We start from the raw sequence: 72,089 nt of genomic DNA on the forward strand, positions 1-72,089 counted from the left end.
ATATTATAAATTGATCTTATCTCTAGTCGATGAGACTTTCAACACACTCCCCTCACGTCGAAATAAAATAAAAAGAGTAAATGAAATAGGACACATATTTTTATAATTAATTGGTGTGTTCTTTCGTTTCTATGATTTTTTTTTAAAATGACCAGGTCCTCTCTATACACCGGAGTCTTTTTCTTTTCATTTTTGATTCATTTAATCAATGTTAGTGTTAACTTCTACCGTTCACACTCTATTGCTCTACCCATGCAACAATATTGAGTAAGTTGGTTTTTTCACAACGAAATCTAATTATATAGTAACAGTATTTAATTTTGAAAATTTGTTGGGTCATACTTTATTTTTAATTGAAATAGTATTTTCTCTGCGAGTGTGAGACTAAACATTAATGAGATCCGATAGCGGTCCAATAGTGAGTGGTACAATATGTCCGACAAACAACAAATATTGTTAGGATAGGCTCTAACCATAGCTATGATACCATGTTAAAAAGTGAACTTTAGTCTAACTCAACCCCACAAAACTGGCTTGTAAAGTGAGGTTTGCACCCACTTGTATATTATAAATTGATCTTATCTTTAGTTGATTTGAAACTTTCAACATATATGTAAAAGGAAAAGATTAGTGATAGGACAGAACCTGCATATGAAGGAAGTATGGAATTGAAAATAACAATGTCATGCTAGAGGTAACTAATAATGCTGCCAGCACCGGATGTTGCTTCCATCGTAAGAAAGGAAGCTGCAAAGTTTCAGAACCATCAGATATGTATATATATGTTTCCCTTGGCAACCTTGTAAGGGGAAAAAAGAAGTATAAATGCAAAAAGGACTCACATTCATTGAATAGCAATTCACTAATATAACGTTCAACACAAAGTTCCAAATCAGTGGCGGAGAACCTATCATTAAGTTAAGCCCCAAACCCTGTAAAAGAGAATAAAACGAATAACTATCCTTTCTCAATGAATCTCAGTTTAAAATATTTTATCATGGAAAGGGATGAATCTATATGGTACCAAGATTGCAGATGCGGCAACAATAAAGACACAATTCTTGAAGGATAATTTCCCAGAGGCGAATGGAAGATGTGGCTTGTTTATCTGCATTAAAACATGTAGCATCTATTAGTTCTAAGAAACATCCAAAAGATTCGTAAACTATAAAAAGGTACACTTTCACCATCCTATCAATGGATATAGCAATCATAGGAAGACTTTAGCTTCAAAATTATAAAGGGTTTATATTTATTTTTTTTACAAGAAACTATATAAGGACTTGTTAAGTAATCTCACCATTTTCAAGGTTGAAGTATATTACATTAATAAACTGTTCCAAAATGCAACTATATTTTCTCTTATTTTAATTAATTCGGTAATATATAAAATAGATGTTAAATTACTTTAATATGTCCCATAAACTGAATTAATTAACATAAAAAAAATAGTTAGGTTTTCGGTCAAAATTTGGGAGCTACAGTTTGGCTGTACTCCCATTAAGAAAAACGTAGGAGTACGCGTCGTTCTCAATTGTGACAAGGAGTTTGAAAGTAAAAATTATATAAATTATTCAAATTGTTGTATTTGTGTAAACTTTGTTCTTAGCGTTTATATATATCAAGATATATATATATATATATATATATATATATATATATATATATATATATATATATATATATATATATATATATATTCTTAGGTCAATCTTATTCAACAACAATGTTTTTATTATAATTTTTAATGGAATATATAAAGTATATAAAACAAATGAATAAATAATTTATCAATGATTCATAGTAAGTTTCATACCTTGTCTATTTCGAAGTCAAACACTTGATTCACTCCATTAACATAAAGATCCATGAACAAGGAAGGTATCAAAGCCTGAAACAACTCAAAAGAATATTTATTATTGAGGTTAAAGGTTATTTTTGAATTGTCTGTTTAAAAAACAACAACATATTTGGAGTGTCACCTGTAACAATCCAATAAAAAACAACGGAGATATATCTGATAGTCTTTCTACTGCAACGAGAGACGCAGAAATTGTCGTTGACGTCTATAAAATACAGATGAAATTAATTTAAAACAAAAACAGTATTAATTATCTAAATGGGAATTTAATATCAAGGAACAAAAACTCAGTATTGACCATAACTTTTGAACGTGAATTATGAGAGTGATGGAAAAGTTTGTACTTACCCGACCATACATTGCGTAAGGATAAATAAATTGGTACATAACAGCCATGAAATTTTTGACAGAGTCGACAATGTTATTGGAGTTGGAAGCTTCAGATTCTGACTCAGAAGATGGTACATTGACGGCTTTCGTAATATAACTTTGATTGCTTTCTTCATATGTTGGTCCTCTTTCAGTGTTTTTGTAATGGTTATTAAACGGTGATTGTTGAAACCTCAAAGGATTATACTGTATTTGAGCTTTTATATTGTGCTTAGAAGCTTTTGATCCACCAGAACCTAATGTAACACGTGTTCAAAGTTGTAGCATGCACAACAGAAAGATAGATTTAAAATTAATGAAACTAAATCATGGCAAGATGATGAATTGAGAGAATGATAAATTTGAAAGTGGAAATAAGAAAAATCGTGGTAAAATAACTGTAGTTTTTTTCGGAGAAGTCAAATTCAATAGTCACTATTACTTACACGAAAAAAATTATTAATAATGTATAATATTTATAAAAACAACTTTTATTGATTTTCAAACGTAATATTTGTTTTACGTGTTCTTCTATAATTTTTGTATTTTTTTCTTTTAATAATTATTTTATAAGAAGATATATAATTAATGATTTTGAGATACTAGATATTAAGGTTACCTAGTGATTTTTGATGGCTCTTTTATGAGGGGATTTTATTGTCAAAATTCAAGTCTAACAAATTTTGAGTTTAATTCACTTAAATGATTGATAATATTTTCAATCTAAAATCTCAAAAGTTTGAGTTTTTATTTTTATAAGTTTTACCTAACTTGAACTTAAACTCATAATTACATTCCAATAAATAAAGATAATATATATATATATATATATATATATATATATATATATTCTAATAATGTGAAAGAAAGAAAATATAAGTAGCCTGTTTTTTTTCAAAACTAAAATTTGTTTATATGTAAGGTAATTTATAAATCTGTTTCATGCTTTTATTTCTTTAAAAGTAATTTTTAATTCATACAAAAATTATGCAAAAGTTTATTTCATCTTTCGTTTTATTTTATTTTGCTCAATATTTGTAAAACAAAAAACTTATTCAAAAATGCCTTTAATAATTTTGAAAATATTTATTTTATCTATTAACACAAAGAAAGACATTATATGTCTTCTAAAAAATGAATGAATTTTTTATTTTGAAAACAAAAATTTAGCATTACGGGTCCATAACACTTCTACTTATGGTTAGACGCTGAAAAGTCAAATTGACCTAGCTTTGCAATTAATATGTTTACCTTGTTACTTTTAATTATGAAAAAAATGGTTTTACAAATAAATAAATTAAATGTATACTTATATTTCATAAGAATTTATTTATTAATTTGTATAAACTTTTAAATAAAGATATTATTATTATTTATTACTAGCGTAAATATAGGTGCAATATAGCATGTGTGTTCGTATTTTTAAAATTTTTGTATTATATTATAAGTTAATAATATATGTAAATTGATTAAGTTAATATATAAGAGAAAAATAATAAAAATAGTAAAAAGTAACTAGTTAGCAGTAAAAACTATAAATATATATATATATATATATATATATATATATATATATATATATATATAAAGAGAAACATGTAATAGTTTTACAAAAAAATATTACAAAAAACCGATTACTTCTAACAAATCAATTAACAATTATATTTTTTAAAAGATCACATACTAATTAGATTATGAAAGATAATATGGAAATAAAAATTGTGTATACAAAAACAGATATCTCTTCATATATAGGTGTAAGTATAAGAGAAAAGTAATAAGAATAATAAGAAGTAATTGAACATTGAGAGTAATAAGAAGCAATTGAATGTTAGAAATAAAAACTACAAATATAATAAAGAAATAAAAAAACATATAACAGTTTTATATAAAATATTTCAAAACAGTACTTACTTTTTAAAAATCAATTAATATTTATATTTTTTAAAATTCAATTAAACATTATATTCTAAAAAGTAAAATGAAAATAAAAATTAAATACACAAAATATATTCTCTTTATATATTGGTACAAATTATTATATATAAAATAAAACGACATTAACCAACTTGTTCAACCAACTTGTTCAATAGAAATGGCTAGTAAAATATATAATAAATAAGATTAACCGAGACATTAACTTTTGTCATTTTGGTACTACAAGAAAATAAGTATTTAGAGTTAGTAAAAACTGATACTTACAAGCAAAAAAGTGATGCTAAATAGATATCATTGTTAGCTTTTACACTGGATGTAAATGCCACACTAAATTCATAGAGGTTAATTTTCTTTTATGCATCGGTTCTACAACCGAGGTATATACGGACGAGGTAAAAAGAAACAGATTTATACCTCGATTCTTGATAACCGAGGCAATTGCGTGTTTTTTTGTATGCAGGATTATTTTGGTTTTTTGTATGCATTTGGATTATTTTGGTTGCACAGAAGCAAAAGGGTTATTTTTTCCTTTCCTTTCACAAAACCAAATCGCAGATTCACAAAACCAAATCGCAGAATATCAACAAGAAGCAATTACTTTCCCAGTCGTGGTTCAACAAGAAGCAATTATTTTGGTCCAACGTGATTCAATCACTTTCCCAGTCCAGCCTTAACAAAATCACTCCCAAAATAACAAAGAAAAAAAATAACACTTGTAAGAATCAATTGAGAACGATTTGGGTTTTGAAGCAATGAGAACGATTTGGGTTTAGTTGGCGGAGGTTGTCATCACCAACTCTGAGAACGATTTGGGGGAAGAACGGATGCTCCTGCAAGCCCAAACCAGAACAGAGAAAAGAAAAGATGAAGGTTGATGCCTCCCCTCTTCGTGACTTCGCCAATGCTGCAGAAACGCCACCGCTGCAATGCAGAAACGCCACTACTGCAGGACCGCGACTTCGCCACCACCTCGCCGCCACCTCTTCGTGCCTCGCCAATGCCACCGCTGTAGGACGCCCTTGCCACTACTCGCCACCACCTCACCGCGACCTCACTACGGTCTCGCTGCGGCCTCGTCGCGTTCTCGCTACCTCCTCCGGCCCTCAATGACGCTGCCTCCGCCATTTCTCCTCCTCCTCTGTCGCGCCGTTCGTCCCCGTCATTCGCTTCCTCCCCCGCCACCTCAATCGATGCTTCCTCCGCCGTTTCTCCTCCTCCTCTGTCGCGTCGTTCGTCCCCGCGCCGTTCGCTTCCTCCCCCGCCACCTCAATCGACGCTTCCTCCGTCGTTTCTCCTCGTCCTCTGTCGCGTCGTTCGTCCCCGCGCTGTTCGTCCTCGCGCCGTTCGCTTCCTCCCCAGCCACCTCAATCGACGCTTCCTCCACCGTTTCTCCTCGTCCTCTGTCGCGTCGTCCCCCCTGTTCGTCATGCGCCGCTCTTCCTCTGCCACCGTCGACTGCAGGGTCTGCCTCTCCAAGTTCCGCCACCAGATTTGGGGTTGGCAGTGGTGTGGTTTAGTTGTGGGAAAGGTAGGTGGCGAAGAAGTGAGCAGGGTTTGAGAGAAAGGTAGGGTTTGAGAGAAAGGTAGAGTTTGAGAGAAAGGTAGGTTTTGAGAGCAGCAGTGTAGTTCAGGTAAAAAAGCCGTGAAATTTTAGGCCTCGGTCCTATTTTAACCGAAGCATAAACCTATTTCAACACCACTTCTTTTTAGAACCGAAGCGTATCAGGCCAAAACACATAGTATTAGGCCTCAGTCCTATTTTAACCGAGGCATAAACTTATTTCAACACCAGTTTTTTTAGAACCGGGGTATACAAGTTCGTCTAAATTACAAGTTTGCCACCACTTATGTATATGCTTCGGTTTTCCTTTAACCGAAGCCTATTAAGCGAGTTAAAAAGCCTATTTTTTACTAGTGAATGAGACGAGAAAAAAAATGCACATTATGAAGATATGACAAAAAATATAAATAAATGATATGTTCATAGATTTAATGAATGAATATGGATGGAGAAGATGAATCCAAGTAAAAGAGATGAGTGTTGATGAAAAAATATGGATGTGATGAAATTTATCAATGAGAATGAAAAAAAGATGAATATGATAAAAATTATATAGAAAGTGAAAGAAAAAAATTATGAATAAGAGGATTTATTATTATTTAAACTTGATCTTTAGATTAAAAATAATCTATGGTTCAATATTCAGTGTGAATAATGCACATATATTCATAATAAATATTTTAATGTTGGCCAAGCAGATACAAATTTATAAAAATAAACTAAAGCAAATGAATGAAATTAGTCTAATATTTATATGCTAAACTTTTTTTGAAATATTTATATTTATTTAACCCAATGTAACGGATACTAACTATAAAAGGAATAAAAAATAAATAAACTTAACATTTTCTAAGTTGACTCTAAAATTATTTGATTTTAATAATTATTTTATATAACAGTCTATACCAACACAGATCTTTATTTAGTAAAAAAATTATAAATAAATTTACTCTTTTTTATTATTTTAAAATTAATCTTGTGTTATATTACATTAAATGATAAATTTATGTTTTCTTTTATATATATGTATATATTAATTATGTAGTGAAGGGTGATAATTAGAGGTGATTGCACCACCTAATAGATGAAAAAAAAGATTTTAGTGTGAGATACTAAGAAATATAGTTTAGATGAAGGAATAGGGTATAACTGAAGAGACATACTTGCACAGGAGATGCTCTTGAAGGAGAGTTTCCTGACCCAAAAATCACCTACAATTACCATGCTTTCACATATTACTCAAGAAATAACTTAGTAATGAAAAATGAACAAAATTAGAAGATAGTGAATATAGGTACCATTTGTCACTGAACAGACGATAGGAGAAGATATAAGATGTGCCCTAGCCATGGAAACTCACCACACTTAGTACACTACACTCTTGTAGATACCTTTTACAAGAGAAGAGAGGAATGGGATATTTTATAGGCAAAAAGACTCCATGAAATTTTACTCTTCTTAGGGCGAGATCAAATTTCATTGGTGCGCAGAAATTCATACACAACGCACATAGTCAATATTTTGTAGGAGAAGAATTGCAAAATAATCAAACATAACACACGTGTAAGAATTAGTAAAAGTAAAAGTCTAAAAGGTTTGGAAAGACTTTGTGAATTACATAGATTTCTATAATGTATATTCAAAGCTAAAAAAATATCCATTAATGATAGATAAGATTTTATAAGGTTGGACAAAAGAAAAAACAATAGAAAATTGAAACCATTTTTTCAATAAATAATTGATTGATTCTAACTTTCACACATATTTGAGTAACATTATCTAGGTATCTAAATATATTTTCTTTTAGCGTAATACTTTATATAAAAGATAATATAATATAGTTATTTTGTTAGTTTATTAAATGTGTAATCCTAGGTCACTTATGAGTGCATACATATAAATTAGGTTTTCTTCTTCATTTTATACTTGACAATTGGAGCTTCAGAAATTTAATAAGGAACTCTAAGATTAGTGATACGTAACTTGGAGTGTACCCTATGGTAATTCAACATGATAGGAAGTGAGAAATGTTTCGTGTATTAATATAGAAAGTTTAGAGAATCGTAAGAAAACAAACAAATTCGACCTCCGTGACATAGTGAGAATGATTTAAACATCAAATATAATATCATAGTAAATACAAAATCTTTACAATGTGTATTGTTGTAGTGAGAATGATTTAAACATCAAATATAATATAATAGTAAATAAAAAATCTTTAAAATGTGTATTGTTATTAGAGGATAATGCTTTTACAACTCTATAATTTACACTTGTTAATTTTTTCCGTGTCGGTTGTGATCTAGAATGGGTTAGAGTAAAAAAAAAAGGCAAAAAGTGTACAAATAAAAAGTTTAAGGACTAAAATTATTTCAAAAAGTCTATATAATATAAAAAATCTAATGGGTCAAGACACTAGTGCAATCAAGGAAAACGACAGCGGTTATTTTTGTCCATAGACAGCGGTTCTCCAACTGAGGCATATTCAGGCGAGGCAAAAAATCTACTACTTTTTGCTTCGGATGCAAACCGAGGCATAAAAGGGTAGGATTTTGCCTCGGTTATTGCCTTAACCGAAGTAATAGATGTTTTTATTTTTTTTACTTTTTATTTTTTGGTTAAATTGTTGATAAAAGAAAGCCAAATATTAGTGTTTGGCCCAAAGACGAGATCGGTGGTCGTCATCTTCTGTCTATTGCATAGCACAGTGGTTGCAGCAACACCCCCCATCACTTACTATGAAGTTGTCCTTGAAGTTCCAAGGTGATGGAAACCACCACGAACACAGGGAACAAATCATGACGGCGAAGGTACCCATGACTACACTGAACAACCCTTTCTTTCAACCGTCACCGCCACCAACTCCGTTTTCTAGTTTTCCTTCTCACTCTCTTCAAACTTCACACAGGCTCATCCCTCAAAGTCTCTTACATGCCCACCGCCTCTCAACCCTTCTCCCTCTCTCTCAAGTCGTACCTGGGCCTCTTGGGCTCACCGGCCCACTCCCCTCTCGTCTTCTCCGCTAAGTTCTCCCTATCCCCAACCCCGGCCCCTTTTTTCTCTATGCAATTCAAACCCCAATTCGGCCACTTCTCTCTCCACAAAAACGTTTTCTCCGATACCCCACCACCCCCTTCTCCTCTCCCTCCCACACCTCAAATTGTGTCCAACGAATCTTCCTCGGGTTGGTAGAATCTGAAATTGGAAGATAACAGAGACCAATCACACCCTAACATTTTGGAAAACTCTAAGAACGATGCAAAGCACAGTCTTTATCCTGTCATTAGGGTTATGGCTCGGACGGAGCGACAATGGCGGCACCGACGCGAGGAATGCAGCGACTAAACGCTAACAATGGAAGCGAGAGCGACAGAGCGAGAGCGAGAGAGCGACGAAGCGAGAGAGAGAGAGCGACGGAGCGAGAGTGAGATAGCGACAGAGCGAGAGCGAGAGAGCGAGAGAGCGAGGGAGCGAGGGAGCGAGAGATCGACGGAGCGAGAGAGTGACGGAGCGAGAGAGAGAGGGAGTGACAGAGCGAGAGAGAGAGGGAGTGACGGAGCGAGAGAGCGAGAGAGCGAGGGAGCGAGAGCGAGGGAGCGAGGGAGTGAGAAAAGTCAGATCTTGAGGAAGAGGGAAATGAAGAGTAGGTTACGTATTTTTGGTTAAGATACGTGCATGTATGCCTCGGTTCTATGCTCGGCTGAAGCAAAACATGCATATATGTCTCAGTTCTACACCCCACCGAGGCATATAGTCCTAAAAAAAAAATATGAAATGCTTATATACCTCGGTTCTCGCCTAAACCGAGACATAAACACTGTTTCGCACTGGTTCTGAAAGAACCGAAGCCATAGGCTCTGCACATAATTCAAATTTCAGAGACTTGTCAGGAGGCAGGTGGGCTTTTAGGCTTCGATTGTTGCTTTAACCGAGGTAATATGCCTTATATACTTCGGTTGATTTTGAATCGAGACGTATAAGTTCGCTTAAACTACACAAATGCCACCGCATTTTGATAGGCTTCGGTTTCACCTAAACCGAAGCCTACAACGCGAGTTAAAAAGCACTTTTTTTACTAGTGAGACGAGCTCATAAGTCAATTTATGTGACTTGGTCTGAGATTAAGATAGACAAGGTTTGATTAGGCTTTGGTTTATTCGACTTTATCCTTCATGCAAGTCTGTTACGTCCTTGGTTCAAACTAACTTGTCTCGATCTTCGACTGAGACCATTTCTTTTTAACCTTCGGTCAACTAGCCCATCTCGATTTTCTATAGGCACCGTCATGACCTTCAACTCGAGTTAACCTATTTTGATCTTTGACTTCAGTAACCCGTGTTGACCTTTGGCTTATGCCAACCCTTGATGACCATCAACCCATGTGAGCATGTTTCGACCATTGTCTTGAGTCGACTCATATGAGTCTACGACCTGGATTGACCCGTTTCAACCTTCGACCTAAGTTGAGCCATTTTGACTTTTGTGAGACACAAGTAAACTCTAAAAATGAGGGGGGTTGAATACAATTTAAAACTTTTTTGTAATAGACTGTTAGACTCTATTTAAAGGGTTAAAAGTTTGCAGATAGTGTTGAACACTTAAGGATATTAAAACACGTTTATAAGGCATTTTAAAACCATAACGAGAAAGAAAAAATATTTTATACTAGTTCACTTCAAACTAAGATACGTCCAGTTTTCCCTTAAGCACTCTTAAGAGGTTCCACTGATATATAGAAAGATTACAACGAGTTTAACCGCTTCTAGTTTACAACGAGTATAACCACTTCTGGTATCAAATAGTCCAACTGACTTCATCGATTAACTCCACTAAGTTAAACAAATAAGTATTTTAAATCACTAATGACCCTATAAAAACAACAAAGTGTTTTTGTGAAAAACAAGTACAAATATAATAACTCCCATAGAGAGGATTTAACAATATAATGAATATATGAAAACTTGTAACAGATTTTCTTTTGAAAGAAAGCGTTAGATGTGTGTGCGAAAGAGAATGTTGACAACATAAGAGCAATAATAATTCTTGTTTCCTTTTCTTCGTGCATTCCTCTTTATATAGTCTTCTTCGAAAAAAAAATTTACTTAGAATCATTTACTTTCTCAAGGGTATGTAGCCTCTTTGGTACGAAGTCAAATGTTATATGCTTTTGTTGAGATAGCTTGTACGAATGAGCAAAGTGTAAAGAACTTAAAGAAACATTCTCAGAATGTCCTCCTATCTCTTAACACTCTTTTGATTCAATGTAGAACATTTGAAAAAGCTTTATACTTTTGAGATCTGCATAGATAAAGAAAACATAGCACAATAAACAAAAGAGTATTATTCATACATGAATTTAATACGTTAAGCGTTTAACTTGGTATGTGTACTATAACATTTAGCAAAGTCTGTTTTAGAGTAATGTTATGCGTTTAGGATGTTTAAGATGAAATTGATCTTCTAAGTACACTCTAGTAGTGACAATCCAATCAGAACAATTCAACTCAGTTTCTTGATAGAATCTTGATGTGTAAAACCCAAATTTCATCCTTGATTCTTCAAGACACTTCTTGGACGCTCTTGTAATCAAAGCTCAATGAAACAGTTAGTTATGAAATTGATTACAATTGAATTATTTTGAAACAACGCGCAAGACATTTATTTATAGGATTTTCTGAATCCTAACGCAATATAATTGATTACTAAACATATGTAATCTGTTAAGTTTTTCCTTCTGCTTTAACAGATTCTCTCAAGTTTGCTTCTGTTTTGATTTAACATATTATACAGTGCATATAATCAATTATATAATTCTCATTAACCAGCAATAAATTCATTTGACCGTTAAAACAGTTCAGGCTATTAAATGAAATTTCTTTTCACATGTAAAACATACTTAATCGATTATGAAGCTTATGTAATCGGTTACGACACTTAAGCAAATTTTCAAATCAATTTTCATTCTTAACAGATCAGTACACTAATGAAACATATATTGTCATAGCTTTGTGTTTTAGTCGATTATCCAACTTATGTAATGGATTACTACACAACTGTTTGCCCCTCTTAAGCATACAATGATATTTGGAGAAATCTAACAAGTTATATACATTACTTAACCGATTATTTCTACCATAAATGACACGTTCATTTGATTCATTTACAAACAATGAATTCATATATCAAGCACAATCATAATAATGATAAAGCAATTGTTATGCCATTTGTTGTGCAAGAAACTATAAAATCATTTTTTTGTTCATCATTAAAAACATAGATATAAAGGGTGGGATAACTCCCCTTATCAAGAATCTCTCCCTTTTTTTATGATGACCAACAAGAAGCATGTTTTCCAGTTACTCTCCCCTTTTGAGCATTAGCAAAAAACTGACAAAACAAGTAACATGGAAATAAGCATGTGATAAAGAACATAAGAAAATACTTACAAACCATTAAAAAATATGATGCTCCCCCTACCACAAAGAGATGAGCACTATAACATTGTATGAGCAGTATATGATTGATGTTACAGTGTGTAACAGAGCTCAATTTATCAGTTTGAAACAGTATATAAAATGTATATCACAGATAGATATCAGAGTATTTATACTGAATTCAAATGAATATAAGCTATCTTATGAGTTCAGTTGATTACAACATCAATGTAATCGATTGTATCATACAAAATTGCTTTGTGCTTGATGTTTTATCCACTAGTGCAGCGAAGGGAAACGACAACGGTTGTTTTGACAATACGCTTCGATTGTCGAACCAAGGCATATCTCGGGAAGGTAAAAAGGTAGGGAACTTTTGGCCTCGGTTCCAACCCAGGTAATATCTCAAAGGGTACTACCTCAGTTCATCAGCAACCAAAGTAGTAAGGAAGAAAAAAAGAGAGGGGGGAGGGGTTATTACCTCGGTTCAACCGAGGTAATAACGTAGACTTATGGCAGCAGTTCTAGCTTCAACCGCTGCCAAAGCCCTTTTTTTAAAAAAAAAAATTCTCGTGCACCCTATGGCATCGGTTGTGGCTGAATCCGAAGCCATACATAGGTTTTCTACCTCGATTTTGGCTACAACCGATGCCTATTCTCCTGTAATTGTTTTTAATAGCAGGTCTATTTTTATGATATGCACTATCGCAAAAACAGACCTGTATATCAAACAATATAATAACAACATAGATTCAACACAATAGTCAATATTTACATCACATAATGTTTAAAGGATAATGTACAAAGTCTAATAACAACAAAATCAACATGTGCTAATGTATTTTAAACTCCTAATAACTATGAACTAATGAATAATGTAATTAAATATTTTGCAAGTGTCTTTCTTAGGTATGTAAATGGCTTCTCAGGAAGTGGAGTAGGAGTCTGGAATCTCTACACAAGACACATGATATTAATTAGTGTATATGAAATCCAAATGATGGAGAAAAACAAAATTCATTAAATCTAAATATTACCGTTTCCCAGCCTTTTGTGATATGGGCACAAATAGTGTGGGTCATCCAATACATTACGTAGTATTCGCACTCATATGACCCACTCTTTTTGTTACACTAATATATCATCGCAGCTGTAAATAGTTAGGGAAAATCATTAAAGCAAAACAACTATAAGAACATATGGCTTTAGCATATGTCAAACCTTGAGAGCAACCCATGCTAGCTTTCTACCGTTAGTAGTTGATCTCCCAACCAACATCATACGTGCTACAATAGAACTATAAAAAAAATGCTTTAGCATTCATTTATAAAACAAAGAAAGTCCAAACATTTAGGTTCTTAACAATCAACTTCTTGTCTGAGATGTTTGGGAGGAGACTTGTGCAATGAGCATAATAACACAACATAGCTCTCCGATAAAGAAACAATAAGTAACTGCCAATGGTACCTGAAATTGATAATAACTTAATTGTTATATATTAAAATGACATATGAAACTTTGAAGTTATCAAAATTCACTTACCCAGATATATAAGGAATAAAATATATGTCATCCCCCCTTGCAAAGCTACTAGTGAGATATGTTGTGATGTCATCAAAATTATTTGTTTCGTGAGTGACTTGGGGATCAATGAACCCATAGACATCATTGTACCTCAAGTTGTTACTTACACCAAACATATACCTGAAATCAAAAATTACCTTTGATATAAGTATACTTGATATATAAATCAATTTTATATAAATAATTGCTCATAGACTTACATCATCCATAGCTGAATTAATGTCATATTCAACTCTTTTCTTCCCGACGCAAGCTCCCTCATATCTTGGCTATATAGGTATAATGAGACCTCAAAGCCTCTCCCAAATACATTAGCATCATATTCAACCTTCATAGGCTCATTTGCAATGGTTTTACAAAGTTGCTGCAATGCACCAAGAGGATCGTCCTCAGATAAACGAATCTTCCCCTGTCCATACGTCTATTGTTACTTGAAAAAATAGGATAAGTTTTGACATCAATAATTGAGAAGTATAAAGTAGAAGTCCATACCAGGGGGTCAGAAACCGAACCAACCAAGAGTTTAGGCTAAGCGATAAAAGATTGGCATTCCTATGCAATAGTGAAAATCTCATTTGTGGGCAGAGGAACGAGGCATATGGTATGATAATGTCGTCTACTAAGACCTTCACCCGATCCTCTAATAGCTCCATACAATGAACAATAGTCGCTACCTGAAACATTGTTCCACGAGCTACCAGCATCGTCCTGGTACCATAGGAAATGTATAGGAGACATGGACTAGCATCGTCCATGTCATCCCTTGGGACGACTGGTGTTGAACAACTTCCTTTCCCACTTCTCCCTGTCAGAGTAAATGTTAGATTATACAAATAATAAATTATTCAACCTAAATGTTTATTAAATTTACATGTGGGAGGCACAATAGGTTCCTGTACTGGAGATAGTTGTGGGCGCATCCCATAACTCTCAAATTACTGTTAGAACTGGCACATAACTCTGTCATTCACTTATATAGTGACTTCATCATATAATTCTGCCCTAAGCTCCTCCCGAAGCTCCGTCCTAAGCTCCGCCTAAGCTTTTTTGAGATCTCTTGTGTCAGCCTTTGTTCTTGTTCTTCGTTGTATGCATATGAAGTCTGACACGAAGAAATACAAAAAAATCTCTAATGCCTACTCTAGTACCAGCAGCACACACTCGTCTAGGGAGCTCAGGTCGTCCAATTGCAGTGGTAATAATATCCTGGCGACCCTCTAGAGTGAATTGACCTAGGGAGCTCTGCTCAACCAAGGAGTCCTGTAACATAAAAAAACACCATTATTCTTTAAAAAGTTCAATTTAGTATGTATAATGAAACTATTATTATTTTAGGAATAGTGATAACTTACAATTCTTTTAGATATTTCTCGTGTAGTCTCAGAAGAGTAGTCCCCTGATAATCATAAACGAGCCAACTTTCACTTCTCATGCTAAGAAGGTGGAGAAGGAGGTTGGGGGCTACCACCCTTAAATGAGGGTCTACCTTCTGCCTTTTGCTTGAGGATTTTCTCCTCAAGCTTCCTATACCCACCACGAGATAATAGGTAGGGCTTTTTATTTTGGGCACTTATTCCTTGTGCTTTGGTTCTTGTTGCTTGCACATATAATGAATTAGTTCATATGATATAAATTTGTTCATCAAGAATTGAATAATATCAACTCTACTAACCTATCATTCCTCTGATGTCAAACTCTCTACAAATTCTAGCCAAGTCTCCTCATCAATGGTCTTATATTTTGCACATGGAGACTCATTTTTTGTGGCTCCAAATACATATCTCGAGGTCAACTTAGTCTTAAAACCCCAAAATTTTTCAGCAATAAATGATAAACAGTTATTTCTAAGTGTTGTGACATTTGGAATGTCAAATGTCATCTGCAATAATCGTAATAAAGTTGTATCAGGTCAAAATTATCAATATAAACAAATTGAAATTCAAATGATATTAATTAACTTACCAATAGATCATTCCATATAAGGTTCCGATCAACCTTAGACACATGGTCAAAAGATGGAGTAAGAATATTAATCCTATCACGCGCCAATACTCCAAGGTATGATCTGAAGACATCTGCATTTGGGACAGATGCCACACCAGTGATCACATTAACATCCACAGGTGTTCTTTCACCACTATTTCTTCTGACCATCAGTTATCTCAACCTGGTGGCTCCTCTAGTAGGTTTGGATGAGGGAGCCTCATCCCTTGATGAATGTGGGTGGTCAGCCATATATCTGTCAAAATAAATAACATGAAATATTAAAAAAAGACTTACGTAATATCATATAATTTAACAAAACATGTAATAAGAGTCATATGAAATATTAATAAAAAGACTTATGTAATATTAATAAAAAACTTATACACAAATTTGAAATTCATACAAAATAAATGGATTGGTCATATGTATATTCCTTCATCATGATCTGACCGAATTGCATGTACATCGTCAAGTAGACGGTGGTCATCCAAATTTGTCGTTGTTTTCAATGAATGGTTGTCAACAATATGAATATTAATCAGATTGTCTTTGTTAACTTCAATTTGTTTTTTTCCTTGAAGAGCGACATACCAATGATCAGACGCAGGATCTTTGACATAAAAAACCTAAGATGCTTGATGTACCATGATAAATGGTTTAAAACCACTTACATTTGAACAATGGAACAAAAAACTTAGTGTAATCAACCTCCCATATCTCTTCTATTATACCATAATATCTCATTGATCCAAGTACAAAATTTTGATCTTTTGATGTGGAAAATTGGAGCGACTCAGCTTCAACTGGCTCCACTATTTTGTATTGTGCTTTTATAACCCAAAGTCTTCGTATAGAATGTGCAATTATTGATTTCATAACATGCACAACATACGACATCAAACTTTAAATCATTTGTAAGCCACAACAAAGTCTAAGAAGAATGTGGCTCTTTGTCAACTTCAGATTTGAACCAAGACATAAATGTTTTGTTATGCTCCATGAACTGTCATTTCTCTGATTATCTTGGACTTTTTTTCTTCACAATGTATTTGTGTGCTTGCAAAAAAGATATCACATCATCTATGTTTTTCAATATATAAAGATGTGCTTGCAACAATTCTTCACGATCTTTCGTCACCACATTCATACCTCGGGTGCTTTTACTTGTAGAACACTTATTCAACCATGATGTTGATGTCATGTGATCTGAACAAAACTCGATACTTTCTTCAGCAATATACCTTTCAATCATTGAACCTTCGGGACAATATGAATTTTTAACGTACCCTTTCAAAATATTCATATAACGCTCAATAGGATACATCCATCTTAAGTATACCGGTCCGCACACTTGATTTCTCTAACCAAATGAACAAGTAAATGTACCATGATGTCAAAAAAAGATGGAGGGAAAAACATCTCTAGTTGACACAAGATGATAACAATCTCGCCTTAAAGTTCATCTAACTTTGTTGGATCGATGACTTTACTACAAATTGATGAGAAAAATGAACACAACTGAGTTATGGTCTGCCTAACATTTTTGGGTAAAATTTCACGAATGGCCACCAATAACAATTGTTGCATTAAGACGTGGCAATCGTAAGACTTCATGCCAACAAGCTTTAAGTCCTGCATCGACACTAAACTCTTCATATTTTGAAGAGTATCCTTGTGGTACCTTGATACTCTTTAAACAAAGGCAAAAACTTATCTTCTCTTGTCTGAACATTATGTAACATGCAAGGGGAAAATAAATACGTTTACCAATCTCCCTGTGTGCCAACTCTTCTCGGATCTTCATGTCAACCAAATCCAAAGGAGCATTCACTCCATCTTTTGTCTTTCCCTGAATGTTGAGTAGTGTACCACTCAAGCTATCACACACATTCTTCTCTACATGCATCACATCTATGCAATGTCTAACATCTAACTTTGACCAGTATGGAAGATCAAAGAATATTGATTTCTTCTTCCAAGGGGTCGTTATAGATGACTTCTTGGATGTTTTCCCAAATACATGATGTATTTTATTAACTTTTTCAAGAATTTGAAGGCCAGTAAGTGGATTTGGTGCTTTGTCCCTCTCTTGATATCTATTAAATGGTTTTTTTAACCTTTGATATGAATGACTACATTTTAGAAATCTCTGATGACGCAGATACATTGTCTTCCTTCCGTATTTAAATGAGCTGGTGTGTTTTCTTCACATTTAGGACATGCTTTGTGACCCTTGACACTATATTCTGACAAATTATCGTAAGTACGGAAGTCATTAATGGTGCAAAATAACATTGCACGCATCACAAAAGTTTCAGAAGCGAATCCATCAAATATTTCAACCCCAACAACCCACAACAACTTCAACTCTTCAACTAGTGGGCTTAGATAAACATCTATGTCATTATCAGGCTGCTTTGGACCAAATATCATCATAGATCACATCATGTACTTCCTCTTCATGCACAATGTAGGAGATAAGTTGTAAATTATCAATATAACTGGCCAACAACAGTGATTGATACTTAAATTACCAAATGGGTTCATTCCATCAATGGCTAAACCAAGCCTAAGATTTCTACATTCTTGACCAAATTGGGGGAATTGTTGATGAACATTTTTCCATTGCTTTGAATCAGCTGGATGACGAAGTTGCCCAACAATTTTCCTCTCATCTACATGTCATCTAAGGTTTTTAGCATCTTTTGGATTCGCAAACAAACGCTTAAGTTTGGATAGAATTGGAAGGTACCAAACTACTTCCAAAGCAAATCCATTTTTTTCTATCTAACCATTTTCTTCACTATTATTTTTTTATTTGTATCGTGATAACCCACATTTTGGACATTTTTTCGAAAATTCAAACTCTTTCCTATATAAAATGCAGTCATTGGGACAAGTATGTATCCTTTTATACTCCATACCCATCGGACAAAGAATTTTCTTCGCATCATAATTACGAGTGGTCGTGTATTTCCATCTGACAACATTTCATTCAACAACGGCAATGATAACGGTTGAAATTACCGTTATTTGTGATGCAATTTTGATACTAAATTAACCCTTTTTGACTTTGAAGCTTGCTTAAACTCTTGTTTTAGTTGAATTTTGTTAATAAGTGAATAAAGGTTATACTTAATGATTTTTGTCACTAATTCCCTCAATTTTGTAGGTTATTGGTATGTTTTGGAGGAGGAGCAAAAGTATCAAGGAGTTGAAACTCAGGAGGGACAGCAAAAGTACCGAAAAAGAAGGTTGAAGAAGGCGCAGGGCGCCTAGTTGCCCTTTTCTAGGGCCCTGGGCCCTGGTTATCACGCAACCACACTTAGTTGCCCTCTTTAGGGGCCTTCAGCGTTGGAAGTCTTGCAAGGGCGCCTGCTTGCCCCTATTTGGGGCGGTGAGCGCCACTCATCACGTAAGCACGCCTAGGCCCTATCCTGGGGCGCTGAGCGCCAGCCAGCTACACCGCAAGATGCCTGCTTGCCCTCAGCTAGAGCGCTAAGGGCCAGTCTCTTCGTACTTGCGCCTGGTTACCCCCACTTAGGGCGTTGAGCGCCAGCGACGTTGGCCCATGATCCAATTTTGATCTATTTAAGTACTTGGACGCATTAGGGTTTATATCTTTTGACCGTTGAAGCTCATAAACACACTTTTCGAGCCTTTGAAGGCAGATTTGGCATGCGGGAGCTATCCTCTTCTCTTTCTAGGGTTTTTATCTTATTTTTCCATCATTGTACACCAAGTTTTTCCATGACATGATCCAATTTTGATCTATTTAAGTACTTGGACGCATTAGGGTTTATATCTTTTGACCGTTGAAGCTCATAAACACACTTTTCGAGCCTTTGGAGGCAGATTTGGCATGCGGGAGCTATCCTCTTCTCTTTCTAGGGTTTTTATCTTATTTTTCCATCATTGTACACCAAGTTTTTCCATGACAATGGAGAACTAAACTCATTTGATGTTGGGGAAGATCTAACCTCTAAACTTTCATGTATTTGAACATGTTTTAAATATTTCATGTTCTTTCATTAATTGTTATTGATTTTCTCCTTTACTCAATGCTTGTTATGTTTTGATCACTCATAGCATGATGTATGGCTTTCTTTGTTATTGGGAAATATCTAGGAACTAGGATTTGAAGAATTTCACCCAAAGGGACTATTGCCTAGACATAGGGATAGAACGTTTGGTTGTCTTAAGCTTCTTTTCGTAATGCAGAATTGATTATTAGGGATGCAAGACATTGTGGTCTAACAATTAAGGATAGGCTTTTTACGTTGAGACATCGGGTTCTAAGTAATTTAGAGAGTGACATTAACAATTAAATGAAGAAGATGAATTCTTTTATACATGAAAGTAAGGATGGTGAAATCTAAACCCCAACAACAATATCATATCATATTATCAACATCGTCCATTCACTCTTGTGTTTAGCCTCAATTGATCAAATTTTACATTCAAGTTATTACGTTTACTCTTATTGAATTTTAATTTTAATCATTGGAATCGTTCTTTAGTCTTAATTGGTTAAGGTATTACACGATTGTTTAGGAACACGAGTCTCTTGGGAAACGATACTTGGTCTTACCATTTTATATTACTTGAGACGATTTGGTACATTTGCCAATGAGTTAACAGTCAACAATTCTGTGAAAATCTTATCAGTCCATCCATTGGTCGCCTTCAAATTCATGAGCCTTAACAGCGCTGACAACCATGTGAACTTAGTTGAACCGACATACAAAGGTGTTTCCGCATCAGTCGACATCGTCTCAAACACATGAGTTTTGGAAAAAATTTCTACGCCAACATCGCGGATCATGTCCTCTAATTTGTCTTCATCTGGTCAATCTTCTTCCATGGTGGAGTCAATAACATTTTCAGTTTGGGAGACAGTCAGAAAGTGTATTTATTCGTTATGTCATATCCATATTATATAACATCGTAGGAAACCATCACATATAAGATGTTCCCTAATTTGGGTTGCGTTCAACTTTCTCCCATTCAAACAATTCACACAAGGACATTTAAACTTCACTTCATCATCACTTCTACCCTCACTATGTTATGCAAATTGTATAAATTTCTCTACTCCTCTCTCGTACTCAACATTAATGTGTGGTAAATTAATCCAATTTCGATCCATACGTAAATATTCTACAAAATACAATCATACAATCATACAATTATACAATATATTCAACATACAATCATTTCAATCATACATAATTAGTCATATTCAACATACAAAAAATTAAAAATTAACGAAATGAAAATTAATAAACAAAATAATAGGAACCTAAGAGAGTCAAAAACCACAGAATAATGGAGAAGATGCGTCAAACCAACCCTAAAACGGAACAAATTTCAAAGCAAAAACATAATACCTACAAAAAACTACATTAAAACATAAGTTTGATCATCCAAAACAATAAAAAATTCATCAAACCAACCCAAAAACGCAAAAAAAAACGAAAAAACTCTAGCGACCAAAGCCAAATTTGATCGGATACAAACGTAGGTGATGAAAAATGAGGAAGGAATCCCTTCTACAGTGAAGACGACAGCGCAATAGTGGCAAGGAAAAAGAGAGAAAACCACGGCGACACAATGTGGCAAGGAAGAAGAAGTTGCAGAAAACGATGGAGAAGAAGGAATGTTTTCACGAAATTTTAACCTGAACAGGGCATACTACCTCGGTTCTACAAGGAACCGAAGCAGTAGGGAACATAGTTCCTCGGTTCTACAACGAATTGAAGCCTAAACTCCACAGAAAAAATTTTAAATTAAATTTAAATAGCATTTTTGAAATTTTAATCAACCATGTTACCTCAGTTACGCGCCTAACCGAAGCAGAATAGGGTTATTACCTCGGTTCTAAGAAAACCGGTGCCAAAACCTATAAAAAAATATATTTTAATTATTTTTCAGAGTCAGGAATTCAGATCGTTACAATTGGCATCAAGTCTATTTGCTTAGTTCTTCGAGAAACTGAGGCCATAGACCCTACTCAGAAAAAATTGTCACTTCAAATGTTAGAGTATTTAGGGGGAATGTTATTGGGTAGAGGGTTTTTGGCCTCGGTTCTGAGAGCAACCGAGGCCAAAATACCTACACAGAGAATTTGTCAGGCTACAGATAGGATTGTCAGTTGGGGGTTTTTGGCCTCGGTTCTAAGAACAACCGATGCCAAAACCCCTGCACAAATATTTTTTCAGGTGAAAAGTATTTTGTTGGCAGGTTTCGCATACTTTATGGCTTCGGTCACCTTCATAACCGAGGCAGTATAGGTCCTATGGCTTCGGTTAACAAAGAACCGAGGCATATACATTAGCGGAAATTTCAAAAATGTCACCGCGCCATAATATCTCTTATCAACCGAAGCATAATAGGCGCGTTAGTATCCTCTTTTTTTACTAGTGATCTCATCAAAACATTTAACATGCATATAGAAGATATACATAGTTGTGAACCCAGTAGTATGCAAACTAATCGACATGATAACATATGTATTAAACATATATAAACACTTGAAAATCAACACATGTATCAAACACAAATACAGATTTATGTTGTGTCAGTATAGCATATGTGTTTTTTTACAATCAATGTGTTGTCATCATCAAAAACCAAATCATCAGAGATTGGCTTCAGGATTCATATTGCTCCCCTATTAACACCAATCATTCCAATGATCATACTCACATATAATTTCAGTCCCGTAATATCTCCGATAATGAAAACAAAACTAGTATATAAAAGAAATTCCAATAAACTAGTATATAAAAAAAATTCCAATAATCCAATAATCAGTCACATATAATTTCACTCATTGAAAACAAACTAGTATATAAAAGAAATTCCAATAGTCCAAGTTTCCACCACTGAAACATGCTTTGCTTCTTAATAATCAATTTAACATACATATAATAATTTATATATTGCTTAACATAATAGTACATTTAAACATATCCTTCCTAGTTATAATTTATAAAACACTTAATAAAATACAAATAGTTATTCCACCAATTTATAATCCATCAATTGTATAAAACGTAACCTTAATTAAAAAGGTACTACAGCTTATCAAACAATTTCTGAACGAAACAACCAATACCCTATTCTTAATTCAATATAATATTTTAATATAACTACTCATACCTACTGTAAAAACACAACCTAACCACGTTTAGACCTTTAAACCCATTTCTTCTTATCACCTTTATTAGAAAGTTAGTTTTTAAGCCTAACTCATCCCCACAAACCGGCTTGTAAGGTGAAGTTTACACCTCACTTATATATTATAAATTGGCCTTATCTCTAGTCGATGTGTGGGACTTCCAACACACCTCCTTCACGCTGAGGTATAGACATCTCGTGTGTGATAGTAGAAACTGGGTGGTCCAATAACGACCGATAGCGAATGAAATAGATGAATAGAATGCCCACTTAGAACTCGCTAGGATAGGCTCTAACCATGGCTCTGATACCATATTAGAAGTGGACTTTAAGCCTAACTCAACCCCACAAAACCGGCTTAGTAAGGTGAGGTTTGCACCTCACTTATATATTATAAATTGGTCTTATCTCTAGTCAATGTGGGACTTCCAACAACCTTTCTCTTTTGTTTGAACTCAGACATAGCATAGTTCCATAACAACCTAAAAAAATGAAACAAGAACCAAACAACAAACACCAATTTCATAGATAAGCACCAACTTCACAGATAATTTCATCTAAACAAAATAAAACAAACTAGCTCCCTATACCTGGAGCTTAGTTTGTCTTCTCCAAAAACACACCTCCACCAAACCCCATAACTTCACACGTTCTGTACTCAAATCGAAACGCTTTCTAGCTTGCACCCTCTCTTCTTCTCACTCTTAAGCTTTCTAGATCCTTGCTTTTTGTGCCTCCACCACTCTCCCACGGAAGCGAACACATTAAATTGGAGCTTGAAGTGGTCGCTAGCTCGATCGCCTGAAGCATGCCATGCGAGACCTTGAAGGTTATCCTTCAAGAGATTGAGGCATCATTTAACGAGCAAAGTGACTTAGGCAGAACTGAAGCTCCTCCTACAAGCTTTAAGAACCTCGGGGAAGCGCTCCACACCAACCATCCTCTCTCCTTCGTGTCCTTGGCGTGTAGGATTTCAAGGGCTTCCTCCATCGCGAAGTGTTCGAATCTAACATGAGAGGGAGGCAACATTAACTAGTGTTTACGTCTTTTATTTGGGATGAAGTTTTAGTGTTTTGATTTGGGAGAAGATTTGGTGAGTGTAAAATGTTTTTTTTAAGGGAAGAGCAAGTGAAAGTGAAAATGTGAATCTATTTGGCAACAGTTACGACAACAACCAAGACCATAGAGTATATTAGATTTTAATTAATTATTTAATTTTAAGGGTCTATATTGCTTCAATTTTTTTGAATGCAGGTAAAATCATGACCTTTTTACCTTTGGTTGTTATTCGAGGTCAACTCCCTTTTTACCTCGATTAGAAAATCATTGCCAATATTTGAAAATAATTGTTATTGTAACCCTTTGTTGCACTAGTATTGTAATCATATTCAATAGTTCACACAACAAAAAACACTTGCAACAACCAATGAGTTATAGCAAAAAGGATCCTTTTTCATATATATATATATATATATATATATATATATATATATATATATATACTACATGGCATGTATAGAGACATGACATGTATCTACTACACATAATAATACATTTTGAAATATATATGTTATATATGTTAATGTAGGCAATATAACCCTTTATGAACATCATTCATGAACATTGAAACTACACATAAAGACATATTACTGCATAAACACCAATCAAATGATAAATACATCATTCAATTAGCGCTCGAAAGAGAAAGGGAAAAACGATCACACCTACTAATTGGTAGCTTTTTGAATGACGCATCTCTGTAGCTTCAACACACCACACGAATGGCCTGGAAAACGCAGGAATACCGAGAGTGAGTCATAGTAGAGCGACTTTGCAAATGAAAGAATGACAGACCTACCAGTAATAGCTGACCACGGTGACATGGACAAAGATGGTCACCAATTGAGAAGGACTAAACAAGGTTGCTTTACACAGTGAGGGAAGGAAGCTTTGTTTTCTCCACCAAGAGGTTCGCTTTCGCTGCTAAGTAGAGTAAACTCACATGGATGGCAACACACACGACATTGACATGGACGAAGCACCATGATGGCTAATAACGCTTTCCATGAAGAGGTTTGATCGCACAATCACTAAAGGAGATTGTGTTTTTTTTACAAAGGGTTGCTTGAGAAGAGGGGAGAAGAGGTTTGTGTGAAGATGAGAAATTTTTAATCCAATTTAGTCAGCCAACTAGTGAGGGCTATAACTCGTCGGTAATGACGCGTATCTTTTACCAACAATATATTAGCTGGTAAATTCACTACACATTTGCTAGTAAACTCGTTGATAATTTCAGTTTATTGGCAAAAATAAATATGTTGATAAATATTTATCGTTTTCAATATAGTGATTAAAAGTGAGATAATTATGTTAGGGTACCCATTTTACTTTGCCTAATTAATTCACTTAGTGATTTCCATTATTCGGTTATATAATTCTAAATTGATTCATTTTTGTAATAGTTTATATTCTTATAAGCTTAACCAAGAATGTGTGAAGTAGATCTTCAATTTTAGAAAAGTTTTAATTGTGTCTTAATTTTTAAAAAAACTGCTTTAAACAGGTTTTCTTACTAATGGAATTTTTAGATATTTATGCTGTCATGTCAAGTCGAACTATCATATATTAGTTTCGATGTGAAGTATGATTAACTATAATGTTAGTTTTGATGTGAAGTATGATTAACTTAGTTTCAATTTAGTTATTATGCTTTGATTTAATTTTTTTTTTCAAAATGAAATAATATTGTTCTTTTTTTAAATTTTGTTTTTTTCTAAATTGAAATAGAATTTATTATTTTTATAAATATTATATTGATGTTTTTATTAAAATAATTTTTCAACCTATTACATAATTATATATTACTAATTTGTGTTTTTGTAAATATCTTTTTGTTTTATTTCTATTGTTGTGAATCAAGATAAAATGAAAGACATGTGCTTCTTTGACGCATATTTTAGGGAGATGATTTTTTATTGAGTGTATTTTATAAAATAACACTTTGAAGTGGATAAAAGCTCATATGCTAGCACTCATACTTTAGGGTAATCATATCATAACAAGTTGGTTCTATTTTTTTATTCCTTTAATGAAATATGTGTGTATAGAGATAATGCTCGATATATACTGAAAATCATCACAATTAAAAAAAAAACTTACTGATACAAAACTCATCAGATCTAGAGAACACGTACATGTGTAATTTTTATTGCTTCAATAAACTTAGATACGAAGGCTTTCTATGTTATTCTGTTGCATGTGTTGCAAACGTTGTTTAATCTTGAGTTACACTTTATCTAATTAAAGGCAGGAGAACGTATGATCCCATCATCAACTGCAAAAACAAACACATAAGTACTTATGTTATTAGATGTTTCCTTTATAATCTGGATATTGAACTATTCAAATGGAAACAGTGTTTAAGAGAAGAATTACCTTCCAGATAAGGGAATAGAAGGATCTAGTGGAAGCTGGATTTGTCACATCTACGTATTTGGTCTGGTACCACAGAATTGAACCAAGAACAACATTTCCAAGACACTAAAACATAACAGATTTTGTTTAAATTTTGTTCAAAAGTTTAAATAACTTTGTGCTCATTTATAATGATATATAAAAAGCAATAAACCTATTTTTGTACTAAAAAACAATAAGAAATCTGTTAATCTAAATACAGATATATGGCATATACCATAAGAAAGTAATGTTAAACATAAGGGATGTTGTTGAACGGTAAGAAACTTCGTATGTATAGAGAGGTTCAAAAGGAAACAACAATGTGTACTTCACTTTTAGTCTATTTTACTATCGACAACGCAGTTGATAAGTGTGAAAAAGAGTTGTTTTTATACTTATAAATGAACTCAATCTTGTAATTATTCATGTTGTTCCTCATTGAAAAGTTGTAATAGGTAGTAGATTGTTATGCAAAATATTGTACAGGAAATAATTTATTATTTAGATTCTGTCAGCCAATTTTCACAAAGCGAAAGCCAAAATTCGCACTGCCAGAAAAAGAAAATTCGCATAGCGCACCAGTACCTTTGCGCTGAGCGAATAACATCAGTTAAAATAGAGCAGTTAAGAAAATTCGCATAACGCACCAGTACATGTGCGCTAAGCGAATTAATGAATTTAAGTGGCTTTAAAAGACGTGACAGGGCGACAGAAACATTCTCTTCGAACAGAAGTTCCGGACAAAAGAAAGAAACGAAACCGCAGTCTCGTTGGACGAACGAAATATAGAGTACTCAAAACAGTTACATGTTATTAGTATTAGTGAGAAAATTTGTCACAAAAGTTTAAAAAAAAAATATTGTGTTATATTAATAATTGAACCCTGTTTAAATAAAAAAATAAGTTGTGGTATTTTAAAAATTAATGTATACATCACTTAAAAGAACCATTAAACTATTTTTTTTAATTTAAAATAAGTATTTTTAAGATAAGACATTTAAAAAAAAGAAGTAGATAGAATTTACTTTTTTTTTAAAAAAAGATAATATTTATTTTTGGAAGTAAAACATATTAGACAAATATACAAAACAAATAAAAATCTGCTTAGTTTATTAGAAAAGAATATACTCAGAGAAAACCGGGTATTATTATAAGACTTTGCTCATCAAAATGAAACTACATGTTGCGGAAAAAGAAAACAAATAAATTATGCATAGCTAATAAAATTCCAACAATGTAATAAAAATATGTTACCGTGACAATTTTAATCCAAAAGTGAGATGAAGATGATGCTCCTGCCAAGAAGGCAACTCCAAATGCCATTTCCAAGAGGAAAACACAAATCCAAAATATCTATCAAAGATTTAGAATCTATCAAATATTATGCAAAGAGAAGATAACCAAAAGAAAATATTGAATTTAAGAAACTGTTAGTATTTTGAGGTTGTGAAAGGAATAGTTGATGATAGAGAAAATGTAGAGATAGTTGAATGTAGAAGTAGTAGTTGGAAGAAGTGTTGTAGTTGTCTTTAGTTGTAGTAGATGTTGGTTCATACAAATGATAGATGTTGGCTACATACAAATGGTAGATGTTGGCTACATCTTGCAAATGGTAGAGTTCATGGGTATTTATAGACCCATAGATTATTCTAGAACATACTAGCCACAACTTATGTGGAATGTTCTAGATTTTTACCTATGTAGAATATTCTTGATTTTTCTTCCTATCTTAGGTTTTTCTAGAATATTCTATAACTTGTATTACATTTCAATTCTTCTATCTAAGGAGCTTCTACATTCTTCTAGAATTTGCATTACACTTTAATACTCCTCCTTAATGCAAATTCGGTAACTCCAAACATTGTGCATAATAGTTCAAATCTTTGTCTTGGTAACATATCTTCAATTTGATCTTCTTCCTCCATTTCCTTGACCATAGTTCATGCTTTGATGCTTCTTCATAACAGTTAGGTTCAATCATGGCCATATTGCAGGTTTCATACATGTCTTCCAAAGATCTTACTCTTCTTGGACTAGATTCAGGTGAAGAATCTTGTTGTGGAGATGGAGAAAGCGTACCTGAATTTTCTTCCTCTTCTTGAGTTTCTTCTTGAGATTGTTGCACTGGAAGTAAAATGTTGCTTTTAACAACTTTTTCTTCTTCCCAATTCCAAGAAGCATTTTCATCAACTTCAACATCTCGACTGATGATGAGCTTTTTCGTTTGTAGGTTGTAGACTCGATAGCCTTTTGATTGTGTGCTATATCCCAAGAATATTCCTCGTATAGTTTTGTCTTCAAGCTTGTGCCTCCTTTGATCAGGAACATGTATGTAGCAAATAGACCCAAATACTCGTAGGTGTTTAGCCGATGGCTTTCTCCCACTCCAAGCTTCAATAGGAGTCTTGTCTTGGACTGCTTTAGTTGGACATCTGTTTAGAATATAAACTGCAGTGTAGACTGCTTCAGCCCAAAAAGTGTTAGGCACACTTTTCTCTTTCAGCATTGATCTTGCCATCTCCATAACTGTGCGATTCTTTCTCTCTGACACGCCATTTTGTTGTGGAGTATATGCGACTGTAAGTTGTCGCTCTATGCCTTCATCTTCATAGAATTTGTCAAACTCGCGAGATGTGTACTCCTTGCCACGATCACTTCTAAGTATTTTTAGCTGTTTTCCACTTTGCTTCTCAACAAGGGCCTTGAATTTCTTGAATACTCCAAAAACTTCTGACTTTGCCTTTAAGAAATAGACCCATGTCATTCTAGAGAAGTCATCAATGAAGAGGATGAAATACCTATTGTTATGATGTGAAGGTGTTCTCATTGGTCCGCAAACATCGGTATGAATCAACTCCAATAAGTCTTTTGCTCTCCATGCTTTGTCTGTCGAGAATGGTAATCGATGTTGTTTTCCAAGGAGACATCCTTCACATGATTCATTATTCTCCTTCAAGTATGGAAGATCTCTCATCATGTTTTTCGTATATAGAAGCTTTAAGGCATGTGTGTTGAAGTGGCCAAATCTCCTATGCCAAAGCCATGAGTCATCAACTTCTACCTTCATGGCAATATTAGTTCCAGGTTTGAAGCTTATAGGAAAGCTTCTATTTCTCTTCTCCATTTTTACTTGGCCAATTTCTATCATTTTATTGTCATAAATTTTGCATGTATCTTTCTCAAAATGAAGAGAATATCCATTCTCCATCATTTGGCCAATACTTAAAAGATTTTCTTTAAGATTTGGAACTAGTAAAACGTCTTTGATGAATTTAGTACCTTTCTTTGTCTCCACCATGATAGTTCCTTTGCCTCGAGACTCCACTGTGGTGCCATTTCCTAGCCGAACTTTGACATTGATAGATTTATCAATGTCTTTGAAGATGCTTTGATCTTTCGCCATGTGATTGCTGCATCCACTATCCAAGTACCAACTTCCTTCTCTACTAGGAGATTCTTGATTGGCGTAGAATAAGAGTTTCTCTTGATTATCTTCTTCCGCAAAGTTTTCTTGATGCTTATTTTTGTTACGACAATACTTTTCTATGTGACCAAATTTCTTGCAATAGTGGCATTGAGGTTTTCCATGATGCCAACAATCTTTTTCCAAGTGACTTGTCTTTTTACATATGCCACATGGAGGATATTTTTCTTGACGAGTCATAGAGAAGCTTCTAGGATTTTCTTTATTTCTAGAAATTTCTTCTCTACTTTTATTTCCTTCCTATTCTTTATTCTGAGACCGTAATTTTAGTTTTGATTGAAAGGCATTTTCAACCGAGTCTTCTTCATGCCTTTTCAATCTTTGTTCATAAGCTTCAAGAGAGCCCATTAGTTGAGTGATTGACAATGTAGCCAAATCTTTTGTTTGTTCAATCGCGGTTGCGATTGCATCATACTTTTGGGGAATAGAAATTAAAATTTTCTCAATGATCTTTTTGTCAAGAATATTTTCCCCATAGGCTCTCATCTGACTAACTATTTCTTTTATTCTAGAATAGTAGTCTTTAATGGTCTCAGATTCTTTCATTCTTAATAATTCAAACTCTCGTCTTAGAGAATGAAGTTTAATATTGCGTACCTCGTCACTTCCTTGAAACTCCTCTTGTATTGTGTTCCAAGCTTGTTTTGCACTTGTGGCACCAATTAGCCTTGGAAAAATTGTGTCATCAACTGCTTGTTGAAGAACAAATAAAGCCCTTGAATCCTTCTGCTTGTTTTCTTTCAACTCCTTCTTTTGAGCTGCAGTAAGAGTAGAGGTGTCTTCTGGAATAGTGAATCCCTCTTCTATGATATCCCTCTTCTATGATATCCCATAAATCTTGAGAGTGGAAGAATGTCTTCATTTTGACACTCCAAAAATCATAACTTTCTCCTTTGAAAATAGGTACTGGAATTGATGATGTTTGATTAGTAGTAGCCATTGTTGAGAATATATTTGGGAGTAGTAGAATGAGTTATAGTTTTGTTTGAGGTAGTTGAAAATTTTATCTACGCCCAGTAGATGACCGAACGTAGCTCTGGTACCACTGTTAGTATTTTGAGGTTGTGAAAGGAATAGTTGATGATAGAGAAAATGTAGAGATAGTTGAATGTAGAAGTAGTAGTTGGAAGAAGTGTTGTAGTTGTCTTTAGTTGTAGTAGATGTTGGTTCATACAAATGATAGATGTTGGCTACATACAAATGGTAGATGTTGGCTACATCTTGCAAATGGTAGAGTTCATGGGTATTTATAGACCCATAGATTATTCTAGAACATACTAGCCACAACTTATGTGGAATGTTCTAGATTTTTACCTATGTAGAATATTCTTGATTTTTCTTCCTATCTTAGGTTTTTCTAGAATATTCTATAACTTGTATTACATTTCAATTCTTCTATCTAAGGAGCTTCTACATTTTTCTTGAATTTGCATTACACTTTAATAGAAACATACATTTTTCTGGCCTAAACGTGCGGCGAAAGAATCAACGCCATGTTTTATATCTCCTTCTACGTCAGGTATATCCTACACAGATTCAATACAAGGTTTTACGTTATTGAACCAAAAGCTTGATGTTGGAAAATGAATACATGTCATGAGAAAATAAAGAATTTACCTTGGCTAATGCTATACCAGGAGAGTAGAAACTCATGAACAACAGAAAAACAATGAATGATCTTGTAAACACAAGTGGCCTCTTCAACACAAACGTCTGAACATTTGTTACATCAATTAGCAATTTAGTAGATCCATTTCTGGTTAATGGATTGAAATGAATGATTGAAAATCTTGGGATGAAACTAACCCAAAAATCATGGGATGAAAATTTGTTATTATTCTTTGAAAGTGATAATAAGTTGGAATACGCTTATTCAATACTAAGATCTATGAAAGGCAAAGATATAGTGATAGGACAGAACCTGCATATGAAGGAAGTATGCAATTGGATTTATAAATGTCCCACAAACAAATATGAGTAATGATGCCATCACCGGATATTGCTTCCATCGTAAGAAAGGCAACTGCAGAATATATATAAGAATACTCCGTGCACCAATACTTATACCTTAAAACATAATACTAAGTTTAAATGCCATTGGAAAGACTCACATTGACTGAATAGCAAGTCCATAATGTAACGCACACCACAAAGTTCCAAATCAATGGCGGAGAACCTATCATCAAGTTAAACCCTAAACCCTGTAAAATAGAATAAAACCGTAACTCTTTTTTTTCAATGAATCTAATCTTAAAATCTTTTATTCTAAAAAGTGATGGATTTATATGGCACCAAAATTGCAGCTAAGGCAACAATAAAGGCAGAAGTTCTGAAGGATAATTTGCCAGCAGCCAATGGAAGATACGGTTTGTTTATCTGCAATAAAACATGTAACATAGATTACTTCTAAGAAACATCCAAAAGGTTTGTACACTATAAAAAGTTACATGCCTTCACTATCCTATCAAAGCATGTGGTAATTATAGGAAGACTTCCGATTCGAAATTATAAAGGGATTATTTTTCTACAAGAACCTGTAAACGGACTTCATAGAATTCATAGACCTCACAGAAAAAGTATTTCATTGATTAATGTGTTGTCATCTATAGAAAAGCAAGGTCATATATATTAGGATGAAGAAATCACCCCTACATAACAAAAAGTAACAAACCTTACACGTAGGCATTGGACAAGACAAAAAGATATTTATTTGGTAATACACCCCACAAGACAAAAAGATATTTATTTGGTAATACACCCCACAAGCAGTAATGTGAACATCGAACAATACTAGCTTGGAGACAGAGTGTGTGAAAGCTTTGGGATGGAGAGCCATAGTAATCATTGTTGGGTACAAACAAAGTCCCACATCGGATGAAATAAGAGATGAATATGGGTTTATATACACATAAGATACCTCCATTGGTAAGAAGCCTTGTGGAGTAGTACCAAAAGCAAATTTGTGAGGGTTTGACCCAAAGCGGACAATATCGTGTGTCTATAAGTTTTATGTAGTATTGTAAAGAACAAGGGATAAGGAGATTTCTAACAACTCCATATTCACCACAATAGAATGGCATGGTAGAGAGGATGAATAAGACCATTCTTGAAAGAATATGTCAAAGGAGTTCTGGACAAAGGTTGTATAATGTGCTATATATGTACAAAAGAGGTGCCGACATTTGAAGCTGGATGGAGTGACACCATAAGAAATCTAGAGTGGAAAAAAGTCGAGTGTTAAGCATTTCAAACTTTTCAGTAGTATAGTATATGAACATGTCCCAAGTCAACTCAAAATGAAGCTTGATGACAAAAGCAATAGGTATGTTTTCATTGGTTATAATGAACAAGCAAAAGCCTATAAATTGCACAACCTAGTTTTAGGCAAGACTATAGTAAGTCGATATGTCCATGTAGATGAAAATAGTGATCAAAACTATGCTAATTCAAATGAAAAGCCTTCATAAAGATGATTTCTTAGGGAGCGGACTCCACAATGGTTAACAGGAGCTCAAATGCCACTACTAGGTGCCTATAGATCAAATGGTGAAAGAAGATGAACCTATGCAGCCCAGATCTAGAAGTCTAAATGACATTTATAACTTCACTTATAAGGTACATGTAGTATGTCTATTGGAAAGTGCAAGAGATTAGAGTTTTAAGAAGTCGTGCTTGATGAGAGATGGAAGAAAGCTATGGATGAGGAGATCAACTCAATTGAAAAAAGTGAAACATGAGAGCTGACAAATTTATCCATAAGAGCTCGACCAATTGGTGTGAAGTAGGTGTACAAAAAGAAGATCAATGCAAAAGGAGAGGTGGAGCACTACAAGGTCTGAGTAGTGGTGAAGGGCTACAAATAGCATAAAAGAATTTACTATAATGAGGTATTTGCGCCAGTAACAAGGATGGAAACAATTCGGTTAATATTTTCACTAGCAACATAACAAGGTTGGAAGATACAACAAATTGATGTAAAGTTTGTATTTATGAATGGAGTTTTAGAAGAGGAAGTTTATGTAGAACAATCTTTGGGTTACATTAGAAGAGGCAAAGAAAAGAAGGTGCTAAAGCTGAAGAAAGCGTTGTATGGTTTGAAGCAAGCCCTACGAGCTTGGAATGAGAGAATTGACTATTTAAAAAAGAATGGTTATGAGCAATGTCCATATGAACATGTTCTATACCTAAAGAAGAATATGACAAGTATGTTATTTGTTACCTTATATGTAGATTATTTGATTTGTATGGGAAGCAAAGCCGAGCTAGATGAATAATTAAAAGAAGTAATGAAGAAGGAGTTCAAAATGATCGATTTGGGCATTATGAGATATTTTTTGGATTTGGAGGTGGACCAAAGTTTTGCAAGGGATCTTTGTGTCTAAAAGGATGTATGTTGAGAAAGGCAAAGATGATAAAGTGCAATTCAGTTTCCACTCCAATGAAACCTTGAACATAGTTATCAAAAAATGGAAAAGGAGATCGTGTTGATGCAAGTAGATATTATCATAACACCATTTCAATAGTTTAGAAAGATGATAGAAATAAAGGAAAGAAGAACTTAAGTTGACGGAGGAATTTTGTTGGATAAACTTAAGTTGTTAGTGTATTTTTGTAATTATGCTTTGCTGATGTGTTGTTTCATGTATTGTAACAACTCTGTAACAGACCTTGGTGATTACTATTATTGTAACAGCTCGGTCATGAGGCGTTGTTTGTTTTTTTTTTTTCCTGTTTTCAGTTGTACTGTAGCAATCCAGTCAGTTTCTTCAGTTGTTTTTATTTCGTTTGGTTTTTATTTGGCCCAGTATCGCGTCTGTACACCTACGGCTATTTTATGGCCTTCTCAATCAAAGAAGAGCAAGCTTCATAATTCTTGCCTAGGCATGATTGTTTCGTTCATTTAGAAGTGGTGAGACTAAAGTTTATGCGGATGAATCGTTGGTATGAAGAATAGAGACTTATACAATAAATCTCCGTCAACTCTATAAAACCAATTGATAAAATCTGATTTCTATTTATTTATATATTTTAAATTAATTTTATTCTAATAATAAATTTTAAATATAACTTAACCTTAGTTCATCGACTGATATTTATATATAATGGATATGATAATTCTAATAAATAGAATTCATAGGTATCGCAGAAAAAAATATTCCATTAATTTATGTTCAGTCATGTACGTAGAGAAAAGCAAAAGTCATATATAAGGATAAAGAAATCATCCGTACAAAACAAAACGTGATAAATTCTAACAATAAAATATATTTATTTGGTAATATGACTTGTTAAGTATTATCACCATTTTTAACGTTGAAGGTCATTCCAAAAATCCAAATATATTTTAGATTATTTTAATTAATTCGGTATATAAAATATATGTAAAATTACTTTAATATGGCATAAACTGAATTAATTAAAAAAAAAGTCAGGGTTTTGGTCAAATTTTAATTTGGTGATGCTCCCATTAATAAAAAGGAAGGAGTACGTCAGTGAACATCTTATTCATAGTAAGTTTCATACCTTATCTATTTCAAAGTTAAACACTTGATTCACTCCATTAGCGTAAAGAACCATAAAAGAGTGAGGTAACACAGCCTGAAAAATTAAAAAACAAATCAAGAAAATGTCTTTTATTGAAGTTAAAGGGTAATTTTAAGTTGTCTTTTAAAAAATAATAATATATTTGGAGTGTCACCTGCAACAAACCAATAAAAACCAACGGAGATATATCTGATAGTTTTTCTACTGCAACGAGAGACGCAGAAATTGTAGCTGTTGCCTGTAAAATACAGATTAAGTTAATTTAAAACAACAAAATAAGCAAAACTTAGTATTGAGCATAACTTTTGAATATTAATTACGAGAATGATGGAAAATTTTGTACTTACCTGACCATACAATGCGTAAGGGTAAATAAATTGGTACAAAACGGCCATGAAATTTTTGACAGAATCGACAATGTTATTGGAGTTGGAAGCTTCAGATTCTAACTCAGAAGATGGTACAGTCACGGCTTTCACAGCATAATTCTGAATGCTTTTATGGTGATTAAAAGCTGATAGTTGAAACCTCAAAGGATCATATTGTATTTGAGTTTTTATTTTGTGCTGAGAAGTTTTTGATCCACCAGAACCTAATGTACAAAGTGTTAAAGTTGTAGCATGCACAACAAAAACTATATTTAAAATTATTGAAACTACATCATGACAAGATGATGCATTGAGGAATTGGTAAATTTGAAAATTCAAATTAAAATATGTTTATTTGTAAGGTAATTTATAAAATATGTTTCATGCTTTTATTTCTTTAAAACTAATTTTAATTCATATATAAATTATGCAAAAGTTATTGCATCTTTTGTTTCATTTTATTCTCCTAAATATTTGAAAAAAAAATAACTTATCCACAAATGCCTTTCACAATTTTTAAAATATTTCTTTTATATTAACACAAAGAAAGACATTATATTTCTTTTATAAAATGAATGAGTTTTTATTTTCAAGACAAAAATCTAGCATCACGGGTCCATATCACTTCTACCTATGGTTAGACGCTGAGAAGTCAAATTGACGTAGCTTTGCAATTAATATGTTTAACTTGTTAATTTTAATTTTGAAATAAAACGGTTTAACAAATAAATAAATTAAATATATGCTTATATATTCATAAGAATTTATTTATTAATTTGTATAAACTTTTTAAGTAAAGATATTATTATTATTTATTAATAAAGTAAATACAGCGCAGTCTGTCCCCATAATTTTTAATTTTTTTATTATATTATAAGTTAATCATATATGTAAGTTGGTTATGTAATTTAATATTAGAAGTACAAATTAAAAATAATAATAAAGAAATAAAAATAAGTGTGACAATTTTATAAACCATATTTCAAAATAACAGTTATTTTTCAAAAATTAATTAAAATTATATGACAATTTTATAAAAACTAATCAATTAATAATTATATTCTTAAAAAAATCAGTTAATCATCATATTATAAAAGTTAAAATAAAAGTAAAAGTTGTGTAAAATAAAATATATTCTCTTTGTATATAGGTACATATTGTTATATAATAATAAAATGACATCAAGATAAGTAAGATGAATATGAGTGAAGAAGACGAGTGTTGATGAAAAGATATGGGTGTAATGAGATTAACGAATGAGAATGAAAAAATGACTTTAATGAGAATTGTATAGAAAATGAAAGAATAACACATATCGATTCATATTCAACATTAATAACACATAGATTCATAATAAATATCTTAATATTAGCTAAGTAAATACAAATTATAAAAAGAAACTAAAATAAATATTAAAAATAAATAAGATTAATCTAATATTTATATGCTAAACTTATTTTTAAATATTTATATGTATATAATTCAATGTCACTAGATACTAACTATAAAACTATAAAAAGAAACAAAAGTAAGCACAAGTTTTTATTTGATAAAAAAATTATAAATAAATTTACTCTTTTGTATTATTTTAAAATTAATCTTGTGTCACATTACATTAAATCTAAATTATGTTTTCTTATATATATATATATATATATATATATATATATATATATATATATATATTAATTAATTATGTAGTGAAGGGTGATAATTAGAGGTGATTGCACCACCTAATAGATGAAAAAAAAGATTTTAGTGTGAGATACTAAGAAATATAGTTTAGATGAAGGAATAGGGTATAACTGAAGAGACATACTTGCACAGGAGATGCTCTTGAAGGAGAGTTTCCTGACCCAAAAATCACCTACAATTACCATGCTTTCACATATTACTCAAGAAATAACTTAGTAATGAAAAATGAACAAAATTAGAAGATAGTGAATATAGGTACCATTTGTCACTGAACAGACGATAGGAGAAGATATAAGATGTGCCCTAGCCATGGAAACTCACCACACTTAGTACACTACACTCTTGTAGATACCTTTTACAAGAGAAGAGAGGAATGGGATATTTTATAGGCAAAAAGACTCCATGAAATTTTACTCTTCTTAGGGCGAGATCAAATTTCATTGGTGCGCAGAAATTCATACACAACGCACATAGTCAATATTTTGTAGAAGAAGAATTGCAAAATAATCAAACATAGCACACGTGTAAGAAAATTTTAAAAGACTTGTACATGATTTAGTGTAACCTTATGTATTCTTTTAAATAAAAAATAATATAATATAGTTATTTAGTTAGTTTATTAAATGTGTAATCATAGGTCACTTATGAGTGCATAAATATAAATTAGTTTTTCTTCTTCATTTTATAATTTACCAATGGAGCTTCAGACATTTAAAAAGCAATTCTTAGAACTTAAAGTGTAAACATGACAAGAGTAACGAATGTTTCGTGTATTAATATAGAAAGTTTAGAGATTGTAAGAAAACAAACAAACTCAAACCTATGTAAATTGACATAGTGAGAATGATTTAAACATCAATATAATATATATAATACTAAATACAAAATCTTTACAATGTGTATTGCTATTAGACGACACTAGTAAAAAAAACTTTTTAACGCGTCTATTACGCTTCAGTTTTTACAAAACCGAAGTATAAAAATGTGCGGTAACATTTTTGTAATTTTCGTAAATATATAAAGTTCAGTTTTAAAAAACCTAAAGCCATAACATAGTTTTGGCACCGATTTTCTACAGAAATCGCTGTCATAAGGTCTTGTGAAATTGACAATTTAAGATTTTTTAATTGAAAAGTTTTTTATACAAAATTTTTGGCTTCAGTTAAATGTATCATAGTTCACATGAAAATACTACATTAGATAAATTATTAATTTATTCTTAATTTGAGATACAAAATACTACTTAGAACATTCTTTTTTAAACTCTCTCAATTAGCTCCCAATTTATAAGAATAAAATATTGTAAAAACATTCCATCTATATACAAAATGTTATAAAATGAATTTTATTTTTTAACAATTATTTTTTATGTTGTGTAAATCGTTATAATATAAAAATAAAATAATTGAATATATATATATATATGGGGTTTGCTAACGCGTGTACGCCTATTTATCAGTTGATACATTTTAGCAATGTGTACCGAATTTTAGTAGACAAAAATACCCTTATATATCATGTATTCTAAGTTTTAAGGTTAAGGGTATTTTAATAATTTTCATTATCAAAATTAAAAAAGACCCCAAACACTTACTCACCTCTTTCATTCCTTTTAACCATTTCTCTTTCATCTCTTTCACTCCAACATTTTCTCTGTCATCCCTACCGTGACTTAATTTAAAAATGAAATTTAATCATAATAAGAATGGAAAATATATAACACAGTCCTCAAATAAAAAATCAACATCAACATCATCAATTGATTTGTTATTAAAGTGAAAAACAAATGAACTAACATAAAAGCAACAAATTGCGGTGTCGCGGGTTGTTGTGTGTGGGTGAGGGAGAGTATGGAGAGGAGAGAGAAACAAATTAGATAAGTAACGAAGGTAGATTACGGTTAAGCAAGTGTTTCTGATTTTTTCAATTGATTTTTTCAATTGGGGCTACAGTAGGAATGACAGAGATTGCAGTGACAAAAATGAAAGAGAAAGGATTGAGAGGAAGGAGAGAGGTGAGTAAGGGTTTGAGTTTTTTTAGTTTCGATAATAAAAATTATTAAAATACCCTTAACCTTAAAACTTAGAATTCATGATATATAAAAATATTTATCTACTAAATGTACCAACTAAAAAATAGACGTATACACGTTAATAAATCTATATATATATATATATATTTATATATATATATATATATATATATATATATATATATATATATATATATATATATATATATATATATATATATATATATATATATATATATATATATATATGTATGTGTGTGCGCGTGTGCAGGGAGATAGAGCAAGGTTGAGCCTGCTCTAACCACCAATGTCTGTTTTATTTAGGAGTGTTTTACCCCTCCACCTCCAATAGTTTTTTCTGTAACGTTTTAACTACTTGGCCCAACCAATAAGCGTAAGAAGTTTCCAGTCGTGTCAGGTATGTTTTAATTATGTTCACGTAAATATATTTATTCTTAGACTTTATCATTTTTTAATTGGACTGAGTACATTTCAAAGAACTTATTCCAAGTTTTGGACTTACAACCTATTTTTAATTAATGTCATTATTATATTTAACAGTCAATTCCTGAATAATCTGTCATTTGACTAGAGCTTATTGAACAAGTGCTTCATTAAATATATACCTAATTAATATCCCTTTGTCTCTTTCCAAATGCTCCCAATTGGTATATACAATGAAATTATCGAGAGTCCAAAATTATTCAACATTATCTTCACTGTATCTGCATCATAATTTAGGCTTTAAAAAAACTAAATTAAATTAAGATTCTAAAACTAAAATATATTTGTATTTTTATACAAGTTAAAATAAAATAATAATCTCGAAGGAAATTATTTTTAGTAGTTTTTCTTCAGTGATAGCTTTTTACTGTTTTTCCTTGAAAGAGAACATTTTTTAGCAGTTAAATTATTATTTTTAATATCTTTATTTCTAATATGAATTTGTATATTTCAAAAAAATTATTAATAGTTAAAACTATCCTTTTATCACTGTATAAATTTGTTATTATACATGAAAAATATTATTTATAGATTCAAAGTATTAATTTATTATAAGCTTTAATTATATTGCAAGTTATATATTTAGAAATATATATTTATTAAAAAATTTAATTACATAAGATAACCATTCACTCTACGTGTGCTAAAAGATTAGTGTTAGTAACAAAAATAGTGATAACCTATGGGGAGAAATAGTGAACTGTTTACAAATTCGAATACAGTAGTCTTTTTCTTGAAATTGTCAAGTCAAATTTATTAAGTGAAGTCAGCAGAATGATAATTTAATATATTATAGGAACCGATTACTTTCAAGCAGTAAATTGAATTGTTGAAGTTTTTAATTTAAATCTTATCTTTATTGGACTCGTTCGAACAAATAGGTTTGACTATTAATTGATAAGTCGATGGTGCAACCGAATATACATGTTTGAATATGAATTCATGAGTGTATAAATAGGATTTAAAAAGATTAAATAAATCTTTTAATTTTTTTTTATTGGATGGTTCTCTAACACATAATATCTAATCTAAAAAAAGGAAAATACCCAGTTTTGTATGCAAAATAAAGCTGAATCACTAATTAAGAGGGCGGAAAATTTATTCTTTAAAAATCTTTTATAATTAACATATTCTGAAAATTATTTCTTGAAGTTCTTGAATAGAGAGATGGCGTTCTTGAAGAAAAAAGAAATTGGAGAAACAAGTATAAGAGTGGAAAAATTGTTTAAATTACAACTATAATATATTTGTGAAACATACAATCATAGTTCCAAATAATGCAAGTAACAATCTCTTAAACAATTGTGAAGAAATATTATATTTGGGTATGAATTGAAAGGGGACACGGGTGGATAAATGAAAAAAAGGATTGCACGTGGGAGAGGGAATACTCAGAGTTAGAAATAGTGAGTGCAATGGGAAATTTGCTGTATTTTGGGGAGTAGATAAAGTCTTAGTATGTGAAAGTTTACCTTGTTTTTATTGTACGTCTTATGTAAGTATGTTCTTGATTGTCTTGTATGATATGGGATTTGTATGAGAATGTGTTTCTGCAATATGATATGGTGCATACCATGATGGTTAGGGGGTTTTCATACGATGATAGGGTTCTGTTATGGTTTGTGTTAATTATATGTGTGTGATAATTGGGTATATGAGATATATGTAGGTTCAAGGAGTGGCAAATTCAGTTATGTGTTGTATCGGATTGTATGATGATTATATGTAGTATATTTGATGTGAATAGGTGTAATCTGTATAATTATGAGTTTTGGATGATTCCTTCGGTAACATGTGAGGGTTTGGGTATGTTTCCATGTATCTATCAGTCTATAATGCATGAATGATGTGCCAAGTACGTTTCCAAAAGGTTTAGGGATCATGTATGTGTGTTTCAAACACTTGATATACATTTGTACAGAATGAGTTTGAGTTCGAAAATAATTGATTATCTTAAGTGGTAATCAATTATTTGCGCATCATTTTGAGTTTTATCATTGGAATAATCCATTATCTAAGATGATAATCGATTATCCTTTCATATGTTGTATATATGGAAAATAGGCGTGTGAACCTTTTTGGAATAATCGATTACCATCAGTGATAATCGATTATCCTAGTGCATTTTTGTTGGAAAAGTGCGTTTGGATGGAAAATGGATGCAAGTTAAGCTTCAAGGGCTGCATATCACGATGTTGAGTAGGGAATGGAGTTGTTTGATATGTTTTGGGTCAGATTGGACTCTTATTTGACGTTAAAGCATGGTTAAGTGTTGGATCGCACCAGAATGTATGTTGGACCAATGAGCATGAAAGGTGGAAGATGTGTCTGCATGTTGTACCTAGTAAATCCTAATTTGGACTATCTACCATGTGATACGGTATATGGGCTCTCTTTAGCCTTGTGTGAAAAGAGAATGCGTTCAAGTGCTACACCTTCTTTGCGATAGGGATATGGGTTATCTTTGGTCTTGTTATGAAAAGAGAATGGTGTTTGAGTGTTGAACCTTCTTTGTATGGGGAGAATGATGTTTTGTCTGGTCTCTAACTTCTTGCTGAGTATAGTGCCAAATACGTGATATGTCGACATTTTTACTCGTAAGTCCTTATGGAGCAGAGAAACAGGTCATTTAGCCATGAAAGCAGGACAACTCGAGCGGACTTGTATAGGGAAGTTACGGTTGTGGGAAGTAGGATATACTAGTACAAAAACACTTTTTTAAGTCTTCCAATTTAAGTCTATTTTTAAAATAATAGACTTAATAAATGTGTGGTGATGGGTTGCAAATGGGTCTTTACCAAGAGGGAAGAAAATTGTGGGCTGCAAATGGGTCTTTACAATTAAGCATAAAGCTGATGGAACTATTGAGAGGTATAAAGCAGGACTTGTGGCTAAAGGTTACACTTAGTCTTATGGTGTAGATTACCAAGAGATGTTCGCACCGGTAGCCAAGCTCAATACTGTGAGAATACTTTTGTCGCTAGCTGCAAACCAAGATTGGCCTCTTCTACAATTTGATGTGAAAAGTGCTTTCCCACACGGAGAAATTTCAGAAGAAATTTATATGGATTCTCCACTAGGCATGACTGATTCAATTGGAATGAAGGTTTGCAAATTAAAGAAGGCTCTATATGGATTAAAACAATCCCTAAGAGCATGGTTTGGAAGGTTTACCAAGTCTATGAAGGCTTTTGGCTATAAAGCAAGTAACTCTGATCACACTTTATTTTTTAAGAGAGGAAAAGGAAAAATTACAACTTTGATTATATATGTAGATGACATGATTGTTACAGGAAATGACCAAGATGAGATTTCTAGTTTACAACAATACCTTTCATCTGAATTTGAGATGAAACAACTTGGAAACCTCAAATATTTTTTGGGTATTAAAGTAGCTAGATCAAAACATGGTATTTTTCTATGCCAAAGAAATTATACTATTGATTTACTATCGAAAACTGGACTGCTTGGGAGTAAACCAGCTGATACACCAATTGAACAAAATCATAAACTCTTTCGATGCTCAAATTCAGCAAGCATAGACAGAGGAAGATACCAAAGGCTGGTAGAAAAATTAATTTATTTGTGCCATACACGTCCAGATATCACCTATGCAGTGAATGTTGTTAGTCAATTTATGCATGACCCACAGAAGCTTCATATGGATGTTGTTGAAAGGATTTTAAGATATTTGAAGTTCACTCCTAGAAAACGAATTTTGTTCTCAAATCATGAAAACTTAAAGGTAGAAGGGTACACTAATGCAGATTGGGCAGGTTCAAAAGATGATAGAAGATCTACCTCTAGATACTTTACTTTTGTAGGAGGGAATCTTGTAACTTGGAGGAGTAAAAAACAACCTGTAGTAGCAATATCTAGTGCTGAAGTAGAATTCAGAGGCATGACATTAGGTGTATGTGAACTTTTGTGGATTAAAAATGTGCTATCAAATTTGGGCTTTAAACAAAATGAAGCTTTGAGTTTGTACTGTGACAATACTTCGGCTATAGCAATTGCTCACAATCCTGTGCAACATGATAGAACAAAGCATGTGGAGATTGATAAACATTTCATCAAAGAGAAGCTTGAAGCTGGAATAATTTCATTTCCTTTTGTAAGATGGCTGATGTTCTCACCAAAGGAGTGTCAAGAAGATTGTTTAATGGGCCTCTATTCAAGTTGGGAATGTGTGATATCCATACACCAACTTGAGTGGGGGAGTTAAGATATGCCAAATATTCTATTAAAGGATATTAGGCAATCAAATATTGTGTTAGTTATAATTTGGATATTATTATAATTTGTGCAGATTTGTGCACCTGTCATTCCTTTAATAGATGAAGAATTATAGGATTCTTGAATGTATATATATGGTACTCTACTCTTTGAAATAATACATCAGAATTATTCTTTAAACCTTTTATTAAATAAAAGTCCATATTTTAAATATGATAATATCATAATGCACTTAAATTTTGATTTTAAGTTTGTTGGAATTCAAACAAACTTCAATTTTGTATTTGTTGACTTTTTTGAAAGACTTAAATTAATATTTTGGAAAATAATAAGACTTTAATTTTGTATCTATTAGTTCTAACATAACTAAATCTATTTTTAATATAAATCACAACTTTTGTTAACACTGGTTCTCCTTCTTCATTTACTCAAAAAATAAAACACCTCTTTCTTCATTTTCTTTTGCCGTCTTGCGCCTCCCACACTTGCTCACATCCTACACCTTTGTTTTCGTACAAGTCTGATGGGAAGTGTTGTTAGTTTCTCATGCCCTCCACCTTCATCTTTATGAGAGATCTCCTCGCCTTTGCCTCCAAGGGCATGCTTGTCGGAACTGATGCCTCATAGGTCGTGTCTCCTCACCCCTTCCCACGATGCTGTTGTCGTAGCCTCTCACGCTGCCACTGCCACCGTCGCCTCTCGCGTTGTCATTGCCATCATCGCCTCTCGCGCTACCGCTGTCGTCATCGCCTTTTGCGTTACCATTGCTACCGTTGCCTCTCGCACTACCGTTGTCGCCTCTTGCATTGTCGCTACCGCTGTCGCCTCTTGCACTACTACTGCCGACGTCACCTCTCGTGTTACCATGTTCCGCGACGTGCTTATCACTCTTCTTATCTCCAATTTCGAGTACATGTTTCGGTTAGTGATTTTTAGGGTTAAGAATTTTTAAGGTTTTAGGGTTTCTTGTGAGTGGTTAATGACTTCAATTTCTCTTCCCCGATATTTGATTTGCATTATGTTGTGTAGAGAATATGATTGAATTTATGGGTTCTTGTTGTATTCGTTTGATTGTGAAGATGAACTGAATTGGAAGAGTGATTGATTGTGAAGATGTATTTATGTTATATTATATTCCAATTTTAGTTTTATTATGTATGAGAACTTGACATATAAGAAAGACTAATTTTGTGGTGGTTGATTGTAATAACTGATTAATTTTTTGGAGAGGTGTCAATGAAGTATATGGTTGAATTTGTAATTTTGGATGGAAAATCTAAGTATGTTGATTCACAACAGAGTTAAAATTTAAATTTGTTGCTTAATAACAAATTTAAAATTTAAATATGTCGAATCTAAGTCTATTCTAAAACAAACTTAAAAAGCTCAAAATAATAGACTTAAAAAGTCTATTTTGTACTAGCGGTACAAGAGTATGACTGAGTCTTTCATGATGGAGTTCATGATGATCTGAATGCTCATGATGGTGTTCATGATGAGGATAATCATGACGGTGGCATATGTGATAATGATCATGATGGAGATGATGTTTGCGATGACATCAAGGATTGAGAGATCGTTATTGTTTTGCATTGACAATGAAATAGTAATTATTATGTAAATAACGATAAGAATGGGGTTGCATGTTTAATATTATGTGATGTTATTTGATAATCGTATATTATGTTGTTATGGTTTGCTTTAATCGTACCTTACTTCATACTTGTTTGTGTTTGTATTTGTAATTGATATTATCAGCGATGATCATATAATGAATAATAGTGAGGAGATAATATGTTTTCGTGCTATAAGAATGTTTTGAAATGCCAAATTTTTGTAATAGCTCATGACACTGAGAATTGGGGTGTTACAATCATTCTAATCAAGATCAATTTCATTTCTCAAAAGAGAATTATTAGACCCTCATGCATGCTGACAAAAGCACCAACATTCGTCAATTGGTTAAAGATTTGTTTGAGTCATTGACAATATGCAGAAATATTCAAAAAGTTATCCCCGCGAGTCGAAGAAAAATACTACTTGAAAAGTGTAACAACACTGGAATTCTAGTTTACTTGAAAATTGACAGCAAAACGATTCTAGGTAGTCATAGTTATGGAACCTTTCTCCATAATATTGGTGAGGAGATAAAAAGAGATGGTAGAGTAGACCCATTGAAGTACAGTAGAATCAAGAGTGGTCCATTGTTCGTTATTAGTATTGGTTGGAGTTGGACATTCCTTCCTAGGTTGAGGGATGATATGGTGAAGAACTCTAGTAGCCTGAGCATTAGTATCAAAAAGTTTAGCTCACATAGCATAATGGTCATTCTCTATGTCCAACATAAAAGGGACGTTATTTTTTATATTAGTGATTAGGAGTGTTGGATGAAATTTAGGTTTACTTGAGGAGGAGTTAAGATTGGAAGTGGTTGAAGAAATGTGATTAATGGTAGGACACGAATGTATAATAGAAAGAAGAGGCGTTGGCTGTGTAGTCGGTGCACAGTTGCTAAGACTAGGAGATGGCACGGGATCGAGAAGGAAGGGGTGACTCACGGTTGCTCAAAGAGGAAGTACAGTGCATGAGTTGGAAAAAAAAGCTCATGATTACTCAAAGAGGAAGGACAACACGAGTTGGAAAAGAAAGGGTGTTAGGGTGTGGAAGGAGGTTGTTGGTGAAAGAAAGGTGTGACATCAATTGGAAGCAAACTACAATATAAGAGAAAGCCTTAGAGTGTGATATATAGTATAGAGAAGAAACACATAATGTTAAACACGCAAAAATATAATTATGCATAACATAATTACATAATATTTAATAACCTAATTACCAAGATTTGATTAACTTAATTACATAAGATTAATTATTAATTAACTTAATTTCGGAAGAATAATATGTATTCTACCAATTTTGTACGAGGAAGAAAAGAATCTATTTCACCAATTGAATACCTCTTTCTATTATTATGAATTGTTCAAGATTGAACATTTTTGCATAGACTCATTGTTAACATTATTGTATATTTATTTATATTTCTTTTTGTTTATGATGAAAAAGAAAATCTAATTATAACTTGTATTTTCTTATTTCTTTCGTGAAAGATGTATCTATAGAGATAAAGCTCGATATAGATACTGAAAATCATCATACAATTAAAAAAAAAAATCTTAGTGATTCAAAACTCATCATATATCTAGAGAACACACATTGCTTCAGGAAATTTAGATGTGAAGGGTCTCTATGTTATTTGTCGCAAATGTAATTTTAATGTTCAGTGACACCTCATCTGATTAAAGGCAGAAAAACGTGTCCCGCCATCATCAACTGCAAATTCAAACACATAAGGACTTACGTTATTTTAGATAACTATTCCCTTCAAATTATAGTCTGGAGAACTAGATGGTAAACACTGTTTAAAAGAAGAATTAATTACCTTCCAGATAAATGAATAGAAGGATCCACTAGAAGCTGGATTTGTCACATCTACGTCTTTGGCCCGGTACCAGAGAATTGAACCAAGAACAACATTTCCAAGACACTAAAACATACCACAGATTCAGTTTCAAATATTGTTCAAAACTTTGACTTTATATTCATTTATAATGATATGTATGTAAATATGCTTTGCATCAGATTATAAAGTTGGAATAATCTACGCAGTAAAGACAACTTTCTAAGGAAATCTTTCTTTATCTAAATATAAATATATACATGCCATATCATAAGGCAAGTAATGTTAAACATAAGGGATCCTTATTGAACTTTAAGAAACTTTGATGTATAGAGAGGTTCAGAAGGAAAAAGAAATGAGTTCACTCTTATATTTTCAGCCTATACGGCATTTGTTTCTAAATTTTCTTTTTCATTTTTTTTCTATTTACTATCGATAATGCATATTTTGCATAACTAAAATTTCAGCTTATGTAAATATAAGAAACATATTACCGCGGCAAATTTAATCCAAAAGGGAGATGAAGATGATGCTCCTGCCAAGAAGGCAACTCCAAATGCCATTTCAAAAAGGGAAACACAAATCCAAAATACCTATCAAAGATTTAGAATCTATCAAATGTTATACAAAGAGAAGATAACCAAAAGAAAATATTGAATTTAAGAAGCATACTTTTTTCTGGCCTAAACGTGCTGCGAAAGAATCAACGCCATGTTTTATATCTCCTTCTACGTCAGGTATATCCTACACAGATCCAACACAATGTTTTACATTATCGAACTAAAAGGTTCATGTTGGAAGATTAGTACATTCTTAGAAAATAAAGACATTTACCTTAGATAATGCTATACCAGTAGAGTACAAACCCATGAACAGCAGAGTAACAATCAATGATCTTGTAAACATAAGTGGCTTCTTCAACACAAACGTCTGTAACATTCGTTACATCAATTAGTAATCTAGTAAATCCATTTCTGATTGGTGGATTCAAATGGTTGATTGTGTATCAAATGAAACTAACCCAAATCTTGGGATGAAATTTGTTATTGTTATTTGAACATGCGAATTAAAAACTAAGATCTATAAAAGGAAAATATTAGTGATAGGACAGAACCTGCATATGAAGGAAGTATGAAATTGGAAATAGCAATGTCAGACTAGTGGTTACGAATAATGCTGCCAGCACCGGATGTTGCTTCCATCGTAAGAAAGGAAGCTGGAAAGTTTCAGAACCGTCAGATATTTATATATATGTTTCCCTTGGCAACCTTTTCATACCTACGCCTTCAAACATATTGTAAGGGAAAAAAAGAAGTTTAAATCCTAAAAGAACTCACATTCATTGAATAGCAATTCACTAATACAACGTTCAATACAAAGTTCCAAATCAGTGGCGGAGAACCTATCATCAAGTTAAGCCCCAAACCCTGTAAAAGAGAATAAAACGAATAACTCTTCTTTCTCAATGAATCTCATTTTAAAATCTTTTATTATGGAAAGGGATGGATCTATATGGCACCAAGATTGCAGATGCGGCAACAATAAAGACACAATTCTTGAAGGACAATTTCCCAGAGGCGAATGGAAGATGTGGCTTGTTTATCTGCATTAAAACATGTAGCATCTATTAGTTCTAAGAAACATCCAAAAGATTCGTAAACTATAAAGGTACACTTTCACCATCCTATCAATGGATATAGCAATCATAGGAAGACTTTAGCTTCAAAATTATAAAGGGTTTATATTTATTTTTTTTACAAGAAACTATATAAGGACTTGTTAAGTAATCTCACCATTTTCAAGGTTGAAGTACATTACATTAATAAACTGTTCCAAAAATGCAACTATATTTTCTCTTATTTTAATTAATTCGGTAATATATAAAATAGATTTTAAATTACTTTAATATGTCCCATAAACTGAATTAATTAACATTAAAAAAATAGTTATGTTTTCGGTCAAAATTTGGGAGCTGTAGTTTGGCTGTACTCCCATTAAGAAAAACGTAGAATACGTCGTTCTCAATTATGACAAGGAATTTGAAAGTGAAAATTATATAAATTATTCATATTGTTGTATTTGTGTAAACTTTGTTCTTATAGGGTATATATATATAACTTTAGGTCAATCTTATACAACAAGAATGTTTTTGTTATAATTTTTAATGGAATATATATAAAGTATATAAAACAAATAAATAAATAATTTATCAATGATTCATAGTAAGTTCATACCTTATCTATTTCGAAGTCAAACACTTGATTCACTCCATTAACATAAAGATCCAAGAACAAGGAAGGTATCAAAGCCTGAAACAACTCAAAAGAATATTTATTATTGAGGTTAAAGGTTATTTTTGAATTGTCTGTTTAAAAAACAACATATTTGGAGTGTCACCTGTAACAATCCAATAAAAAACAACGGAGATATATCTGATAGTCTTTCTACTGCAACGAGAGACGCAGAAATTGTCGTTGACGTCTATAAAATACAGATGAAATTAATTTAAAACAAAAAAGTATTAATTATCTAAATGGGAATTTAATACCAAGGAATAAAAACTCAGTTATTGACCATAACTTTTGAACATGAATTATGAGAGTGATGGAAAAGTTTGTACTTACTCGACCATACATTGCGTAAGGGTAAATAAATTGGTATACAACAGCCATGAAATTTTTGACAGAGTCGACAATGTTTTTGGAGTTGGAAGCGTCAGATTCTGACTCAGAAGATGGTACATTGTCGGCTTTCGCGACATAACTTTTATGGCTTTCTTCATATATTGCTCCTCTTTCAATGTTTTTGGAGTTGGAAACTTCAGATTCTGACTCAGAAGATGGCACAGCGACGGCTTTCACAACATAACTTTTATTGTTTTCTTCATATGTTGCTCCTCTTTCAGTGTTTTTGTATTGGTTATTAAACAGTGATTGTTGAGACCTCAAAGGATTATACTGTATTTGAGCTTTTATATTGTGCTTAGAAGCTTTTGATCCACCAGAACCTAATGTACAAAGTGTTAAAGTTGTAGCATGCACAACAAGAAGATATATATTTAAAGTCATGACAAGGTGATGATGAAATAATTTGAAAATTGAAATTTCGTTGAAAAACAACTATACTTTTTTTTTTTGGAGAAAATATTAAATAAACTTAATATGAAAATATTTGGTTGAGAGAAAATCTAATTCAATAGTCTCTTACAAATAGAAAATTACTATAACAAGGCCCTAATTGAATCCTATGCTAAATTAATAGATACTTTGGATGATAATTTGTAAACTGGCCAAGAAACAGAAAAGTTGTTTTGGATAGTATATTTTCATGTAAATTTTTATAATAGTTAAAATAATGTATTAACCTAAAATAAATATTCTCATTCTTTATTACTAACTTCAATTTAAGTGATAATATCATATAAGTTTTCAAATAATTTGACTTTTAAAGTTTATGTCTCCATAAAAGATCCAGTACTTAACTTTTATCCTTAATTATAATTTTTTTTGCAGCATTTTAAATAGTTACATATTTATACGTTATTATTGTTTGTGAAATATATTTTATAAATAAATTTAAAAGTAATACCGATATATAATTGTTTGTTTTTAAAATTTACCATTCTTAAGTTTAAATAAATCAATTTATAAAATAACTTTTAAAATATATTTCCTGAAATACCAGCATATTTATAAAATAATCAATTTTAATTATTGTTATTTCTGGAAATATATTTTAAAGTTAAGTAACATGAAAGAAATTAATTAATGAATAAACAGTACTGTAATATTTAAGGCTAATATAAAAATTAGTAAAATTAATATCTGTCTGTAAAATTATATAGTAAACAGAGATTATGTGAGAAATCTAGTTATCATCAAATATAAATAAGTCCACTGTTACATCCAATTGGAAACCATTCTAAAGTCTAAGTTTCCAACATGAAGATGTGAAAGAGTGAGATACTCATCGGAAAGCTGATCAAATAATTAGCCATAATTAATGTTAGTTGACAGGAATAGGGTATAAGTGATGAGACTTACTTTCATAGTAAATACTGTTGAAGGAGAGTTTCCTGCCCCAAAGATTTGCACCTACAATTACCATGCATGCTTCCACATATTATTCAGAAAATAACTTTGCAGTGAAAAATGAAGCAAAATAGAAGACAGTGAGTATAAGTACCAGTTGTGAGTGAAGAGACGTTAGGAGAAGATATAAGATGTGCCGTAGCCATGGAAACTCACCACACAGAGTAACACAAAACTCTATAGAACAGATAAGAACGTAGAGATACCCCTATACAAGAGAATACAGGAATGTCAGATTTTATAGGCAAAAAGACTCCATGAAATTTGGTTTTTCTTCAGGAGATATATAAACTATTATTGATACATAGAAATTAATCACGACCGTAGACAGTTCGCATTTTCTAGGCAACAAGTTGCGAAATACTCAAACACAACCAGTGACGCATAAAATGACTTAAAAGACTTTTGCAACAGGATTTACTTGTTTAGATTTTAATAAATTTACAACGAAAAGGTTTGAACGACTTTGTGAATTACATGGAATTTTATAATGTACATTCAAAGCTAAAAGATCCCGTTCATGCTAAATAAGATATTATATACTGTTCGAGAAGAAAACCAGACAAATAAAATTGAAATATTTTTTTGAATCATTTAATAATTAATTGATTCTAACTTTCACATGTTTTTAAGTATCACTATTCATAATATAGCTATTTATTAAGCGTAATTAAAATTATTTAATTGTACTTGATTTATAAATATTAACCCTAGGTTACTCATGATTATACAAATATGTTGTCTTTATTTGATATTTGATCTGTTCCACAGAAACACTGGGAACAATAATACAGGTGATAAATTTCGAAAATAACTCTTAACTTAGTTACTTGCTTCTTAAAGGTTCAAGGTTATTCATGGTAAGAGAAATATCAAATGTTAAGGTTAGAGTATTATATGTTGTTTATCTTATTTATTTCAGTTCAATGGAGGAATCTAAAAACTTCATTTTTTTCATTCAGTCCACATTTTATTTATTTGAACTGATTGCCAAGATCAACTTATGATTTTAATATCACTTGCTGAGCTTTTCTAAGAAGAAAAAACAATAAAATTTGATTATAATGAGTCGTGATCAAACACATATAAAAGATAATGTAATCGCATGTAACCAAAAGTCTTAAGAAAATGTGATTGGGTTTTCCTCCTTATACATTATTGACTTTTCTCATTTCTACCTAATTTAAAGTCAATTTCACATTAGTAGACACTCCTCCTACCATAGAATAGTATCATAGAAGTAAACAAGTAATTTTACTGAAATTATGCATGTTATACTTTCCAATGAATTACTCATGTTGTCTAACACACCATACTTTTACAATGAATTATCCACTTGTACTCATTGATAAAATGAACAAAATAAATTAAAGGGTCAACAAATAGGGAGATATACTGTTATTAAGTTGAGGTTCCACATTTGACATAAAGACTTTGATTCATTTATTGAAAGTGTGATATCATAATCTCTTATATAAGTATAATTATGATTCATTTATTGAAAGTATTCAAAGAAATATCCGTAAGGTACTCATTGTTCCCCTTCTTATTTTGTTTTCTACGCCACCTCCGTGTTGCAGCCTTCCTTAATTCCTTCCCTCTGGTTTTTGTTCATCAACGAGGTTTTCATTAAGACCTTCCATGCAATTTATAGAAAAACACGTATGTGGGGAACAATGAACCAAAAGTAATTTAACCTCTACACCTGTTCTTCACCCCTATCGCAATAAAAACTACAGTTTGGAACATAAATCCTCGTTAAATACTTATTTTTTTCAACGGTCTAACTAGTCGTCGTATGATGAAATTTATAATATCTTAAATAAGGAAAGATCCAAAACTCTTTTAATATTTTTAGTCGTTGTTAAAAGTCATATATGCAGCAGTACTAATTACATATAAATCTTGTTTTCTTATTTTTTTTAGTTTTATTTAGAAAAGTAATGTACAATTTTTTCTCTTTTTATATTATCTATTTTGTTATTTATTTGATATAAATATTTTAAAATAGAATAACAATGATTTTAGTGTAAGCTTGTTACCAAAGCATTTAAAGATATATTTATGCATTACTTTAATTAAAAAATAACAATAACTGTGTTTTTGCATGAAGAAAAAGTTATAGAATATTATTCATAGCGGCTTTAATAACTAGAGAGTAAATTATATAATAAAAAAGAGAAAAAAGTTAACAACTATCCTGAAAAATAAAATTAAAGTACAGGAAAGTTTCAATAGTTTACGTAAAATTCTTAGATAAGTGTGATATTTATATATTCTATTGAAATATTACACATCGGAATAAAAAACAATATAATAAGACTTTTTATAAGTTAACAGTCATAAGTTAAAAAACCAAAATGTCTTTCTTTAAATATTTTGATAGTTTTAATAGAATACCAGAATAACTTAAATTAAATTTAAAAAAAAATAAAAGGATGCATCTATTTCTAAAAAAGTTAAATTAAAATAATTATCAATGAAAGTATTTTTAATAGTTATTCTTCAATCATAACATTTACTGTTTCCCCTGGAAGAGGACAATTTTAAGGATTTATTTTATTATTTTTAATATCTTTAGTTCTAATTTTGAATTTCAATATTTTAATAAAGCATATCAATAATTAAAAATATCATTATATGATCATATAAAATAGTTATCATAAATAAAAAAACATAATTTAAATATTTATTTATAACAAATTTGAATCACTTAAAATAATAATAACCTATGGGCGAGGGTGGACAGTCGTTTAGTTTGAATAGAATGTAATCTCTTTCCTGAAATTGCCAAGTCAAAGTTATTGGGTATCAACTCTCGAAAGTATTGAAGCCGCAAATTGAAGTTTCAAGTTTTCAATTTATCTTATCTTTATTGGTCTGTTCAAATTAATAGGTTTGACCAGTAGTTGAAGAAGCCATCGATGATCATGGATTAGATTTTTTTAATATCTAAATTAGATTTAATTGAGATCGAATTGAATCTATAATCTATCTGTAATATAAATATAGTTGATATAGTTAAAATAGAAATCTAAATGCATTTTAATTAAATAAATAAAATTTGAATTTTTTAATCTAATTGGATTAAAATTAAATTTAATCCACTTTGTTAACAAGGTTATAATTGATATAATTTATTCGATATATTATATATGGATTGAGTCAACTCGTTTTGATCTTTCTTCTTAGGTTGATTTGGTCTAAACTTTTAATCTAGGTCAAATTGACTTCATATTAATTTTGGTTGACTTGGTTCAATATTTTACTAATATTGACTCAATCAACCTTCACTCGGGGTAGACACAACCGACCGTTGATGGAGATGACTTGACCGACCCTTGCACGGACAAACTAGGTCGAATTTCGTCCAACACCAACTCATTCGACCTTTGTAGTGTTGTCCACTACAAGAAAAGCATAAAAACCCGAAGAATTAATATCGACGGCCTTTTGGCCGTTGGTATAGATGATTTACCGAAGGCTTTAGCGACGGTCAATTAAGATGGTTATTACGGATGACTTATGACCGTCGGTAAGCGGGAACAAATTTACTGAAGGCTTTTGGCTGTTGGTATAGGCATGGACTTAATGAAATCAGGAATTGAGATTTCTCGCTTCCATTCTCCCAAAATCCCTATTCGCGAAAGAAGTTTCCCCTTTTCTGAGTTTCCTCTCCCCTCTCCCCCCACCGTAATATGTTTTCGTGTCTCGTTCAGAGTTCGAAACCACCTTGAGCTCCTCAGGTACCATTGTTTCCCAATCATCCATTGCGGTTCCGCCATTGCCATTGATCGTTCTTGAGCTCCTCTCCATTGTCCAAAAGCGTGTGTGGTTGAAGGACAGAGGCATTGACGTGACGCCTTCGATTGTGGACGGTGCTTCTCTTAGGGTTTGTTCACGACGGTCCTTTGGCAACGTGAGGAGGTGCGTCGTCATGTCAGTGGGTGGTGTCGCGGTTTCGAGCAAAGCTTCGAGTTCGCGAGGGAGGCTAATCCAGGGGTACGTGACGAGCTGGCTTTCTGTACGTGAGAAAGGCTTCGCGAGACAGGCTATCGGAGGTGTTAATACTCCTAGGGCTGTCGTTGCCGTAGAGGTAAGTTATTGCTTCAAATTATGTAGGTTTTGGTGGCTGCCCTCTTTGTGATGCATGTGTGAGTTAACTTTGTATGTATATATTGGAATTATGATAGTTCTGGAATAAATGGGAAAAGAACACGTTAGCACTTCAGTTCTGTTATGCTCTGACCGAACATTTTATCTTTATACCTATGTATGTCTGAACTTGAACTTTGATGATTGGATGGGATTATAGTTCATTAAATTTTGTTTGATGGTAGGAACACTATATCATATGTAATTCATGAATAAAAAATTGTGCCTGGTAGAAATTCAAAGTGGAATGTTAATTGACCTTTCCATTCAGTGCTTAAATCGTTTAAAATTTGTTTTGGTGTATTAGTTTTGATTTTGGAAAAGAATTGGATTAAGTCTGAACCAAAATGCATGATTAATAGTTTACTATGCTTCTTTATGTGGATATATAATGTATACTATGAATGTCTAAGTCCTTGTTGATTTTGAAAGTAGTGTGTGATATGATGTGGTATACATCATTTTATTTGCCTATACACTTGGAAGCTTGATGGATCAGTTCTGGAGAGTCATCTTACGACCCATATTGTATATTGAAGTATGTTGCATGTGATTGCTTGTGTTAAGTGACCAAACTGGTTTTAAAAGTCGTCTAAGACTAATTATTTTAAAACTACAATTTAGATATGTCATGAAGTGATTGCTTGTTCCTCTCGGCCAAGGCTATTCAAATCTCACTTCTGAACCGTCTTAGGGTGCTCTAGCAAGTTTCTTTTAGAGGATAGACACTCAATCTTACAATCCCTTAGCTATTTGGCTTGTGTCTCAAAATTTGGCTAGTGGAGTTGCCAAATTTTCAGTCTTTTTCTCACTGCACAATGGTGTTTCAGGAAGCTATTTTCCCTTGCTGTATAGGCACTTAGATCAAGAGCTATACAAGTTTCCACCCCTGAAGATGCTACCACTATCTACACAAGTGTTATCTGGTTCATTTTTTCCAAAAATATGACTCACAATTTGGTGGTTTAAGACACGAAATGTCACAACAGTGGCTGTAGCTCAAAACTAATCACTCAAGCAACTTGATTTAGTGATTTAAAACTTGTTCAAACTTTGAATTGGCTTAAATCCAAACTGTTACTCAAAAACACCTTTCCACTTCCCAATTTTGACTCAAAATTGATGGTTTAGTATACTATTATGCACTAAGACCATTATATCACTAATTGAACTCTACTAGCAACTTTTAAACATCATTTTAGACTTTCTCAAACTATCACACAACATAGAAATGCTAGCATTCGGAATCTGAATTTGTTATGGCCAAAAATGCAGAAAAATCACTCCATCACACCACCAAAATTAAGTTTAAAAGATTCAATGGACTAGGCAATGTTAAAAGTTACTATAGAATATGTAACTACACAAGACCAAGTTAGAAAACAATAGCTAGGTGGAGTTAAACTCGAATTAGACTCACACACAACTCAAACAGCATAGTGCAAAACTGAAATCTGAAATTTGAATGCTTATTTAATGCTGGTGCAATATCAAGCTTCTGTTTCAGTGCACATTTCTTGGTTCTACAGCTTAAGACAAGTTTGTTTGATGATTTTACATATTTTTGAAGTGATAGAAACTCCTAATAATTACAAAATTGAAAATTGACTATTTGAGTTGCTTGAAATCTGATTTCAACCACTGTCATTGTTTTTCCATCAAGCTTTTTCACCATGCTTGCTTTCTTTGACTATGTCTTAGGTGCTTATAATCTTCTAGTTGATTATCTTTATTTAGCTCTAGTGCATTAGGCCTTCCTAGAGTCGTTGCTGCTGCTATCCTCTTTTTCATTCTTTCAAATATGATTTCTGGTGCTGTTTTTAGTGCATTTTGCTGCATATTTTACTATAACAAGAGTGATTTGTTGAATCTTGCTGTCTTTTTGCATTTTCAACGTTTGAGAAAGTTTAAATTTCCATTTCAAAGTTGTTTGCACTATTCATTTGGTCATTTTTCAGCCTATATCCAGAATCACCTTTTAAACCATCAAAATTTGATTTAAAATGGAAGTGAACCAGTGATTTTTCATTACAATCTGTTTCTTGGCTGTTTAAGTGTTTTCACACCTTCAAATTGATGATATAAACATGCTTGAAGCATCACTTGAGCTGTTGAAACACTTCCAAGCATTTTTTGGTTTGAAACCACCATTTTCAATGTCATTTTCTGCTGTGGTGAGCATTTTAAGTGTTGTTTGACAATTTCAAATCTTTAATCTTCATTTTTGGATTGGCAAAAGCTGGTTTAGTGTTTCCAAATATAATTACATGATCTTTGCACTGTAATACAATCATAAGGAAATTTGTCAAAAGAAAACAAGTGGAATGAAGCTAGGAAAGTTGTCAAAAGAAAACAAGTACCTCAAACTCAAAGTTTGAGTATTTAGAACCTAAAAAGTGTGCTTAAAGGGTGAAAATTTGCAACTAGACCCAATGTAGACTAATTTTAACTAATATGAACATCCTAACATGTCTAAAGTAGTGAAATCAACCTAGGAAAGTATTCAAAAGCAAAGAATTAGGTACAACTCAAAATTTGAGTAGTTGGAACCTAAAAAAGTGTACTTAAAAGGTGAGAATTTGCAACCAGACCTAATGTACACTAATTTTAAGTAATGTGAACATCCTAACATGTCTAAACTAATGGAATGAAGCTAGGAAAGTTTTCAAAAGCAAAGAATTACCTCAAACTCAAAGTTTGAGTATTTAGAACCTAAAAAGTGTGCTTAAAAGGTGAGAATTTGCAACTAGACCCAATGTACACTTATTTTAACTAATGTGAACATCCTAACATGTCTAAAGTAGTGAAATGAACCTAGGAAACTAATCAAAAGCAATGAATTCCATAAACCTCAAATTTGGTGGTGTGGTTGATCAAAATTTTGCATAGTTGAGTCATTACAGGTCATTTTTCGTTCTTGCTGTGATTCTGTCATGTTTAGAAGTTTAAACAAGTCCAAATTGATGTATTAAAGTTGTTAGAACCATTAATATGAATTTAGAATGACCTATAGCAGTTTGGTTGAGTTAAATTTTAGTTTTAACATGATTGAATTCATCAAACAAAGTTCGTGAAGTGGTTAGTTTTGATCTATAGCTGTTGTTGTGTGGTCTTGAATTTCAAACCACCAATGTTTTTATTTCTGTTTCTGTTTGGTATTTAGACCATGGCGGAACATCTTTCAATTTTATTTCCTTGTAGAAATTTGTTATCAAACCTGTATCCCACCAAGGATTGGTCTACTGATTGTGATTGTGTAGCTGGTTCTTCACTAAATTTGGTTTGTCACTAGATACTTTTATAGATATTTGATTTCCTAAATTATGTTAATATGTATTATTGATAAAAAAAAATTTTAATCCCCGAAAACAAATTAAAAAACTTCTTAAGACCTCGACAAGTGTATCGAATCGTATCAAGTAATAATAAATGGTAAGACCAAGTATTGTTTCCCAAGAGACTCACGACACTAAACAGTTATGTGATTACTCAACTAATTAAGACTTTAAAGAACAAATTTTGGGGTTTTTGGATGCAAATTCAATAAAATAAACATGAATGCAATTTGATCAATTGAGGCTAAACACAAGAAATTTGCTATCATCAAGTTAGCTCATCCTTGAGTTCTGTACTACTACAACAACTACTGCTCCTTTCTTGAAGAACAGTTAAAATGTTTTGACGCTGGTACCCATTTGAATTTGGGTCCTATCTTGTTAGTACCAGGAAGTTGTTCCTTGCGAACCCATTTGTATCTTCCCTTTGGAACACCAACATTTCTAAAATAACAGTTTCTTACTGTGTGACCAAGTGTATTGTAGTAAAAGCATGCATTAGTAGTAGGTTTACTCAGATCAATAAATTTCTTTGAGTTTATCCTATTACGTTTAGCCTTATAACCAATACCTTGTGTGTAGATAGCTCTTCCAGATGATCTCAACACAACATCCCGATTTTCTTTACTTTGAGTGAATTTTTCCAATGTGCTGGTTAAGTACTCAATTTTCTCAACATGTAGAGAACAACTATCACACTTTTTCTCAACAACTTGTACTTCAGTCTTTACAGTCTTTATAGATTTTAGAGCTTCTTCAAGATCTTTTTCTAGCTTTTCATTATCCTGCACAAGATTATCAATTTTGTATTCATAATCTCTTCTCTCAGATGATAATCGATTACCTTGTACTGAAGTCGCATGGCCTCTGCATGAACCTCTTGAAATGCATCCAATAGCATATGATACTTGACTTCTATTGGTTCATTTTCAAATTCTTCATCACTATCATAGTCTGATTTTGGAGAGCCTGCCATGAAGCATATATTTGATTCTTCTTCACGATCACAATCTTCATCACTGTTTTCCCAAGCTATATAAGCTTTCCTCTGTTTCCTGTTCTTTTCTTGAGGATACTTAGAGAATTCTTTCTGCTTGTTCTTCAAGTCTAGACAATCAGGCTTGATATGACCATCCTTTCCACATTCATAACATTGAACAGTGTTGCTTCTTGAATTCTTCTTTCCTCCTCTTGAGAAACTTGCATTGTTAGTTGCAGAATTTTTATTTTTCATTAATCTGCCAAATTTTCTTACCATCATATTCATCATTTCTATTTTTGGTATATCTGCATCTGAATCAGTTTCAGGTTCATGAATCTTTGTAGCTTTCTTGCTTGTGGCTTTTAGAGCAATTGATTTCTTCTCTTCAATTTCTTCTTCCCCCTTTAGCCTTCCAAGCTCCAATTCATGTTCTCTCAACTTGCCGAATAAGGTTGCCATATTCATGCTTGTAAGATCTCTTGATTTAGATATAGTAGTGACTTTCGGTTGCCAGCTTCTATTGAGGCTTTTCAAGATTTTTATGTTGATTTCTTCTTTATCAAACACATTCCCGAGAGCCATGAGGTGATTGACTATGTGTGTGAATCGTTTCTATATCTCATAGATCGTCTCACCAGCCTTCATTCTTAATAACTTATATTCTTGTATAAGAGAATTCTTTCTGGCCCTTTTTAATTCATCTGTTCCTCCATGTGTCACCTCAAGAACCTCCTACATTTCCTTGGCAGTCTTGCATTATGATATCCTGAAAAATTCATCCATGGTTAGTGTAGAAACAATAACATTTCTAGCCTTAACATCATATTAAGTGCTTTGGTTCTGATCTTGAGTTCACTTAGAAAAGTTTTTCAAAACAAGTTTTCAATTAACAACATGAGTTGGCTCAAATGGACTGTTTAGAGTTGCATCCCAAACTCCTTTATCCACGGATTCAAGAAAGATTTTCATCCTAGTTTTCCAGAAAGCATACTTTTCTCTAGCAAATAGTGGTGGTATATGTTGGATGAATCGGCAAGTGTACCGAATTGCACAAGTAATATAAAATGGTAAGACCAAGTATCATATCTCAAAGGACTCTCGGCACTAGACAGTCGTGTGATAACTCGATTAATTAAGACTTAAAGAAAACAAGGTCATTGGTTTCAAATGCAAAGACACAAAATTAAATATGAATGCAGTTTGATCAATATGAGATCAATATGATATGAGATGAATATGTTGTTGGGGTTAGATTTCACCAAGTTCCCTCTCATGTATGTAAGAATTCTTCTTTATGCATTAATGTCAACGTCACTCACTAAATCACTTAAACCCGATCCCTCGGCGAAGAATCCTGTCCTTAATCACAAGTTCATGCAATTCCTAGCATTCCTAGTAATTAAATGTGAACATCAAGAGCTTTAAGACGACCAAGACTCGTACCCTCATCCCTAAGCAATATTACCCTTGGGAGAATTTAACAAAAACCTGAATTGTAAGGAACCTCCCAGCACTCATGCAATTCATACATCATGCAATGAATGAGTCATACATCATGCTCCAGCCAAAGATACAAAACATAGGACGCCTGGGTCCGTTAAATATAGCAAAGACAGAACAGAAACAAAGCCCAGACCCGTGTCGTTGGCGCTCAAGCGCACCACTTAGGGCACCCGGGCGGTAAGCGGTGGTCTTCCATGCTTAAGCCTTCCAGATGGCGCTCAAGCTTTGTGCCTCCGGCGCTCAAGCGTTCCAAAAAGGGCGCCCGGGTGGTGAGCGACACTCTTTTGCGCTCAAGCCTCCAAAAAGGGCACCCAAGCTTCGAGCATCCCTCCCTTCTAGTGCTTTTCTAGACTTTTCTGAGCTTCATCTCCTTAGCACTTCATCCCTGATTTCCATATTATCTCATTTTCAACCAAAACAAGGAGAATTAGTCATAAAACCATCAAATTCAACCTCAACTCTCATATTCACACAACTTAACAGAAAAACATGATTCCAAGCCAGTTTCTAAGCAGAAAAGGGTGCATTTAGTATCAAAATTACATCACAAATAACGGTATATTCAACCGTTATCAGTGTAGTTTTGGATGCACCATCACCAAAGGTTTGAAAATTAAAAGCCATTTTTCAGTATTAGTCGATTTAAAGAAAAAGATAATCGACTTGTTTTTCAAATATCTTATGAAAACCAGCTCTGATACCAATTGTTGAAAATAGAATTACTTAATTTCTCACACCAAGAGGGGGGTGAATTGGTGAAAGGTAAAAACAATGTTTTCTTTTAAATCTTTTTCGGAAAGTGGATCCCTTTAAAAGCTTTTTTGAAACGTAAGGAAAAAGATTTGTTTATGTAGCGGAAATTAAATCGATTTAGTACAGTATGAAGTCGGCTGAATAAAAGAGTGTAGGGATAGAAAGATTAAATGCTGAGTTTTTATACTAGTTCGGCCAAGCCTACATCTAGTGTCCTTCCAACCACAGGAAGCCAATGCACTATAATGATCAAGGTTTTTACAACAAGGTTTTTATAGCGACCTCACGTCAAAAATATAAAAGACCTCTCTAACGCTCTAATCAAAATATAGGCATATACAAACAGACTAGCAGCAAGAATCCTCTCTCCTGCAGTCTAAACCCTTTGAGCCACCCTCAAAGTTAAGAACGCAACATGTTCTTCTTCTTGTAAAAACACCCAATGTGCATATATGATAAGCCTTTGCGAGTGGAGTTAACTTGCTCTTCAAGAATTCACAAGTAGATGATCACCACGGTCACTTCTTGTTTCTTGGAGCTCTTTCTTTCTTTCTTTAAGAATACACTTTCTGCAAAAGATATCACAAACTATTAGATTCACAAAAGTTCTTATAGAAATTAAGTTCGCGTCAATTTATAGATTTTCATCATTCAGACGCATTTTAATCGACTTAGCTACTAATGCAGTCGAATATAATATTCAGTTAAAGCAGTTAGATCCAATCAATGTAGTTAATTGAATGTATAATTAATGTAGTTGAGTCACATTTAATGCTTGGTCAACATATTTAAAAATATAGTCGTTGTAACATTTAATTCAAGCATTAACAGAATTTCAAAACTGTAACAGACTTAGTCGAATGCAGGTTGCATGTAATCGACTATGTAACACAGTTAAACAAAGTTTTGAAAAACTTTCACTTTGAAAATCCTCACAGCACACTTTGGAAATGGTCGACTCACTTTGAAAATCCTCACGACACACTTTGAAAATCGTCACAGCCACGAGTTTTAATCGACTCACCCCATAATGAAGTCGACTTAAAACTGCTGTTTTGCCACACAATTAAAAGTTCAACATAAAGTGCTTGTGATTTTCCTTCTATAAAACATCAGACATGCATTCACCAATAAAATCAATTATATATCATAGTGAAATGCAATGTATCAACACAATCATGTTCTCAATGCTTTAAATAGATTTACACATTGTTTAAAACATATAGCATGCAAGAAATAGAACATGTAACACATAAACAATACATGTGTTATTAATTATGTTGTCATCATCAAAAACCAGAAGCTTTGGGATTGTAGGTTCAGCTAAACTAGTGCTCCCCTATCAACAATCTCAACACTCTTCTCTGTTCCAAAGCAACCAGCTTCTCCTCTTTTTCTTCTCACGGACCACCCAGTTTTGGGGGTGAAAATGGCCTCACGGCAGCGAGAATAGAGGCACTGCGGAAGCGCGACTCAGGCGTGTTCTTGCCTTCGATGATGGCTTGCGGTGGACTTCCAGGGTCCTTCATTGCGTAGGTAGACCTTCTCCTTTCCCCTTTCTTTTCTAGCTTGCGATGTAAGTGGACGTAACGCCACTCTTCCCCTTTTCCTGGTTCAAGCGTCGAAAGAAGGGTTTTCTTTTCCTGGCATCTCAGTGGGCGTTCTCCTCCAAAGCAAATGCGGGTTCAGTTTTGACCGATCCTATGTGCGAACGACATCGCGGTGGCGAGAGAAGACGACACCGACGTTTCGCGAGTAACCTCTGGTGACGACGACGAGGGAGAAGAGGTGAGTATCCGGCGACGGCAGCGTAAAAAATGACACTGTGATGATTTGGGGTTTTGGGTCTGCGATTTTTAGGTTTCGATTTTGGTTCTGTCAAAACAAATGAAAACACCAAAAAAAAAGAAAAAACCCCTCCACACATTTTTGCCTCGGTTGCGGAACCGGTGCGTATAAGCGAAAATAACCGTTTTAATTTCCTTTTATTAAATTAGTGAATAAAAAAAGGAAAAAATTTACGGCTTCGGTTACATAAGAACCAAGACAAAATCCTACCCTTTTTGCCTCAATTATTAAATGAGGCAAAAAGCCTACCCCTTTTTCCCTCACCTGTATATACCTCAGTTGTGGAACTACTGCCTATAGGCAAAAATAACCATTGTCGTTTCCCTTTAAATGGTAACAATATAAAGGTTGAGATCATGCCAACAAAATTTTGATCGAGCCGACCCTAACTAAAATTCGGCCGAGTCAACCTCAAGTTAAATCCGCTTGAGTTGGCCCCAACCGAAAGTTGATCGAGTCGGCATCATTCGGAGGTCGACTGAATCGACACTTGATAACTATTGAATTTACCGTTATTTGTGATGCTATTTTGATACTAAAATAACCTTTTTTTGACTTTGAAGCTTGCTTAAACTCTTGTTTTAGTTGAATTTGGTGAATAAGTGAAGAGAGGTTATACTCTATCATTTGATCACTAATTCCCTCAATTTTGTAGGTTATTGGTATGATTGAAAGAGGAGAAAAAGTGTAAAGGAGTTGAAACCCAGGAGGGACAACATAAACACTAGGAAAGAAGACTGAAAGAAGGTTGAAGAAGGACCGTAGGGCGCTTGGTTGCCCTTTTTAGGGAGGGGCCCTCAACGTCAGAAGTCTCGCAAGGGCGCCTGGTTGCCCCCATTTGGGGCGCTGAGCGCTACTATCCTCGTAAGCACGCTTGGGCACCCCCTCCAGGGGTATTGAGCGCCAGACAACTACGCCGCTAGACGCCTGACTGTCCTCAGTTAGGACACTGAGGGCCAGTATCTTCGCAGTCACCCTTGGGCGCCCTTAGTTGGGGCGCTGAGTGCCAACAACATTGGCCCATGATCAAATTTGGTTCTATTTAAGGGTTTCTACACTCTAGGGTTCACATATTTACACGACTGAAGCACAAAAAAGCTAATTTCGACCCTTTGGAGGGAGTTTGGGCATGCGGGAGCTTTCCTTCTCACTTTCTAGGGTTTTCATTCATTCATTCTTCCATTGTAAGCCAAGTTTCTCCATGACAATGGAGAACTAAACTCATTTGTTGTTGGGGATGATGTAACCTCTAAACTTTCATGTATTTGAATATGGTTTAAACATTTTATACTTCTTTCATTGAATGTTAGTGATTTTCTCCTATTCTTAATGCTTGTAATGTTTTGGCCACTCATGACTTGATGTTTTGATTTATTTGAGTATTGGGAAATATCTTATGAATCATGATCTGGAGGATTTTACCCAAAGGGAATATTACCTAGGGATAGGGATAGGACGTTTGGTTGTCTTAAGCTTCTTTTCTTAATGTGGAATTGACTTTTAGGGTTTTCAAGGGATTGTTGTCTAATAATCAAGACTAGACTTTTTACGCCGAGACATCGGGTTGTAAGTAATTTAGAAAGTGACATTAATATTCCAATGAAGAAGATGAATTCTGATATGCATGAAAGAAAAAGTAGGTGAAATCTAACCCCAACAACATCATCATCTCATATTATCAACATCATCCATTCATTCTTGTGTCAAGCCTCAATTGATCAATTTGAATTCATATTTACTTTTGCTGCATTTGCATTTAAATACCAACAAAATAGCTTTTGAGTCTTAATTAATTAAGGTATTACACACTTGTTAAGTAAACACGAGTCTCTTGGAAAACAATACTTGGTCTTATGAATTTATATTACTTGATACGATTTGGTACACTTGCCAATGAGTTAACAAGTTTTTGACACCGTTGCTGGGGACTCGTGGCCATACTATACTTTTGTGTGATTCTTAATTTGTTTAGACTTTTTCTTTAATTTTTATTTTATTTTTAATTTTATTTGTTTGGGCTAATTTGGTGCTCTAGTGTGGTATTCTTTAGTGTATGTAGGACAAAGTTCGTACTTGGAGAACAAAATTATCTGAACCTCTTCTTAAAGGTCTGGAAAATAGTAGAAGAAGGAAGAAAATGATTTCCAGAGAATTATTTCCTTCTCCTAAGACTCTTCAACAACCTTTTTCATTATCTGATCAGGAGACAAGAGATATGGCGGACAATCAAAATGGTAGACGTGCCCTGGCAGATTATGCAACACTCATAGGTCCTCTTGATTTTAATAGCATTGCAAGAACAAGGGTTAATGCCACAAGCATGGAGATGAAGCCTGATCTCATTCAATTGGTGAAGAGCAACCAATTCAATGCATTAGCTCATGAAAATCCATATGAACATCTAACCATTTTCACTTAAATATGCAATACAGTGAAGATTAATGGTGTGCCAGATGAGGCTATTAGACTTAGCTTGTTCCCTTTATCTTTAGGAGGCAATGCTAAGATGTGGCTTAATTCATTCCTTAAGAATAGCTTCACCGAGTGGGAAGATGTGGTGGCTAAGTTCCTGAAGCGTGGGATAGATTCAAAGGTTTATTGCGGAAGACGCTCACACATGGCTTTGATGAACCCACGGTGGTCATTCTTTTCCTTGGAGGACTTAGTTCACAGACTAAATTGATACTGGATGCCTCAGCTGGAGGTAATATCAAGTGTAAGACTCTAGAGGAAGCTTCTGAGTTGATTGAAAATATGGCCGCCAATGATAATGAGATGCATAATGAAAGGGCTCAATTTCAACCGAAAGGAGTTCTACAATTACAATCTCAAGATGCTCTGTTGGCTCAGAACAAAATAATGTCTCAACAATTAGAGACTCTGATGAAGAAAATCTCTCAAGCTCAACATCAACTTTGTGAGCTATGTGGTGGAGATCATATCAATGGACAATGTGCCATGCAATCAGTGCTTAGTCAAAGATATAAAATATAGTCGTTAGACCTCACAAGAATTAACAGAATTTCAACACATAACTAACTAAGTCGAGTAACTTGCGCATACAGTCGACTTTGTAACACTTCACTGTAGTTTTGAAAAACTTTCTTTCCAAAAATACTCACAGCACACTTTGAAAAAGTTTGTGCAAAGCCACGAGTTTTAATCGACTTACTTCATAATGAAGTCGACTTAAAACTACTATTTTTCCACATATTATAAGTTCAACAAAAGTGCATGTGGTTTTTGTTTTCTAAAACATATGTCATGCATTCACAGATAAGATCTCATGGAAAACACAGTGAATTGCAGCAATGACAGAATCAACACAAACATGTTCTCAAATAATCATAAACATGAAAGCTATGAACATGTAACACATTTAAAAACACATAACAACACATGTTGTTATTAATTACGTTGTCATCATCACAAACCAAAAGTTCTTTGAGATTGTAAGGTTTGGCTAAACCAGTGCTCCCCTTATCAACAATCTCAACACTGTCATTAGAAATTTGGAGATACAGGTTGGCCAACTGGCTAAGAAGTTGGAGGAGAAACCTGAGAAGAATTTTGGGGCTAATACTGATGTTAACCCTAAGGAGGAGTGTAATGTCATTATGACTAGAAGTGGTAAGATGTTAGAGGAGAGAAAAATTGAGAGAAAATAGAAAGATGAGTTAAGTGAAAAAGAAGAGATGAGTGGAGAGAGAAAATGAGAGGAAGAGTAAAAGAAAGAAAAAGAGAATGGAGAGGTTGATGTAAAAGAAGAAGAGAGAGATAAAGGTAAAGCAATTGAGAAGCCCCTTCCTTATCCTAAAGTACATTCAAGGAAAGAAAAAGAGAAGCAATATGAGCGTTTCATGGAAATTTTCAAGAAATTGGAGATTAACATACCATTTTCTGAAGCACTTCAACAAATGGCTTCATATGCAAATTTTTTGAAGGAACTTCTTACGAAAAAGAGGAAATACATTGAAGAAGAAACTATTGAAGTGTAGGGAAATTGCAGTGCTATCATATAGAAGCTTTTACCTTCTAAGCTTAAAGATCTGGGTAGTTTCACCATTCCATGCACCATAGAAAAGTTGGCCATTGGAAGAGCATTGATTGATTTGGGAGCTAGCATTAATTTGATGCCTCTCTCTATGTTTAAAAAGATTGGAGGCTTGGAACTTAAGCCTACTCGTATGACTCTCCAATTAGCAGATAGGTCCATTAAATATCCTCATGGGGTGGTTGAAGATGTGCTTGTTAAAGTGGATAAATTTTTGTTTCCTATGGATTTTGTCATCATGGAGATGGAGGAAGATGTGGATGTGTCTCTCATTCTGGGGAGACCATTTATGAAGACTTCCAGAGTTTTAATTGATGTGGGGAATGACAAACTAAAGGTAAGAGTACAAGATGAAGAGGTGAACTTTGATCTGTTTGAGGCTATGTCTCACCCAAATGATGATAAGGCATGTTTTCATTTTGATACACTTGATAAAGTATGTATGATTCAAGAGAAGTTGGTACGTGTTGCTTCCCCTTTAGAAAAGACTTTCATTGATGCTTGTGAAGCCTTGAATGATGAGGAAGAGAAATTAATTGATGAATGTTTGACTGATTTGGATGTGCTAAAAGAAATTCCCTTTCATGAGGCGAAAATTGAAGCTTTCAATGCCCAAGAAAAAGTCAAAGAAACTAAACTTGAGTTAAAGATGTTACCACCAGACTTGAAGTATGTCTTTTTAGAGGAAGGTGGAAACAAACCTGTCATTATTAGTAATTCTCTATCCTCCAAGGAAAAAGAAAAGTTGGTTGCAGTATTAAAAGTTAACAAAGGAGTCATTGGATGGTCAATTTCTGTTCTTAAAGGCATAAGCCCTACTTATTGCATGCACAAGATATTCATGGAAGATGACTTTAAACTAGTTGCTCAACCACAGAGAAGATGACTTTAAACTTGAGTATCAAATATTGGAATCTTTAACCCTTGTTGATATACAGTTGATTTACCCTCAGTCATAATCGACTTCATTGCTTCCTGTGATTTGATTTGCCAGTTTATCCATGCAGTAAGTAATGTTCTTGCAAAACCTTTCAAGATCTTTCTAGATCAAGCATTTTAGAATCAATATGATACAAGAATTAACACAGGCATAATATAAGTATGCAAATGTGTGAATGTAACAGTAATCAACAGTTCATTCGCATACAGGCATAGCATAATCGATTTTAATCTGTTTAATTCATTAAAATCAACCATAGAGTACAATCAGATAAAGCCAAGACAAAAATGGCATATAAAGCCATCTATTAAAAAAAAACACAACAATACATGTTTCTCCCATGTTTCTCGCTGCTCAACTTCGCTTTAGCTACATTTGTAACAACATCTACTCCCGTACAAGTACGATCATTGTAGGTGGAAAACCACAACCACAAATATGCAAGGGTGAGCTAATAGAAACAAATCATATAACATACTTAAGTATTCAACATCAACTTGGAATAAGATTTCCGAATAATACATATCATTGTACTCCTACACACATCTTCACATGACAACACATCAAATCATTAACAGTCGTACTACCAAAATTCCAAGTCACCAGCATATAACCACAAATGATTTCGTCGGAGTAATCAATTCACACCCAAACTCCCTCGATCACGACAAATAACCCACTTCCCACCACTCTCTTAGAGCTTCACCGGGCGAGTATACACTTTTCACCACTCTCTTAGAGCTTCACCGGACAAGTATACAACTCCCACCACTCTACCCTTAGAGAGCTTCACCGGGCAAGTACCATGGTTACTTTCACCACTCTTCCAAAGTCATTCAACATTCAAACTATATAACAATAGTTTACAATCACACCCAACAACATAACATCAATCCGAAAACCATTTCAAACAAACACATATTGCCATGTTATCTCAATCACATTACAAAACTCTAGAAATTCTTGTAAAATAATACATCCCCACATATAAAATTAATTTAGTTACATACACCGTATCATCATAAAATCTAAACCACCATTTAATTAACAATAAATAAGTTTTCCAACGTTAAAACTATTCACTTTATTTATTTTATACTTTTATAGTTCATTCAGTTTCTAGTTAGATTCTCAAAAAAAAAACTTCTAATTATATTATCATACTTTCTCCTAACTTCCTATAATATAATATTTAATTATATTCCAAAAGTTTTATATATAAAAACATATATTGCACGTATCTAAATCTTTAAAACATATTATACATCACCTATTTTAAAACATAACACTGTAACTTCATAAACTAATATCATTATAATATAATATGATATAACATACAAGAATTACAAAACTAAACTTTATATAATATAATATTATATAGCATACAAGAATCACATGTCTGAACAAACATAAGATATAATATAATATAGTATAATATATTATATAATATACTATTTACCAATCCTACTTTACTGTAAACATAGTTGCTACGTCACCAAAATTCTCTTTCTCCTTCTCTCTTCCAGCGTGTAGCCCACAGACCAGCCTCTCCTCATCTCTTCTCTCACGCACACTCCTACATTTTCCATGCCATGCAAACCTTCCAAATTTCCATTTTTCCAAGTCCACCTTGTTAAAAAAGAAAACGTACAAACAGGATTCCCAACCCTTTCCGTATATCTCATCTTCATCCTGTTTTTCTTTCCTACTCTATCCTAACCCTTCCCTTCACTCCCATTTTCTTACAACTATCCCACAACTATGCACGAAATACACATACTCACACACATATATATCTAGCTCTTCTTTATCCTTACGGAAAAAAAATAGCAAGCGCAACTACGAAGAAAACCGCAAGCATCCATTTATACTATACAAATATGACGTGCATATTTTCACAGCTTATTCAAAACATATTCCCACCATGGGATATTAGATTTAAGACTCAACATCCATAAGAAATAAACACGGTTTGCTCCCCTTACCTCGTAACAGTGAACCAGCCACTAAGCCAAAGTCTTCACAATTCTTTCTTCTCTCTCGAGCTCTACTCTTCCACCAAGGTGCACGGCCCTCCACGATTTGCAAGGAAAGAATGATCTAGGGTTTTTCTCTCACTCACACACTTTCAGTGAATTATCTTCCCCTAGGTTTTATCCTAATTTCATTTAAAGATCTCTATCCAATATTACTTTCTGTTTCTTATTATTATTTATTTATTTATCTATTTATTTAATTAAAAACTAAGGCCCAAGCCATTTCTTCAACTTATTTCAAAAAATTAAAATAAAACAAATACAAATTAATTTTTCATAAATACTTTTATCACCCAATTCTATACTATAATTAAGTATTTAATATTAACAAAATGTAAAAATAAAAATCGAAGCTATTTTTATTTTATCCGAGTTTTACACAACACAGAAAATAAACTGTTACAATCAAAACAAACTAAAACAAGCGCTCCTAGTAACCCTATTCTGATTCAGATGTCTCCATAGAATCCTCATCAAATGACTCTGCTTTCCCTTTGTTGTTGAGCATCGTCAAATTTTCTTTCAAGCTGATTAACTTTTTCAATCAGAATTCAGAATTGATCATCTCTCAAAATAAGTTTTAGGGAAGAAGTTTGTGTGTTCTTCATTTACAGCTGGTGTACTTCCTGAACTATTGACCGAGTCTTCTTCACCTTTGAGGCACCAACCTTTTATTGTCTTTACCAATCCAAGAGATGCAATAG

General features: G+C 33.1%; 4 protein-coding genes across 5 annotated transcripts in view; all 4 read right to left on the bottom strand.

Annotated features, from left to right (window-relative positions):
- Positions 1 to 2,061, bottom strand: part of LOC108324512 (glycinol 4-dimethylallyltransferase-like) — a 3,442-nt gene extending 1,381 nt beyond the window's left edge. The window contains exons 1-5 of the mRNA XM_052875224.1: positions 1,983 to 2,061; positions 1,817 to 1,891; positions 1,025 to 1,108; positions 843 to 932; positions 646 to 747 (exon numbers count right to left, since the gene is read on the bottom strand). Of these exons, the coding sequence (XP_052731184.1) occupies positions 646 to 747; positions 843 to 932; positions 1,025 to 1,108; positions 1,817 to 1,870 (330 nt within the window). The 5' untranslated portion in view covers positions 1,871 to 1,891; positions 1,983 to 2,061. The remainder of the gene's footprint in view (positions 1 to 645; positions 748 to 842; positions 933 to 1,024; positions 1,109 to 1,816; positions 1,892 to 1,982) is intronic.
- LOC128195865 (glycinol 4-dimethylallyltransferase-like) lies at positions 1,885 to 7,114 on the bottom strand. Its single transcript, XM_052874561.1, has 6 exons — positions 7,028 to 7,114; positions 6,893 to 6,940; positions 2,360 to 2,487; positions 2,210 to 2,314; positions 2,008 to 2,066; positions 1,885 to 1,891 (listed from the first exon to the last, which is right to left on the bottom strand). The coding sequence occupies exons 1-6, from the start codon at positions 7,077 to 7,079 to the stop codon at positions 1,885 to 1,887; spliced, it is 399 nt and encodes a 132-aa protein (XP_052730521.1). The 5' UTR covers positions 7,080 to 7,114.
- Positions 7,115 to 26,069: 18,955 nt separating this feature from the next.
- LOC108324510 (glycinol 4-dimethylallyltransferase-like) lies at positions 26,070 to 37,807 on the bottom strand. Its single transcript, XM_052875223.1, has 13 exons — positions 37,722 to 37,807; positions 37,587 to 37,634; positions 35,747 to 35,991; positions 35,554 to 35,637; positions 35,379 to 35,453; positions 32,148 to 32,231; positions 31,967 to 32,056; positions 31,777 to 31,878; positions 31,473 to 31,568; positions 31,310 to 31,381; positions 27,626 to 27,724; positions 26,351 to 26,455; positions 26,070 to 26,249 (listed from the first exon to the last, which is right to left on the bottom strand). The coding sequence occupies exons 1-13, from the start codon at positions 37,771 to 37,773 to the stop codon at positions 26,208 to 26,210; spliced, it is 1,194 nt and encodes a 397-aa protein (XP_052731183.1). The 5' UTR covers positions 37,774 to 37,807; the 3' UTR covers positions 26,070 to 26,207.
- Positions 37,808 to 47,300: 9,493 nt separating this feature from the next.
- LOC108325334 (glycinol 4-dimethylallyltransferase-like) lies at positions 47,301 to 52,120 on the bottom strand. Of its 2 annotated transcripts, none has more exons than XM_017558392.2 (14): positions 52,102 to 52,120; positions 51,874 to 51,987; positions 51,732 to 51,782; positions 50,313 to 50,695; positions 50,086 to 50,169; positions 49,923 to 49,997; positions 49,208 to 49,291; positions 49,026 to 49,115; positions 48,803 to 48,904; positions 48,523 to 48,618; positions 48,361 to 48,432; positions 48,183 to 48,281; positions 47,671 to 47,775; positions 47,301 to 47,561 (listed from the first exon to the last, which is right to left on the bottom strand). In XM_017558392.2, the coding sequence occupies exons 2-14, from the start codon at positions 51,923 to 51,925 to the stop codon at positions 47,520 to 47,522; spliced, it is 1,335 nt and encodes a 444-aa protein (XP_017413881.1). In that variant the 5' UTR covers positions 51,926 to 51,987; positions 52,102 to 52,120; the 3' UTR covers positions 47,301 to 47,519. The 2 variants fall into 2 exon arrangements, with proteins under 2 accessions (XP_017413881.1, XP_052731180.1); XM_052875220.1 differs by lacking the exon at positions 52,102 to 52,120 and adding an exon at positions 52,084 to 52,101.
- Positions 52,121 to 72,089: the final 19,969 nt, after the last annotated feature.

This window comes from Vigna angularis, chromosome 3, assembly GCF_016808095.1.
Source record: "Vigna angularis cultivar LongXiaoDou No.4 chromosome 3, ASM1680809v1, whole genome shotgun sequence".
NCBI classification, from domain to species: domain Eukaryota; kingdom Viridiplantae; phylum Streptophyta; class Magnoliopsida; order Fabales; family Fabaceae; genus Vigna; species Vigna angularis.

Excerpts from the sequence above, each read along its gene's own strand:
- LOC128195865 (XM_052874561.1), bottom strand. The coding sequence starts at position 7,079 with ATGGCTAGGGCACATCTTATATCTTCTCCTATCGTCTGTTCAGTGACA. Across the intron at positions 6,941-7,027 it reads CGTCTGTTCAGTGACAAATG|GTGATTTTTGGGTCAGGAAA; the intron begins GTACCTATATTC and ends TGGTAATTGTAG. Across the intron at positions 2,488-6,892 it reads CAAGAGCATCTCCTGTGCAA|GTTCTGGTGGATCAAAAGCT; the intron begins GTATGTCTCTTC and ends GTGTTACATTAG.
- LOC108324510 (XM_052875223.1), bottom strand. The coding sequence starts at position 37,773 with ATGGCTAGGGCACATCTTATATCTTCTCCTATCGTCTGTTCAGTGACA. Across the intron at positions 32,057-32,147 it reads TTGCCTTAGCTGCAATTTTG|GGTTTAGGGTTTAACTTGAT; the intron begins GTGCCATATAAA and ends TCTATTTTACAG. Across the intron at positions 31,382-31,472 it reads CTGGTATAGCATTAGCCAAG|GATATACCTGACGTAGAAGG; the intron begins GTAAATTCTTTA and ends GAATCTGTGTAG.
- LOC108325334 (XM_017558392.2), bottom strand. The coding sequence starts at position 51,925 with ATGGCTACGGCACATCTTATATCTTCTCCTAACGTCTCTTCACTCACA. Across the intron at positions 48,433-48,522 it reads CTGGTATAGCATTATCTAAG|GATATACCTGACGTAGAAGG; the intron begins GTAAATGTCTTT and ends GGATCTGTGTAG. Across the intron at positions 47,776-48,182 it reads TTTGGATTAAATTTGCCGCG|TGTCTTGGAAATGTTGTTCT; the intron begins GTAATATGTTTC and ends GGTATGTTTTAG.